The sequence below is a fragment of the Onychomys torridus genome, chromosome 5, assembly GCF_903995425.1.
Source record: "Onychomys torridus chromosome 5, mOncTor1.1, whole genome shotgun sequence".
Taxonomy (NCBI): domain Eukaryota; kingdom Metazoa; phylum Chordata; class Mammalia; order Rodentia; family Cricetidae; genus Onychomys; species Onychomys torridus.
In genome coordinates this window covers 97,182,097-97,254,185 of record NC_050447.1, presented here as the reverse complement: position 1 = coordinate 97,254,185, position 72,089 = coordinate 97,182,097, and the positions used below count along the sequence as shown (strand labels likewise).

Genomic DNA, 72,089 nt, shown 5'->3' with positions numbered 1-72,089 from the left:
CAAAATTAACTTCTTAAAATTGCCCCCCCCCTGTTGTGTGTCTGTCCGTCTGTCCGTCTGTCCGTGTGTCCGTGTGTGTGTGTGTGTGTGTGTGTGTGTGTGTGTGTCTGTCTGTCTGTCTGTCTGTCTGTCAGTGTGCATGGATTATCCTAGATAACTCTCAGCATAGCTGAATTGAACTCCAAGTTTCTCCAATCAACATTTCTTCCTCTGTTTCTTATTCTACTTCATCATATTTCCCAACCCAACTCCCAAAGCCTGAGGCTCATGCTGAATCTGTGTGCCTTCCCCACATCACCTCACAGACACTGGGAATCCCTGCTGGGTCAGCACCTGTCACATATCTCAGATTAGTACCTTTACCTTGCACACTGTCCCCTCCTTTGTTTGATATTCTTTTCTTTCCCTTTTAAATCTTTTTTTATTTAAAATTTTTTATTCATTCTACATACCAACCACAGGATCTTCTTATTTGCATCTTGATTAATGTAACAATTTCTAGATTTGCCTTTGACTTTGAAGCTTTATAACTTCTATTTATACGTCTTAATATTTTAAACATTTTCATATTGACCATTTTGTGATTTCACTCCACATAAATGTTTACTAGTTATTTTTTTAAGGCAGTCCTCAATGTCAAGTCAAACTGAATAACCTTTCCAATAGGGGCCAACAGTTAAAGCTGAGTCGTCAAAGATACCCTGAAAATTTTATGTAACTACTATGGTGCAGCCAGGGAGGGATTCTAGAGGAACCCTGTGGCGCTTCCCAAGAGAGTGTGTAGCAGAGGGCTGTGACCTCAGTGGATGAATTCAGAGCACCTAAGGGAGCATGGAGCAGCTCTGGACAAGATGCTGCTGCTGAGGTGGATGGGAGAAGGAGATTAAGTTTTATGTGCTACCATGAGATGCATGCAGTTTCTGAGTTATGGGTCTTCCCTATCAGCTACAAACCTTGCAGTAGTTATGGGTATACAGTTGTGAGCGGGGGAATCCCCATCTCAGAAGAGTTCACGGTGTGTTTGCCTCTGTGGGGCCTTGTGAGCAGCAGTTTGTCTGTTTGCTTTGCAGCTGCTTCTGCTGATTCTTCTCCAACCTGTTTATCCCGCAGGCTGCTTTGTTCTGCGTTGGTGTGAGCTGATTCCAGAACCTTAGATCTCGGCAGGATGTGATTCTTCTCGTTCTCAGAGACTCATGGTAAACTTTGGGCACCTTTTCTACAATAAGAAGAATCTGGCTGTTTTATGGGTTTGTGTGTTCTGAGTACTTGGAAGGCCCCTGTTCCCTTTGCTCCCTCCTGTTAAACTCACAGGATCCCTTTAAATGTTTGTGTCCCGACGATCTCATGTGTGACCTTCATTAACTTAGCCTTGTTGCTACCTTTGTGTCCAGGTGACATCATGGCTTTAGAAATGTCAGTTATTGCCTTTCAACTAATTCCTCTGACAAAGGTGTAATTTCCTGTACTACTGTATCCTATAAATCACAATACCATCCTAAATATCTGAACATAATGAAATATGCTCAAGACATTAACAACAAACACATCAGCATTCATTGACATATTTAGAATAAATATGAAGTATTTAGTCAGAGATTAAGATCTGTCAAAGTCCCTGCTATCAATTCACCCCCAAGTCATGATAGAAAATATTAACACTTTCCTGGTTGTTTAATGCTTGCTTTGCTGGGGATTCCTTTCTTTTGTCTTATAATTTTTGAGAAAGAGTCTCTATATGTAAACCAGAATATCCTTGAAAAACAATGACCTTGTCTCAGTCTCTCCAGTGCTGATGTTACAGGAGTACATCATGATTGTCTCCAGAGTCTGACAGACCTCTGAAAATCTTATCTATCCTATTGATTCATTTTAAAAAGGTAACTTCAGGCAAAGACCCAGCCAGAGCTCTGTCATGATCCTCCAGACTGAGGATGGATAGCCATGCTTCAGCATTTCTGTTCCACTTCTCTGTCTCCAGGATCCAGTCTCCTTTGGTCTTTCTGGAGTCAGGGACCAGCCTCCTCAGGGTCAGGAGGAAAGCAGAGGTCCCGAGGATCTCAGAGCCTGTCAACTGCTCCCTGGCTTAGTCAAAGAGAGAGACTTCGGCTTTAGTGAAACTCTCCCTGCACAGCTGAGGGGTTGAAGATCTCACCTCCATGAACTCACCTGGACCTCTGTGGTGCAGACAGCCAGCCTCTGGAGCAGCTCTGGGAAGGTGACACTTGCCGGGTCCTATTTGTACTGTCAGGGTTTGTGGGGCTCTTGGCTGCCATCAGTAGTGCAGACTTCAAGTTTCATGTTGTCACAGTGTGGGGGAAGGAAGCCCTCTGCAGGGCCCCAGTCCCTGAAGTACAGCTTCCCCCTCTCTCCACAATTACTACATCTGTTTTCCTCAGAAGTTATTTCAAGTTTAATTAGGGCTTAATGATTTTGTGAGGAAGGATGTGAGGTGAGAAAATGAACAGCTAGCCATGTTTCTGTGTGTTGTACCAGAGTCCCCCAAGACCACAAGAGAACAAGTCTGATGCAAAGGCAAAGAGTCTTTTATTATTTCAAGTTAACTTGGGCCTCTCCTGTCTGACGCAGCAGCAGAGCAGGAGAGACCCTGTGTGACAATTGGGCAGGGTTTTCTACAGTTTAGGGTCAGGGGTCTAGGGGAATTCCAACTCTGTACAGTCACAAGCTCAGGACTGGTGCTTGCTTCAGGTTGCAGACGCTTGGCTTGAACTGATTGGAGAGCTGCAGCTGCAAGGACACTGCCGTCTCCTCCAGCAGTTTATGTCATCGTATCTATTTTGCCAGCAGACCCATTTCCTGTGATAGTTAGACATCCCAATTTTGTTTGCAGGGAACTCATCCCCGCTGACAGCTATGGTTTACAATCTACAACAGCAGAAAACATCCCACAGGAAATACCTAGTGCTTTGTTTATTATGCCAGTTATGTTGTATCATCCTTTAGCTTACAGCAGGAAATTTCTGGAACTTGTTTTTGTGAAGCTCCTGATTTTCTGGGTTTAGGGGTGAAGGGACAGTACATCCTCTGCTGTTTTCTTTTTTCTTTTTTTGACAGGGTTTCTGTGTGAAAATTTTGTTCCTGTCTGAATCTTGCTCTGTAGAGCAGGCTGAACTCACAGAGATCTGCCTGGCTCTGCTCCCCTAGTGCTGGGTTAAAGGTGTGCACCATCACTGCCTGGCTTGGTGTGCGTGTGCGTGTGCGTGTGCGTGTGCGTGTGTGTGTGTGTGTGTGTGTGTGTGTGTGTGTGTAAGATGGCTGCAACTCTGGCATCCTTTCATGTGTACAGAGCTTCTCACATCTCCAGACTAGTTTTCATCTTCCCAAAGCGCGAAGCTGTGGCTTGGCAGGGGACCAATTTCTGACACAGACGAAGTCACTTGCTTCTCTGTCTTAAATCTCTTGTTAGACTGGAGTAGAATAAATGATGCTCAGCTTGGGGGGGTTCTGTTTCTCTGAGCAAGTCCCAAACATGGACCAGAACAAATTTATAGTCCCTTGTTCTACCTGTGGCTGCCAGAAGTGAAGGTCTTTGCTGTGACTGATTATTTCATTCCTGCAAGTTAAATATCATATGGGACTTGAAGTCTGAATGCCTCCCCAACCTTGGCCTTATATTCCAAAGCAATCTTTACTTAGTATAAAACTTATTAAGGACACTTTTATAACTTATGTGTGCCCAAGAATGGTCCTTCTAAGTAATTTTTCATTCTAATTCCTAGGAGGCCCTTCCTATCCTTGATGCAAGGTGATGTAAATAAATGTGCAGGGCTGAGATTAGAAGTGATGACATCATCATTTTGTTTTTGAAGAGAAAGCACCACTGGGTTTCCTTGGGAGGTGAGTTTGAGGTCACTGGTCTCCCTCTGTGTCCTGTATGAGGATGTCTTCATACATGTGGGTATAGCTGACACATGAAAGAATCTAAAAAATGCTTCTTTTGTGAATGAAATGACAGCTCTTGAGGAAACCAGGATTTCTATCCTCTCTTTTGAGTGGGGAAATCCAGGTGTAGAGAAACTCAGTTGTATACTACATATGTCTGGGCAGATAGAAATTGAAAAGTAAAATAATTATCTCTGGTCCAACAAGGAGCACTTCCCTCTGATGTCTTTTTTTTTTCCCCATCCAACCCCGAGACAGTGTTTCTTTGCGTAGAACTTGCTGTCCTGGAACTCACTTTGCAGAACAGAGATCCAACAGATTCTACCTCTCAAGTGCTGGGTGGGATTACTGGCATTCGATACCTACACATGGCTCTCTCTGATGTCTTTGTTATCCTGTTTAGAAGACTTCTAAATTTTGTCTTTGAAATATAAAGAAAATGTAGTTTAAAGCTTGTAGTGCTCTGACTGGTTTATTCAATCAAAGATAAAACATCAGGAAGGGAGCTTCCATGCAGCTTTTCCACGTGGGAGGAGTTCTGGAGAGAAAATTGCCTACTCACAGACAGAGGACATGCTGGGGGTCACTGGTGACCTTCATTTTGTCCCTCAATCTGATCTCATACAAAGGATATTCCCGTGTTACAGAGTGGAACTGAAGAATTATAACTTCTGGACGGGGAAATTGCTCAGTGGTTTAAGTGCTTGGCTTCCAAGTATGAGTGCCAACTCACTTAACTGCATTTGGCAGCTTGCTGTACTCAGAAGCCAGGGGCAGACTATCGCTAGAGGAAGCTGGGTAGTGAGATTAGCATTTCCATGTATTCTGTTTGACTGACTCAATAAAGTGGAAAATGAAAGATAGTTCTTGACATCAACTTCAGTCTTATGCATGCAGATGAGCACAAATGTGCATGTGTACAAATGCTCAGGCATGTATGCGCGCACGCGCGCGCGCGCGCGCGCGCGCACACACACACACACACACACACACACAAACTGCTTTGTAAGTGTTCATTTTAAGAGGGAAAAGGGAGGTCTGTGTTAGAACTAGCTAGGATAAGTTGGTAAGTTTTGATTGAGTATTTTAATTAGGTTAGTCAAAATAAGTAATTTGTATTCCTTGACCTTGATGTTTTGATAGTTGGACCTTGGTGATCAGCCTCAGGAATGAGTTAGTGGCCAAATAAGGGAATAGACCTTGGAGGCTAGCTTTAGGAATGTAATCTAATGGTTTAGCAAGAGAGAGGGAAGAGGGAAGGGCAGAACCTGCCAGCGCCATATTTGTCATACTTGGGCCTGTGTTTGCCATGCTCAGGCCTGCTAGAGCCCTTCAGTTACAATTTTATCACAGAAAGAAAATCCAGGAAATATCCATGTGTCATTAAAACTGTGTGAAGCTTCTCTGGGGAGGCGAGTTCCTCCTCTGAGAGTCCCTGGGAAGGAATCCTAGGCAAATGGGAATTCTTTGGATTTATTGTATCAGTATTCTGGTAGTGAAAAGAGGGGAAACACGTCTCTCTTTAGAATATCTGCTCTTCTGCAAGGACAGTGACATCCTGACATCCCTTTTCCTGTTGGTCTCCTGCTCATTGCTCCTGGGGAAGCCAATGACAAATAGGGGGTGCTGGGTAACTTCCTTGATAACTGCAGGGGCACATTGAGGGGACAGAAATGTGAACAACCATTAGTTGTTCCTTCTTTATCTGTAGCTCTAGCTTCCTAGCATTGGGGGCACTGTTGGTTTTAAATAAGCAGCCCTGGTTACCGTTTGAAAGAGGTCACGAGGCACGACAAAACCCAGTACCAGAGCTTTATTAAGAGGAAGCAGGGTGGGGGGGCAGAAGAGAGAGAGTGTGGCGGGGTAGAAAGAGAGGGGAAGAGTCTGTGTCCGGCTTTTTAAGGATTCCCCTGCACAGGTGCAGGTGGGCTTATCAAGCTATGCCACGCATGCGCGGATTGCATGACTGTGCTGCATGCATTTGTGCAATCATGAAGTGTACTGATGACATAAGACCCTTTACTTAGCTACTGAACTGCACATGTGTAGTTATGCAGCTGGAGTGGTGGCAGAATCCTAACATTCTAAATGTTTTGCTTATTATAAAAAAGGTGTGTGAACAGGAATAGGGGCATTGTTTCTCCTAAAAAACTGCTTCCAGCTGACTTGGTGGGCATCAGTTAACTCTTGGGGGGGGTAGGGAAGGGGACTTCTGAGTTAGAAAGGCATCCTGGGGTGGTGGGATGTCGTCTGATGCCTTGGAAATCATCTGACAAGGTGCTGTCTAGGTGGATTCAAGCTGGTTCTGGAGCTTGCTGATCTGTCCAGGTGGATTCTCTGGAGCTTGGAGAAACTTTGAACATATTAAGAAGCAGCCATGAGAAAAATTAAAGTCTTGGGCTGGTAACCACTGTAGTGTTTGGTACTCTGCTTATATTGGTTAGTGTTAGTGAGAGAGAGATAGATTGGAACATGTTTTTAATTTTTACCTAAGATAAGTTTGATCGGAGATAGATTATTTTAAGGCACCTGTTTCCTTTATTAGTTTAGCATCCAGGAGACACAGGTGATCAATTGCTGAGAGCAGTTAACAGTAATAGATAGTTATATTAAAGTCTGCTTTTGCAAAGCCCAGGCCCTTTTTTGTCTGGGGGTGTAAATACCTTTTGATTGTTACTGTGCCTTTTCCTTACCGCCTGGATATATCTGATGATCCTTGGACTCCAGCTCCATAACAATTAGCTAAGTAGTTAATTAGAAGAGGGAACCAGGAAGAGAAAAGCTTATGGGGTGAGACCTCATTCTTCTAGAACTGGGGACAAGACAGTGGATCCTGATGTCCTCTGGAACTTGAGAGAGATCAGGGCCCTGTCTGTGTCACTGGGCATGAGAAGCACTGCTGTCCAGTCTGGAGTGAGGCCCAAGGAGGGAGCAAATGAAATGAAAGCTCCTACCTTAGCTGGAAAATCTTTTCCCATTAGGTACCCCTGAATAAGTGGTGGGGTCTGGTGAGGTGGGTAAGGCTGTCCCCCTACCCTGGCAATAGGGAAATAAGAAGGAGAGGTGGGACCCCAAAACTCCCTCAGGACTGATTAAGTGGCTTGGTGTCGAAGAGGAAGGAAACAGATCACCCCATGCTGCATCCTGGGTTCCCTGTGAGCCCGTGGCCATGCCTAGCAGGTCTGCTGGAGGTCTTAGTTTGATGTCCCCACGCCATTGGGTGCCGGGGGCAGTCAGTTGACCAGTCATCTCTCTAGGTGGCACTTTGAACAAGGCTCAGTTGATGGCCCAGCAGGGCACGCACTAGCTCACGTGTTCTTCTAAAACAGAGACTTGGGAACCCTTATACAGCTGCCGTTTGGATAGCGTGTGCCAGCATTTGGCAAGTCTGTTCATGGGCTTTCTCATCTCTCCCATGGTCAGAATTGTACCTTAAATGCCACAGCTGAAACTTCCGCACATGGGGTCAGGAGCATTGTTCTCCGGATGCTTATGTTTAGCCCTGATGTCAGGAAGCTTTGGGAGACAAGAGATGGATTTTATTCTGTGTCTTGAATTAGTTTATTTTTTATTTGACAGTTTGCTGGTTTGAGGACAGCTTTAGGAAGACCTGCCAGGAGGCAGGCTGTAAACTGATCTCTGGCTAGAGAGCCATCCAGATTATTATGATTCCAATGTGGGTCCTGATCATAAACTTATTTGCATGCGTCCTAGCCTGCTTCCAGACCTGTTTGTGCTTAGCAGCCCACCCAGTACTAGAGAACAGAGAGAGATCAGATAAGGTTCTTTGGAGTCAGAGATTCCTTAGGTTCAGGAATGCAAGTGGGCAAGGAGAGAAAGACACAGAAAGGGAGGGTTCAGAGCTTAGGTAAAAGTGCAGAGACAGGGTAACTGTTTTCACTTGCCTGTTTGCTGGCAGAAGTTAGATAATTCCTGTAAAATATGGAGGTTCAAGCATCCATGGTGCGGTCAAATTTACTGTTATCTGGGGATATTTAAGGCATTTCTCAGAGGAGGAGTGGGACCAAGAGAAGGAAGTGTCTATGTCCCATGACTGCAGCTGAGAGAAAAAAAAAAAAAAAAAAAAGACAAGAATCCCGGGCATCACTGAGAGCAGGTAATCTGTGGCCCAGCATTAGCACAAGTTACCCCACCTGTTGTCACAGGAGAGGCAAGGGCTGGCGGCCGGCCGTATGCACCCCACTGGGAGTCAGCATTCAATACTTCGTTGTGCTGTGATACTCAGCCTAGGACCCTCCCTTCCTCCTCACTGGTCCCGCCGGAGAAATATATCTCAGGCTACCGTTGTGGGAAATGGTGAGAGATCAGAAAGGGGAAACTCACTAATCTGGTTAGCTGGTGTGTTGTGTGTAGCAGTTCCAGCAGTTGGGGAAATGGAAAAAGTGGGAATAAATCTTGGTACAGGGTCCTGCACGCACAGTGCTGGGAGACCCTGTCTTGTCACAGCATGTTGGTTTTAAATAATGGCGCTGGACACCATTCGAGAGAGGTCATGAGGCACAACAAAACCCCGAATCAGAGCCTTATTAGAAGGAAGGGGGGACAGAAGAGCGTGGCCAGGCCCGCCAGAGACACATGCGGGAGGGGGGGAGGAAGAGGGAGAGAGCAGAAAGAGAGGGGAGGAGTCTGTGTCCGGCTTTTTTTTTTTTTTTTTTTTTTTTTTTTTTTTTTTAAGATTTATATATTATGTGTGCAATATGCCTGTACACAAGAAGAAGGCACCAGATCTCATTATGGATGGTTGTGAGCGACCATGTGGTTACTGGGAATTGAACTCAGGACTTCTGGAAGAAGAGCCAGTGCTCTTAACCTCTGAGCCATCTCTCCAGCCCATCTGTGACCAGCTTTTAAGGATTTCCCCTGCACATGCGCAGGTGGGCTTACAGAGCTGCCCCACTTGCACGTGCTGATTGCAGGACTGCGCTGCGTGCATTTGCGCAATCACAAAGCCTCTGATGACCGAAGACCCCTTGCTTAGCTACTGAACTGCACATATGAGGTCATATAGCTGGAGTGGCAGAATCCAGACACTCACCTCCATTCTTTTCCTGAGTAATCGAGAGGCACAAAGTCACATGATGGGAGGTGAGTAAGAATCTGCCCTTCCAGCTTTCAGACTCCTCCGCAGGTCTTAGATCGCCTAGTACTGATTTTGTAAAACAGTGCAAACCTCTTTTTAAAAAGCCTTGATTAACTTGAGTGACTTAATATATTAGAACGTTAGGGAACTGAAATTTGTGGTAGATATACTTTTATCACAGAGGAATGGGTGTAAACAGTAACTGATGCATTTTTCAGGGTGCCTGTCTTTACATGTTGCTTCTCATGGCGGCGGCTGGCGGTGTCTCCCTCCAGCCTTCTACTTCCCAGAATTCTCTTCTCTCTTGTCCCGCCTATACTTCCTGCCTAGCCACTGGCCAATCAGAATTTTATTTACACAGAGCGATATCCACAGCACTTCCCCTTTTCTTTTTTTTTTTTTTAAGGAAGGTTTTAACTTTTACATAGTACAATTACATATAACAAAACAATTATCAAGCAAGAATTATAGTTACATTATTAAAGAAGATATACTATCTATCTTATATTTGTGAGTCCACGGTTTTATATCTAATTTATCTTTTATCATAACTGAGAAAATTATAACTATCTAGTCTTCAACCACATCAAAGACCTCAGAAGGATATAATATTACCTGAGAACTGGGAAAAGGATGCAAGCATTTTTCGGGAGTCTTGTAAGAGTAGACAGAGACAGCTGGCAGCCTGGACAGTCACCTAATGTTCCTTTGTAAAGTTGGGGCATTTGTCTTCAGCCCACAGGGCTAGAGTCTCTCGATCACTTCTCTCAGTGACCTGTAGAATGTCTGGCAGTTTCCTCTGCGAAGCAGGAACCTGAAGGACCATTTTGTCAAGCCAAGTTCAGTGGTCACCTTTCTATGGGTTCTGCATGTCCAGTTGATCAAGCAGTCCAGGCAAGAACAGTTTCTTGCCCAAATGGCTATTTTTGCAAAGGTGAAGATAAGATATGAAATGTCTTCAATGCCCATTCTCCTCTCTGAAGTAAATTGGTGCTGCCAGGAGCAGACATGTCTCACTGTCCAGAAAAATCTAAATTTTAAAAATATTTTAAATGCCATATTCTGAAGGTCTTTGAAGTATTTGAAGATTACCTATCTATCTGAAATATCTCTATGTATACCTAGAAGACTTAACTAACATGGCTATGAGTATGATTATCACAGATGATTAATTATTAATCTATTTTTAATTATCCATTACAATTTTAAATGAGCTATACAAACACAATACCTTAAACAGGAGTAGAAATATACACATAGCATAACAAAATTAACTTTAAGTTTGTATCAATAAACTAAAATCTATACCAATGTAAAACATTTTAAACAAGTTGTTGCTCTTTAGAAGTAAGTTCCTTAATCTACCCTTTCATCCTATTATATCTGTATCATATCCCCTTTTCTTCTTTAGAAAGAGATCTCATTTATAATCAACCCAATTTAAATAAAAATATTGGTTTCTCTCTGTCCCACACCAGAGGGCTCTTCTGATTTGGGACATGAGAATCTCTTAACCTTTTTTTTTTTAGTAATATGTCTAGGTTTAGAGAAGGAGTGAGCCAATTCCATCTCCAAAGCCAGCTTGATAATTTTGGGAATTTGGGCGTAGTTTTTCTTACTACTTCCTGCTGGAGGGGGGCGCTGTGTCTTATGGGGACACAAAGAAAATTTTAGGATTATAGAGTAGTCTATTAGGGTGAACCTCTGAGCCAGTTGCCTTGAAACCATTCTGGATGTCAGATCATCTGGGCCATGGTGTCATCAGAGACCTTTCAGGTGGTCTTGGCTGATCAAACCTGATGTATCTTAATCTGGAACAAATCCACAGCCTCTGGCTTTCTGTGGAAACAAAAGCAGAGACTCCTTTCCAAAGCAACATATCCTTATATCCAAATTTCAAAGTCAAGGTACCTTTAAAATTTACATTTTTGTTTAACTCAACAGCTTTTATGATCAAATATTTTTCTGTGGTTAAAAATCCCAAAGACAACATAAACCAGATTCTCTGTGTAATATCCATCTTTGTAAGACTGAAACGCTGCTGTGGCTGCTGGCTCCGCCCACCTCAGCTTCCCAACATGGAGGTGGTACAGTTTACCGCCAGCTCTGGGTCTGGAGCCATGTGTACCATCAGCTATCAGAAGCAGTTCTATCAAAGCAGTGTATAACCCAGAAACTTTTTTTTTTTTTTTTTAAACTACCAAAGGCTAAATCCACCACGCAGCAGAGTAAAGTGCTGCTTGTAGATTCCTCATTCCCGCCACACTGCAGGTCAGACACACACGCCAGGAACCCGCCAGAGTAGCTCAAACTGGCAGGCTGCCGCTAACTTGAGAGAGACAACTAGGAAGCTGTTTTTAGCTCTGTTTTAGAATCTTTTTTCTCAGGTTTTAGGTGGAAACTCTTGCCCCAAGTTGGGCGCCATTTGTAGTTGGAGTTTTTCTGCCTGGCCCAGTCAGGACAAATCTCTCTCACCCGCCAGTCCCACAGTCGCTCAGACCCAACCAAGAAAACACACAGAGACTTATGTTGTTTACAAACTGTATGGCCGTGGCAGGCTGCTTGTTATCTACTTTTTCTATCTTAAATTAACTCATTTCTGTTAGTCTATACTTTGCCACATGGCTTGTGGCTTACCAGTGTCTTTACATGTTGCTTCTCCTGGCGGCAGCTGGCGGTGTCTCTCTCCAGCCTTCTACTTCCCAGAATTCTCTTCTCTCTTGTCCTGCTATCATTAGCAATACTGACATCTCTGTTGAGCAGAAGAAAGGGGCTCAGAACGGCAGAGCCAAGTTTTTGAAATATCTTAACATTTGGTGTTGTAGAAGTGTGTATCAAGGAAGTGACTGGTTTCAAGTTTAGGGTTCAAGGGCAACTCCGTAGTGGACTATCTCTTGAGGGTAAGAAGTTTATTAGAGAGTTATTAACACTGAGGACAGACAGCATCTCTGAAGAGAGGTCTGCCCCACAGGGCACAGTGCAGTTCCAGCTTAGATTTTTCACAAAAAGAGGGGTGGGAAGGAGACTGAAAAGTCCCCCCCCCCTGTCTCTCTCTCTCTCCTTCTCTCCTTTCTTTCTTTCTTTCTTTCTTTCTTTCTTTCTTTCTTTCTTTCTTTCTTTCTTTCTTTCCTTCTTTCCTTCCTTCCTTCCTTCCTTCCTTCCTTCCTTCCTTCCTTCCTTCTTTCTTTCTTTCGTCTGCAACTGGCTGTTGTTAGATAAGTTAAGCAGAATAAGTAATTACTGGGGATCCATAGAGAAGGGACACAAGAATCTAGAAAAATAATTTACTTTATTTCTAGAGCTTCACTTACGGGAATTGTCACAGTTTTACCAAAATGGAAGAGTTTTACAAAATGGCATAGCTGGAACAAACAGACGAACCCGTGTAAAAGGATAAAATGAAACTTACTTGAAAAGGAGATAAGGAAACAGATCGTGAGAATGAGAACACTGCAGCTCTGATTTCTGAACCGGAACTGTTTGCTAATCTACAGCTGTGAGGTGGGAGACAGACTTGTGATGTTTATATACAGGAAGAGTACCATTGACCCACTGATGAAATCCATGATATTCTGAAAGATTATATCACAAAGATAAGAAAGAGGAGGGCACAGGCAGGGCAAAGATTGAGGGCAAAGAAAAAAAGGGTGTAAAACAGAGAGGAGAGGAGAGAGAGAGAGAGAGAGAGAGAGAGAGAGAGAGAGAGAGAGAATCAGTGAGAATATCCCGGTTATAAGAATGAGTGGCTATCACATTAATTAAGACAGTCAGAACAATTTTAAGTTGAGGCTCCCCACTCAGATGATTCCAATTTGTGACAAATTGACATAGAAACTACTTATAATAGTGGTCTTTATATTATCAAAACATTGAGAACCTAGTTTATCTTACCAAAGAGCAGTATTTCGAGGACCCACTGCCTGGCCTACCTCTTGCCTTACTATGGACCCAGGAAGGAGTGCAGGTAGCCTTGGCTCCCCTTCAGGCACAGAAGACAGCAGTTCAACATCATTTCCTACTATTTGGGTCTTTCTGTTTATCATGGGGCAGGAACTGCAGTGAGCTGATGGGCAGCTATGGTGAAGAGCTCTTCAGGGTCCTGCATCCCTTCAGGAGGGGCACTCACATAGCTCAGAGGAGACAAGAGCCTCCCTGGGACAACTGCAGTGCATAGTATATTGAGGATGTGGGTTCAGTGCAATTTCTGGACTCTCTAGGTCCACTTGGGTTGGAGGCTGTGGAGTTCTTAGTGCCACCAATGTCCTACTGCTTGGTAAGGTCATGCCACCTCAGCTTCACCAAGCAGATCCCCAGTGTCCCCTTAGCACTATCATTCCCTTGTATGTAGGTCAACAAGATGCATCTACACAGCATAAGGGAAAATGGAATCTGAGATTCAGGGGGCAAGGAGCCTTAGCAAACACCAGGATATCACTATAGGCCATAGTGAGTCACTGGGAGCTAGCTCCAGTGTTAGCAATCTGTCAGTGAGGTATTTACAATCAGTGTGCCAGTGAGGCCCTGGTCAGGAGCATTGTCTCCAGACCCATGATGACATCATTTGAGAGAGCCCATTTTTCAGTGTCCTGTTGTGATACTTTACACTAGTTTTCTTTGCAGCTTTGGAGCCTAGCTGTCATTCAGTTGTTGACTAAATTTGCCTTGCTGTGGTGACATCACTCATCTCACTCACTGTCATCTTTACTCTGCTATGTAGGCTCACCTTAGATAAGGGTCACCTCCCCATCTCCACCAACCCTCTCTTGCTCTCATGCTCTGGGTTTGGGGGAAAAACGAAGTACTGATTTCTGATATTAGCTTTACCTCCAGCATTTTCTCCAGTGCTAAAGAGAAGCTAAAAGTCACATGACAAGGTTGGTGGAATGGGAAAACGGTAACTATCAACTTTCCACCTTCCTGGAAACTCTGAACTTATTTAATTTGATGTTGTGATATTCCAAAACAGTAAGGCAAATGGCAGTTTGGTGGGAATTGCCTGTAATATCAGATTTGGGATTCTGAGTCACCTCAAGGTGAGCTTGTGCTACACAGCAAACATATGTCCTCTGCCTCTAAAATTCACCATGACAAAGCAATTTACAACGTACACACCTTTGGCCCATAGAGAATAGATGTAGAATGTAATTTCAACACTTCTCAGTGAGCATGCAAAACATTAGGAATGTGGACATCTCGGCTGATCAGAACATAGGGGCTGAAACTAGCGTAACCAAGTTCTAGAAATGTTTTAATATTTAGTAAAATAGAATCATGTGTCACTGTGAAACCTGTGTATAAAGAGAGAATGAAATCTACCCAATAGAAGAAAAGAAAGCAGGACATTAGAATGAGCACACTCCATGTAGCTCTGATTTCTGGAGGGGAATTGTTTTCAAGCCTGGAGCTGTGAAGGTGGAGGACTTGCTTGTGATGTTTATAAAGATGGAGAGCCATGGACCCACTGCTCCAGCCCATCAGACTCTGAAAGATGACATCACGAAGAGTCATGAGAGAGAGGAATAGCCACTTGATTATATTTCTGGATGGCAGCATATAGCAATGGCCAATGAATGTTCCAGGTGTAGATATGTTCAAGCCACCACCTGCTTTGATGTAGTAGAGCAAGTTGGAGCTTATGAGAACATTAACAATCCAAAAGAGGAGGAGAAAGGGAAGAACTTGCCATGAGGTCTGTGGTTTTAGTCTTGTCCAAAGGGTGGCCTTGGGACTGATGGTGACAGCCTGGACCATGCTGAGGAGACAGGTGGTGCAGATGGAGAGGCCCCGTGCCATCCTTGCCAGATAAACCATAGCTTTACAGCCAATATCGACGAGGAAGTTTCTGAAATAAAACAGTGTAGCTATATCTGTGACCCCTGTGGTGCAAATAATGATCATATTAGAAAATGCCAAGTGGGTGAGAATAAGGTTTATAGGCTTCTTCTCAGTCCCCAAAGCAGACGTGTACAAATATCTTAGGAATATTATGATATTTCCTACAATTCCAGGTCCAGCAAGAGAAAGGAAGACTATTGCCTGGGTGATGTTGCTCCTTTTCATCTTTAGACTTCATGCACAGCACTAGGAAAAATCATCAAGAAAAACACGTAAGATTTTTCTCTGCTTATTCTGATAAAAAGAATGGTCTCAAGTATGTAAACACATATGGTTCTTTACTTTATAATGCCTGGTCATAGTTTGTTGTTCTTTTGATTTGCTTATTTTGTTTTTCGTTTTTGGTTTTCACTTCTGGTGGGAATGATAATAATTACAACCAGGACATAAACTTTATAGTTTTCCATCTTTCACAAAGATCCTTCATTCTTCAAGTTCATATGACCATGCTTTTCCCAGACAAAAGCTAAATGCATGGCATCGCTTTGGCAGTTTTCCAAACAACACAGTCCTGACAGGCCTCTTCCTTTTCCCTCCTCACATCCAGTGTGACCTCAGGCTTATGGACTGTGTTGGCTCCTCATCCTGGTCTTCTTCACTGCCCATATGCAACCATCACTCAATTGTTGAACTAATAAAAAGCTTTCAGCTTCTCAGAAAGTTGTTCTTGGTCAAGTGGTCCAGTTTCTCGGGGGAGATGATATGGTATTCTCCTCTTCCCAAGCCTTTAGATCATAAATTATATAGATGTTAGTGACTTAGTGGGGGCATGAATGTCTAGATCACTGGCCTCAATGTGGGACTGAGTGTGATTAAAAATTGTGTTTCCAATCAGCATGAATAGAATTATACTAAAGACAATTTCCTGTTACTCCAATTTATCCTGTTTTTACTCTTTTGTTTGTGAACACTTTCCCCAATATAACACCAGAAAACTGTTCTTGTAGCATCTTAACAAAGGCATGGCTTGCTGATTGTTTTAAGGTTGGTTCAGTCTAGTGATGGTCTCAGTCAGAAATCCCCCAACCTGCGAGTCTTCCCCAATATCTCACACTGTGATTGTCACCATTTTATGAATGGTGTCTTTTTCTGTTCTTTTTTTAAAACTGTGTTTATTGCAGTCAAAATGATGCCTTGAAGCAGAAACTTACTCCATGTTTCACCCCTTACAAAATACAGAGAGCTTCACACAACAGCCTTAGTTTCTGTTTGTCCTCTACACTTTGTCATCTTCTCCTCATCTAAATTATTTCTGACTTATCTTGTACCTCCTGTTACAAATGTAAAGTTGGCACTTACCTTTCCACAGGAATATGCAATACCCAAGGCTGGTCTTCCCCAACTACCATGCATTATAGCACCCTACTTTCATCTCTTATGCTTCCCCTGCTCTCAGAAGGCTGTTGCCTGTGTACGAGCTCCCTTCCTGCACTGGGCAATGAGCAGGCCTCAGAGACACTGATTTTGTATATTTTATGTGGGTATTTGCATGATGCCTGCTCAACAAGTTTGTAGGTTGCTCAAGGAAGCTGTTGGCTTTGAAACCACTTTAATCATAAGGATGAGCTGACAAGCCAGTTTGGAGAAACATTGGTGTTGGTCTCTTTCCTTAAGATTGATAAAGCTGAGTATACTGGAGAAGTCAATTCACGTTGGATGGCGCATTCGATAAGTAGTTAGTACTTCACTTGTGCAAAGATGCAAGGTACCAGGCTTCAACCAATTTAGTGAAGGCGATGGGTTGTCCTTCATGAAACTCATCAACAATGCTTTATTTTCTCTCAAAAATCCCTCTGTATTCATCTGCTCAAGCTTTTCAGATGGTCCTATGTGATCACTGAGATGCCAGTAGCAAAACTTATAGTGATGAAATTGTATTTGTTTTCCTAAACAGTGTGACATCTGAGTTGAAAAAGCTACCCCCCAAACACACACACACACACACACACACCTATTCCAAGGTGATTATGAAGAGATATTTACATACATATTTAAAAAGCTTTCTCAACCCTCACTCCTCTCATGTAAGAAATAGCAAGGAGCTGGAGAGATGGTTCAGAAGTTAAGAGTACTGGATGCTCTAGAGGACCTGGGTTTAGTTCCCAATACCCATGTAGCTGCTCACAATGTCTGCAACTCCAGTTCCAGGGGATCTGAAAGCCTCCTCTGGTCTCCACCACACATGCACATAGTGCACAGACATACATGCAGGCAAAACATCCATACACATAAAGTAAGTAATTTTTTTAAAAGGCTGAAGATGTAGCTCAGTAGGTAGAGCACTTGCCTAGCATGTATAAGTCCTGGGATCAATCCCTAGCACCACATAAAACCAGGCATGATGGTGAACAATTCTAATCCTAACACTGAGATGGAGGCAGGAAGAGCTGAAGTTCAAAGTCATTCTCAGATATATAATGAGCTGGGAGGCCAGCCTGGGATACATAAGACACTACCAAAGAGGAAAAAAAGAAAAAAAAAATAGCAAAGAGCAACCTGTGTAAAACTAATGAAGTCAGGGTTTTCTTTCAGAAATAGATCATGGACTCTAGGGCAGATGCAAGGTCTGAATGTATGAGAGAGAAATCAATAAACCAGAGAAGAATTATTGCAAAACCAACAAGCTCAAGCTTTGTGAGCAGCTATCCTGTCTGTCAGACCCCGCCTTTCCTTCCCGCTCTGCTCCTGGCTTTGAACGTTTAGCTTGGCCCCTTTAAGGCTCACTAACGTGGAGATGATGCTTAGTACCACTCACGTGTGTTGTGAGGATTCACTGGGGCAGAGGTGCTAGTGCTCAGGACATGCCTGCCGAGTGTCAAACACACTAACAGCAACGTTCTGTGAGTTTGTGTCATGCCACTTTCCCCCACAATTCTCTGCTCTTGCACGCCACGTGATGGTTTTGAGTCTGGACAGGGAAGCTTCGGGAACAATAAAACCACAACAAAGAAGGGCAAAGCCCCCCTCCACCTTCTGAGAAGCTAAAGGAATCCAGATCTGAGATACTGTTGAGCAGAACCCTTCACTCCTGTGAGGACAAACACACAAACTGGAGACTGCAGAGAGGAAAAGCTCCTCACACTCAGGCTGAGATCTCAGCCCGTGTCTCCTAGACCTGCCGGGGCTGTCATGAGCATCTCTGGCCCAGAGCACCCCACACAGCTGCACACGGCTCCTTCATGGACATGGAAACTATTGTGCATGGCGGGTGGGATCGGGAGACTGCTTTTTCCCTGGATCTTGTCACTTTCCTCTTTCACAGCGACAGAGGAGCCCAGACCCTTGTCTCCCCGCCTTCTCTCCCCATCCTACCTCACAGCATCTCTGCAGGGTGAAAGGCAGCTTCAGTGACGACGTGATGGAACACTAACCTGTGGAGTCTGTGCAGGGCTCAGGGTGGTGTTCTCACAGCACAGCCAGGCCCCGTTGATCACCCTTAGCCCTGTGTTCCCAGCAAGTGTCACTGCTGTAAGGATGTCACCATCAGGAGCTTCCTTCTCCAGGGGAAAAGGGCTCCTTATGCACCTCTCCATCCTGGATGCCACCTCTGTGCTCTCCCTGGAGCCCTGCCATTTGCTGAGGCAGAAACTTTCTGTTCCTAATTACAGTCCCTGTGTGGAGACAAGGAGGACTGTGAGGATGGACAGCAATGTGAGTTTCCTGGCTCCTGGGAATTTTTCCTCCTTTACCCCCAAGAGAGGAATTGAATTGGGAGAAACTTCTGAGAAATTGAACAATTTTCTCTAAACATTTCCAACTTGAGTAACACCAGGGCTGGAGAGATGGCTCAGTGGTTAAGCACTTGTTCCAACAGAGGACCTAGGTTCAATTCCAAGCACACACAGAGAAGTTCACAACCATATATAGCTCCAGGGGATCTAATGCCATCTTCTGACCTATATGGTCATCAAGCACACATATGGTATACCAACATCCAGGCAGGCAAAACACACATTAAATGAATGAATCTAATAAAAATAAAATTTATTTTATTTTATTTTTTAAAGCTCAGTAACACCATGAACAAAAATGTTCAAGGGCCCGAGTCAGTGGCTGGTCTTCAGATGTGATGTCCAGGGTGGGGCAGCAGGGGACATTTTGGAGGGCTGTCGTCTGTCTCTTGCTCTGAGTGCTGACTCTACAGAGGAGTCAGCTCCCTCCTGGCTGAATTCTCCATTTCTCCTCCCGCTTGTTTCTCTTTTCTTCAGTATCTCAATTTTCTTGCTGAATGTCTAATATGGATTGCTGACTTTCTGATCTACATCCCGAATTCACCTCTGTTATCCTGTTTTCTGAATCCTCTTTAAGGTCACTGATCAATTGAGAACAGTTTTTCTTTTATTCAGTATTTCAAACATTTCATTATTTTCACATATAATGTAGTATGTGTGAATTTAAGGAGACTCCCAGGGTGGATTCATAAAAGAACATTGCCATTTGAATTCAGTCAACATAGGATTAAGCAATACAGTAAAAAAGCAAAAGGTTTGGAGCCCAGAAACTCACCAAAATTGGGTGAATAAAATTTCTAAACTCCAATGATGCAGCCAGTGTCATAAAGCAGTGTGGTGGTATTGTGTTCCCCAAAATATTGTACACCCTAATAAACTTATCTGGGGTCAGAGAACAGAACAGCCACTAGATACAGAGGCCAGAAAATGGTGGCACACACACCTTTAATCCTAGCCTTCTGGAGGCATGGATCCAAGGCCACAGTGGAAACAGCCAGGCAGGGTGACTCATGCCTTTAATCCCAGGGAGTGATGGCAGAAAGCAGAAAGGTTTATAAGACGTGAGGACCAGGAACTAGGCTGGTTAAGCTTTCAGGCTTTTGAGCAGCAGTTCAGCTGAGATCTATTTGGATGAGGACACAGAGGCTTCCAGTCTGAGGAAACAGGATCAGCTGAGGTATTGGCAAGGTGAGGTAGCTGTGGCTTGTTCTGCTTCTCTGATCTTCCAGCATTCACCCCAATAACTGGATTCAGGTTTGATTTTATTAATAAGACCATTTAAGATTCCTACTACAAAAAGGACACAGCAGAGGCTGAAGAACAGTGAATTCTCAGAAATTGGTTTCTGGTTGAAGCACTGAGATGGCCTCATGCACAGGTCACCCTGGAGCTCTGTGATGAGAGCAGATCCCGAACACTGCGGCAACAGAGATGCTCAAGTCTGCTGGGGGACATCTGTCAGTGGAAGGTCCAGCATTCTGGCCCCCGACACTCACCTTTCCATCTCAGGTAGGGAAGGAAGATCCTCAGGCTCACCCTTCCCCGTTTCCTGATCTGGTGATGTTTGTTTGTCAACCTGTGTATCTCCAGGGTTTACAAAGTTATTGGCTACCATAAAATATCAGTGAAACTTCAGTTTCCAAAGTTGTCACTATGTCAGGAAGAAGCAAGGCCACTGTGGAATCTCAGTGCCTGATACACAGTTTTCATCTCCTTCCTTCCACAATTATTTCATTAAACTCTCAAGTTCTCCTAGGCTTAATTATTTATTTTTTACTATATTGTTTTTATGTAAGTTGACATTTCTTTACAGAAATTTATATTATTACATTAAAACCAAATTTATATTTTGGTTTTAGCTAGATCTCAGGGAAGAGACATATAGATCTGAGCAATGTTTCATGATTTGGCACAAGAATGTTTTGTGTAGCATGTGTTTGCCTACATCTACATCCTGAAGAATTTTCTCTGCTGTAGAATTTGGGGCTTCACATGAAGTCTGTGATTTGTCTTGAACTGCCTTTTACACAGGATGAAAAATAGGGTCCAAGATCATTCTTTACATGTTGACTTATTTTTCCAGGAGGATTTATTGAGGTTTATTTTTAGTTATTTCTTTTTATTGTTTGAGACTATTCCTAAAAGTATTGTTTTGCTGATTTTGTCTCAATGTTGTTTTTATTAGCACATAAAATATCTTTGGATTTATATATTGACTTTATATTCTATGGTTTTTTTTTTTTAATGGTCAGATCCAAGAAATTTCTAGTGAAATCTTTAGGGTCATTTAAGTCAGGAAACTGGAGACAGAGGCCATGAAGAATGCTGCCTACTAGCATGCTCCCTATGGCTTGCTTAGCATGCTTTCTTATAGAACCCAGAATTTTCCTGGCACAATGGAGAGCTTAAGCTATCTTTCACGGTTGAGAAGATATTGTTATTTGACAAGATAATGCAGAATAGTCATGCATTTGCATTAATCAGACAGGGAAAACCTGATCTTACACACACACAGCATCATAATAAGGCCCATTCATGGTTGAGTTATAATGGATCTTTCATATAGTCAAAAACCTCCCATACAAAAACATGTACATGGTAACTGTCATGGTATGAATTACAAATAATTTCCCCTCAAGGTCTTACCATTTCTGTTAACTATTAACACACACTAACTTATTTTATGAACTAACCACTTGGGGGAGGTGTTGCTGTCTTCAGAGTCCTTGTCCTCACAAAGTAGTTATACCTCACCCTTCAGTAAATCTTTCCAATCTATTTCATCCCCCAAATTATAAGCTTATATGGTAGAGAAATTTTAACAACAACAAATTTTACAATATAAAGAAAGGAAAAAAAGCCCAAAGTTCATGCCATGGAAACATAACCTGAAACATAATATAATCCATGAGAACATGCTCTGTAAGATGATTTTTGCATAAATAAATAAATACAAAATCTTTTTGACAGAAAACTTTGAAATAAAGCTGGAGACACCATCATCCTCACTTTGTTAAATGATGGCTGAGCCAACCCACCTACATTTCCAAAAAATATAGAAAATCTAAAATATAATGAATCTGTATAAAAAGAGAGAAATCTGAGCAACACTGCTTTGTCATTAGTGATCAGGTTTAAAGTCATCAGTGGTATGTCACATTAACAGGGTCCACCCCACATGATGTCTCTTCCCTCAAGGCCAATCTACCCCCAAATGTTTTTTTTTTGTCTTTTTGAGAGAGGATTTCTTTTTGTAATAGCTCTGGTTGTTTTGGAACTCACTTTGTACACCAGGCTGGCCTCCTCCTCTGCTTCCTGAGTGCTGGAATTAAAAGAGTGAGCCACTACTGCCCAGCTTTCAAATGCCATTCTTCCTGGTAGTATCCTGATACAGGTTAGAATTCCAACATACAGTTTCTGGGAGGGGTGGGAAAGAAACATCAGTCTACAACAGAGGAGACGAAAAGAGCATCTCATCTCTTTTGCATTGTCTCCCTAAACTCATAATCCCAGTTTATTCATAAACAGACTAAAAGACTAGTCCTAAATCACAGATATCTGCAAACTACTTGATAGATTCCTCAAAATGACCAATGCACAAAACACAGAAAGGCTTAAAGACATTTTAGATTCACTAGAGCAATCGTTCGGCTGCAGCTGGTTGGTGAGAATCAGCTGTTTTGCTTTGTATGACTGGAGGGAGCAGACTGGGAGGATCAATGCAGCTGCTTTGGTGGCTTCTTATCCCCTTCGACCTCAGAAGGTTCTACCATTCGGTTTCCAGGAGACTGGCCTGCTTCAAGCTTTCTCAGGTCCCAGAAGGGTTGCCAGGGTGGGAGAACCCTTTTAGCCCTCAGGTTTCCTCAGCTTGCATCTTGATACATCTGTGTATTCATGGGGAATGGGAACTATGCATTTCTACAGAGTCTCACCCTAAAGGACTGAGGATCTGCCAGCAGCCTCCATTTGTCGCCTCTTTGAGATTACTTTTTCAGTTTTCTGACTCATTTTCTCCTCACTACACTAGGATATTTAAAAAAAAAAAAAAACCAATTTATTCTTTCATTCCAGCGCTAAAAACTTGAATAAATAACTTAATAAAGGATGGTAAATAATGACAAGTATGGAAATACTGTAATACTACTAATTCTTTATTAAAATATGACATCTAGCAGTTTTCACACAGTAGTTGTTCAGTTATCAATTATTCAATTATCTGTTTTCATTAATTTCCCTTAATTTATTTGAAGTAAGACTCCAATTAAATCCAAACTGTGCTTTCTTCAAAAGTTCTTTAGCTCTATTTCTGTTAGATTCTTGGCAGAGTGTGGTGGTAACCCCGGCACTTGGAAGTCAGATCTCTGTGACTTCCAGGCCAGCCAAGACTACATAGTGAGACCCTGTCCAGGTTATTCCCATGAGAAAGAACTTCACCAGGAAGAACTGTAGCAGGAATCTTAAAAGGTCTTATTAAGAAAAACAACCCAAGCCAGGTATTGGGGTGAATGCTGGAAGATCAGAGAAGCAGAACAAGCCACAACTTCCTCACTTTTCCAGTTCCTCAGCTGATCCTGTTTCCTCAGACTGGAAGCCTCTGAGTCCTCATATCCGAATGGATCTCAGCTGAACTGCTGCTAGAAGCCTAAAAGCTTAACCAGCCAAATGCTTCTAGTTTCTGGTCTTCACACCTTATATATCTTTCTCTTTCTGCCGTCACTCCCTGGGATTAAAGGCTTGCTTTCTGGCATTAAAGGCTTGAGTCACCATGCTTGGCTATATCCTTAAACAGATGGATTTCTGCCTCTGGAATGCTAGGATTAAAGGTGTATGCTACCACCACCTATCCTGTATGTTTAATATTGTGGTTGTTCTGTCTCTGACCCCAGATAAGTTTATTAGGGTGCACAATATTTTGGGGAACACAATACCACCACAATGAACAGCTTCAGCACCAAAACTCAGTGGTGGATCTTCCCTATTGACATGGAATTCCCTGGTCACATTGAGATAATCTGAATCTGAGGGAATAGGCTGTCATGGTTACAGTAACAGACAGAGATCATAGTAGCTCTACTCACAGCAATCTTTGGTATGACTGGTTGATCACAGAGTTGGGTATCTGTGGAACTGAAGTAAAGGAGAGCCTCTGTTGGTTGTTTTTTGTCAACTTGATATAAATCTGACATATATAAGAAGAGGGACTTGTAACTGAGAACATACTTCTATGAGATAGGCATGTCAGCAAATCTGTGGAGTATCTTGATTAGTGATTGACCCAGCTCATTGTGGACAGTGCTGGCCCTTGGCTAGTAGTCTTGGGGAATTCTATAAGAAAGTAGGTTTAGCAAGCCACAGGTCACAAGCTAATAAGCAGTATTTCTCTGTGGCCTCTGCTTCAGTTCCTGCTTTGAGTCTCGTGTGACTTGAGAGTGGGTGTAAGCTGAAATAAATAATTTCCTCCACAAATTGCTTTTGGTCATGGTGTTTTATCACAGCAATAAAAACCCTGACTAAGAGAGTGCTCTGCCTTAGTCTTACTTGATCAGCTCAAAGAGGAAAACCCATGGTCCAGTTAAACAAATCTTACTTGAGTCTCTAGAACAGATAATCAGTAAGGTCCCAGGTTTGAGTTAGTGCTCAGTCTCTTTACGCTCCACCTCCCATGGGAAATGTGAAACCCCACGTCAGCTATGCTATCCTATATACACACTAATTATCTGTCACAAAAATTCCTGTGGTCATTTAGTTAGGTATCATGCAGGTGTTGTTGGGACTGAAACTTAGTGTGGACTTTCAGAGGTGAATGAGTATTTGGGACAAATGACACTAATTTCTGGAGACCCGTTTGCCATTCTGTGCCATCAGACAGAGAAGGTATTTCCTAAGGGAAGATAATCAACTGAGTTCTGTTTCATTTTCATGGTGTCTTATGAGAAAACAGTGCTATTTGGAAGCCTTTCTTCCTTACAGATAATCTCTTGTTTCTCTCAGAACACTTTGAAGATTATGTTCACTTTTGAATTTTAGAAATTTCTTTATATATGTTTGGATGCAGACATACTAAGATATATCCTGCATGAAGTTTCCTGGATTTCTTGATTTAAAAGGTTTAGTACATCAAACTTCAATCTCTTTTTAATTATCCATATATATATGTATATAATATATGATTTTAATGGTAAAATATGGATTTCATGTTTCTACATCAATCATACTATAAAAAAGGAAACCTGTAATCATCTAAGGGATGAAGGATGGTCAGTGTGACTTCTAGCTAGACATGTGTGTTCCTGCTGTGAGAACAGAGTGGATCAGAGAGTATAGTGATGGGAAGGACGTGAACCAGCACCTGGCCAAGCATTGAGACTGTCATGGGGAAACCTACTCGTTTGTCCCCTGAATACTTGCCAATGCAAAATTGTTTCCAGATTCAGTTCTCAATCTCCTACACATTCATATTTGTAATTGTGCTAATTTTGCATTTCTTTAGGCAAGGTTTCCGTTGCTGTGATAAAAAGCATAACCAAAAGGAACTTCTGAACTTTGGTATGAAATAGACATCATCCATAGCTATTTGTCCCTTCTGCCAGAGAGAAGGGAAGTGACTCCTTTTGGTAGGGGAAGAGAAACTAATTTCCTTTGGATCTAATATTCCAGCATTTTGTTAATGATAAGGGGCAGGGTACTTTCTTTTGTAACTGATTCTCATCTGAAGTTAGGATGCCATGTTCAGGGCTCAGGAAGGCTGGAATGCTCACCAAAGGCTGGGAGGAGGCAGGATATATTGGTTTTGCTGTCTAGGTTATGTTGGACCACCTGGGTCTATCAAAGTGCAGGTAACTTTGGAGCAGTCTGGAACGCTGGTTTGAAACTGGGGCTCAAGCTGGTAGGAAATTTTCTCAGAAGCATATGGCTTAAAATGGCTTTTAGTAAGTCCAGAGCTTGCTAGTTTTGAAGGACCACCTGAGGCTGGTGGGTTTGGAGCAGTTTACAGTCTCTAGTTGCTTGGAAATCTGATGGAGCAAATATAGACTAGAAACAGAAGGTAAAGTCAAAGATATCAGGGGAAATTTTAACTTCATTTATTAATGTTAAAACTCTGAGCTTTTAGAGTCTTAATATAATAATAGCACAGTGAGAGGGAAAGAACTCTGGAAAGTTTTTAATTTTTTTACATAAGTTTTAAACCTTTACAACTTGCCTTAAATTACCTTTTCAGACCCTCACAATTTACTTAAGCTTTTATATCCCCAGACCTCTATAATTTGCATGTATATACATTAAATTGCTTTCTTAGACTCTTATAATTTAAGCTTTTATATCCTTATATCTTTAGAGCCTTCATTTTTAAATCATTTTCCTAGACACAACCTTTAGAAACTCCAAAGTTCTTATAATGTGAAGCCTGTTTGCAAGGTGAACTGTATGAGTCTGCCTTTTTTAGCTGGAGACCTAGTATCTCTAGAAAAATCAAAGCCTGATTTTGTTTTGTTTTTAACATATGCAATCGACTGACCAGCCAGCTTTGGAGGAACTGGGTCCTTGCTGTTGTCAACCTAATAAAGCTAGTTAGCTGTCAACATCTGAGATCTGAGGATAAATTTGAGCAGGAATTATAATTCAAATGGCCTCTGTATCAATTAAAATGGCAGAGACATACCTAAATGGTTACCCTAGGCTCTTCCATGGTGGTCTTTAGGGCAGAGGTTGTTGGTCTTTGGCATGGTGGCATAGTGAGAATCCCTGCCAACTCCCTAGAAACTGAACCATAGGGCAGGTCAGAATTAATTCTTCCATTGCCACATAGGGCTTTATTAACTTTAGCTGCCAGACCCAGAAGATAGGACAGAATTCCTGTGGATGAGGAACTTGAAAGACTGGCCTACATTGGCAAGGCAAAGAGAGACAGTCAATTCTCCAGTGTCCTGCTTGTCCAGAGTTTGGGCAGGGTCCTAATGGCATGGAGCAGTTCTTGGCCTAGTGGTTAGTGCTGTGACAATTCAGATAGAGCTGTTTGAGCCCTGTCATCTACTCTGGAGGAAACCTTGAGGCTGCCTCTAGGAGCTGACAGTTTTGAATATCATGGAAGATTTTTTGTTAAACATTTTAAATACCACATTCAGTAGAACTCTGAGGTATTTGAGGGCCAACATTTAATTTATTTAGTATACCTGATTTTAAATAAACTTTATTTGTTTTTAGTTACTTGCTTCAGGCTTAACCTTGAAAATATATAGAGAAGGCTATAAAGCTTGATGATGTAATTGAATTACATTTGTCCTTAGCTTGACTATAAGCATAGTCCTGAACACATTAAAGAATTTGATCATTTATAAGGTGAATGACTATTAACTTGTATGTACTAATTATATTTAGTAATTTATAGCAAATTAGCAGCTTTTATAAGGTTAGGATTTTACAGTTTTACTCCTGTTAAATCTTAGCTTTAGAAATTACATTTTTTAAATTGAAGCTCTTTTAGTATCAAAATAAAATTTTAAATCACAAATGCAGCTGATAGAGAGATTGGAAATTTTATAAAGCCATAAATATAGCCTGCAGAGAGATTGGGAATCTTATTTTCTTGATCTTTTCATAGTGTGCCATTATAGAATATCACAGTTTCCACTAAGTCTCATTTATCCAAACAGCTAAAGCTTAATGAGGTTAGCAAAGACAAAGGGACTATAATACACCTTTAAGTCATTTATTGTTAACCTGAGTAGAGCATAGGAATTTATAAACATTTCTTATTACATATATTTTATTTAATAAGCATAGTTGTTTTTTATTTACATTTTTTATTTTTTGACAAAAATCATCATATAAAAAACTCTCTTAATCCAAAATATCTTGCAGACTTCTTCTTGTTGTCTATTTAGTCTCAAAAAGAGACACAAGATTTGACTTTAAGTTACATATAAGTGTGTCCCAGAGATTGGGTCTACATTTGTGTTCAGTCCCGCCCTTGTCTCTCCAAATGCTGGAACTCCAAAAGAGAAGGCAGCTCACAATCAGTCCAAACTTGAGAAGCACATTGGTTGGCAATTCTTTTGTTTTGCTTGCAATTTGCAAATCTGGGGCAGTTGTGGTCTGGGTTCCCCATGGCCTATCAAGATCCTCTGGGGCCTATTCTGGATCCCCGGGCCTGAGTCCAGGGTCTCAACTGTAATTAAAAGATCCATTGACTAGCTGCTGACAGGGTAACAGCCTTAAAGCTAAATCTCAGACATGTTGTGAAACAGAGGAATGATGAAGGCCTTTATTTTTTAAGGTGAAAAACACAGGGAGACCTTCAATGTCTTCCAAAGCAAGCAAGACCTACCAAATTTAAATGATTAAGGCACCCCAAAGCAATATTTCAGTGTCTGTATAAGCAGGTTACAGATGCCAAAATAGCAGTTAATCATATCATAACAAGTTAATGGTCATGCTGTAAATTTCTGGCTTGGGGTTACTGAGTCAAGGTAGCTGAGAATTTATCATCTGACTGAAGTCAGAGATAAATCGCTAGTGGGTATCAATGTAGATGTCTACCATAAAATGGAGTTTCTTTAGCAATCACAATTACATGTCAATGTCTTGGGAATTACTTTTTAGTGTTTATTCTTACCAGTTCTTTAGTGCTTGGTACCCTGCAATGCCAAGCATTCACCTGCTGCTGTGAATTAGCTTCTCTCCCTGGTCATCCCCACTTTGCAAGTGACCTTCTGATAAAGGATGCTTCCTGACACTTGCTCTCCTGCTCATTGGATTTAGAATAGCTCTGACACATAGGAAGTGCTTTGTAAATAACTAGAGAAGTTGATGATCATGGAAATACATTAGAAGGACCCTGAGGACAGGAAACATTTGTTAGTCTTGTCAGAGTAAAATTCTAGCATACAGAAAAATAAAATAAAATTGTACGTTCAGGTGATTGTATGTCCTCCTGCATTTCCTGATGAAGGATGCAACAAGCTAAATAAACTGCATGATAGACATGGTGGAATGGTGGCATAGTGAGAATCCCTGCCAACTCCCTAGAAACTGAACCAGTCTTCAATTATCTAGCACCAGCTGTCTGAAGAAAAACAAAACAAAACAAAACCAACCTATTATCTCAAATAATTTAGTGCTGTGATACATTAGAATGGCAAAGCAAAGCCATCCCAGTGTATAGCTTTAGTTCATAAAGAACTGAGTATAGAAAGGAACTTCTTATTTCTCAGGGGACACAGCAGTGCTTAGCAACATGGACATCCCTGATGATCAGGGCAAAGGGACTGAGGCCAGCATAACTAAGTACTAAAAATGCTTTCATATTTGGTATTGTGGATTCATGAGTCACTGTGGAGCCTGTGTAGAAGGAGAAAATGAAATCTGCCCAGTAAAAAAAAAAGGAAGCAGGTCATGAGACTGAGAACACTGTGGGCAGCTCTGATTTCTGGCCTGGAATCATTTGCAAACCTGGAACTGCGAAGGTACAGGACACGTACGTGATGTTTGTACAGTTGGAGAGCCATAGACCCACTGCTCCAGCCCATGAGACTTTGAAAAACGACATCACGAAGAGCCATGAGAGAGAGAAAAAGCCACCTAACTGTGTGTGTGGATGGCAGCATATAGCAATACCCAGTATACATCCCGACTTCAGACCTATTTGTGCTACTGGCTGCTGTGATATAGTGAAGCAAAGTTGGAGCTTATCAGGGAATTAAAGATCCAAAAGAGGAGGAGAAAGGGAAGAACTTGCCATGCAGTCTGTGGTTTGAGTTTTTTGCAAAGGATTGTCCTGGGACTGATGGTGACAGCCTGGACCACGCTGAGGAGACAGGTGGTGCAGATGGAGAGGCCACGGGCAACCCTTTCTAGGTAAATTATAGTTTTGCAACCAATGTCACCTAGGAAGTTTCTGAAATAAAAAATTGCAGTTATGTTTCTGACCCCTATGCAATGAATAATGATTGTGTTTACAAAAGCCAAGTGGATGAGAATAACATCTACATTTTTTCTCTTAGGACTCATGAAAGTATACACATGTCTCACAAACAAGATGATGTTCCCTAAAACTCCAAGTCCAGTAAGTAAAATGAAAATTAGTCTCTGGATGAGGTCTCTCCAGATCATGTTCATGATATTTCCAGCACTAGGAAAAACACTTTTGAGAAACACAAGGATGTAACATGAAATGGTTCAGGCCTGTGTGTTCTCTGTTTTCTTTAGTGAGGAGAACAGTGTATCATGTAAACACCCAGTCCTTTGTTACAGATGCCTGAGTTCCTTCTTGCCCCACCTGGTCTTGTTTCCATGGATACAGCAATGATGTTGATGGTGACTGGACATAAACACCATGCTGACATACTCACAGCTTTACAGAAGACAGTTCTTTATGCCCTCCAGCTCTAAACTTTTTTCCATGAGGACATCCAAACAAAGGGCAGCATCACTCAACTTCTGAGACATGATATGGAGCATCAACTTAGATGTCTTTCTTCCCCAATTCTCTCTGTCACCCTGTACACACTCATCCCTTAAGTATAGAACTAATAGAAAATTGGAGATACTCCAAAGGACTGTAATACTTGCCCAAGTGGAGATGCTTTCCAGGGAAAGTCATGTTGCTTTTCTCTGTCTCCAACTCTGAAGTAACCTTGAAATAAATGACACATAGATTAATTGGGTAGGGCAGTAGCTAGCCCATTCCCTCACCTTGATAGAGTGATTAATTTTTGTTCCCTATCATCTCTTGCATGGGATCATATTAAAAGTAGCATACTCTCCTATTTATGTGTGTTTACTGACCATTCCCTAATAACATTCTTTCAAGTCTTAGCTCTCAGCATAGTCATTGTTCTTTTGGAATCTAAACAAAGGCACATCCTACTGTTTTGATTTTCAAGTTTCAGCAAATCTAGTGATTTTTTATCAATCAGTATTTCCCCATTCTATAAAGGACAAGCAACCTAATACCTAGTACTGATTTGTATTTTTTTACACATGACATCAATTTCTTTCTTCTCATTCTGTTTGAAGTTCAAATCAAGATTAAAACATAAATGCTTTAATTTTACTTACATCTTTATAAATCATAAATAGTTTTATGTAGGATCCTTAAATTAATTTGACTTCCACACTTTAATATTCTGTGCTGTTCACCAAATTTTTCTCTGAATTATTTTGGCTCCTCCCAAACATATGTGGTAGTGGCACTTACCTTGCCACAAAAGTACATGTAATATTCTCTATGTGATCCAATTCCAGCCTCCATACTACACAGCTCTGTGCTGCCCACATGTCACAAATATGTCTCCTACAATTTCCCTGAACCCTGTGGACTGTGCTATCTGTTAGTCTGTTTTTATCAACCCCTCTGTGCTGAGAAACCTAAGAGATGCTTTAGTACATCAGTTACCTTGTATTTTTTACAGATGTATCTCTTGGTTTTTGGAGCTGTCAATAATACATATTGAATGAGGTATCTGTCTTTGTTTACTGAAATTTTTTTCTGAACTTTTGTCACTTCTGGACTACAAAAACATCTACTCAATAAACTGTCAAAGAGAAATTTATATTTTACGTTATGCCTTTTTAATTTTAGTCATTTTTGTGTATTGGGTGTTTTTCCTGCATTATGTCTGGATACCACATGTGTGCCTGGTGCCTGCAGAGGCCAGAATAAGGCATTGGCCCTGAAACTGGAGTGGCTCATGATTGTTAACTGCCATGAGGGTGCTGAGAATTGAATCAGGGAACTCTGCAAGAGATGTGAGTGCTCTGAACCAGGGAGCCAGCTCTTCAGTCCACACATGGACAATTTAACAAGCTTTCACAGGCTCCTTACCTCCACCATGCTGGAATCAATCAATGCAGTCCATGTGCATCCAGTTAAATAAGGGATTTTGCTGCAATGATGTGGTGGAGAGTTACACATATTCTAGAAGCTGGAGGAATTCCAAAACTTTATAGAAAGTTCAGGATTCACAAGACCCTGCTTTGTGACCACCCAGTGTGGATTAAAATTCTGGCTTTCCCAATTCATATATTAATCATATTGAAACTATTATTTGGCCTCTTTAAAAAACATTTTTGTATGTAAATTGTATTTTGTGCAATATAGGTGTATTTTAGGGAGTCGGTGAACTGACATGCATAGCGCCTGGGGAAATGCCCAGCATGCTTTAAAGAACCGTTTTCTAAAATCAGTTAGTATTTAGCCTCATGTCTGCTTTATCCACAATTCTCATATTCTATGGTTTATGTTGGATCTAGGGAAGGGGAAATTCACAAGAAATGAAATCATGGTAAAGAAAGGAACAGTGATCCATCTGCAAAAGACTGTAGTCACTAGAAGTTATACAACTCAGATCAAAGTTCCCGGTCCTTGGAGGGAAAAACACACAAAGATGGTGCAGAAGCTGTGGGGACAAGAGCTTCCTACTCCAGGCTGCAGTGCAGGTGCCCCTGTCTCCTGCTCTGCCTGTCCTGTGTAATGAGCACTCTGGCACAGTGGCCACACACACTGTCCACATGGCTGATGAAGCCATCCTGGATTGCAGGGAGAAATGATAGACCATCTTCTCCTCCCTGAATCCTGCCACTTTCCTCTCCCAGAGTACCAGGGAGCCCATGTCCTTGTCTCCTGCATCTCTGCCCTCCACAGATTTCTTTCCATTCAAAGGCAGCTCCAACCCACCATGACATGGCAGCACTCACCCATGCAGTCTGTGCAGCAGCTCAGGGTGGGTGTCCTCATGGCACCAGCAAGGCCCTGTTTATCAACCTGAGACCTTAACTCAAGAGAGGTGTCAAGATGTCACCATCAGTAGTTTGGCTTCATCAGGGGAAAAGGCTCCTCCTGCACATCTCCTTCTCCCTGGTGCTCTGTCATTTCCTGAACCCAGGAACATTCTGATCCTAATTACGGTGCCTTTGTGTAGGTGATGCATAGTGCATGAGGGGTCTGGGCTCCTAGAACTTAAATCCATTCTTTCCTCTTTCCATTTATTTACCCCCTAAAGCAAGAGCTACTTTGGAAGAAATATCTGATACTTGAAGATGATCACTTTCTGAATAATTTTCAAGCATATTCTTTATTAATAACAAAAGATCACTCAGTACCACCAGCAAGGGCTACAGTCCGTGCCATGTTTAGAACAATCACCAGGACACTGTGGGAGCCTCTGCGTTCTCACTACTATTTTGAATGCCTCCTCTTCCTCCTTCCTTTTAGGCTTTTAAGGTCTGTTTTTTATTTCTCTCCACCATCACCACCTTTATTGTGGGTTGGGTGTTTTGCCCTTTATTCATGTTATAATTTCTTTCCTTTTGTGGTGATGATTATTTTTTATCCCTTTGTTTATATATTTCAACATTTTTATTTCCATATAGAACAGTTGGCTCCTTTGTGGCATTTTAATACCTGCTAGGTTTTGGTTGATCCTCTCCCAATCCCCTCCTCTTCTACTGCTCCTCTCTTCCTATTCCTACCTTGACCCTTAGGATTTCTTTCTTTTTGTGGAAGAATAATTATTACATTCAGGTTATATATGACAGTTTTTTGTATTGAACTATTGACAGACGTTTAGGTTGAATCCATGTGCATAGTGAGTGCTTTTGTGACTAAACACAGGAGTACAAGTGTCTCTAACATTCTGATTTCATTTCCTTTGGCTGTATATCCAGTAGTTAGGATTGTTGGATCATAAGGAAGAAAACTACACTTACCTTAAATGCAGTCAGTGACTCTTAGAAACAGTACATATCTACAAACTCACACACAAATGTTTACAGTAAACCAGAAGCCCTTCCTTACTCCTCTCCTATCATGTCCTCAACAGAGCAGGGAAATTCCCATCCTGAAAGACCCTACCATGGCTCTTCCCACCGTGTACCAATTTGATTTGCTATTTCTGTCAATAGGAGCACTGACCAGCACCATTCCTACATCTCTCAGATTGTCAACACAGCCACCAAAATAAATGTGAGCCAGGCACAGTGGTATATATCTCTAATGGTATATGCATATTCCCAGCAGTTGGAAAGTTTGATGCTGAAAGATCAAGAATTCAAGGCTGGTGTGGTGGTTTGAATAAACATGCCCCCCATTAGCTCATAGGGAGTAGCACTATTAGAAGGTGTGGCCTTTTTGGAGGAAGTGCTTCACGAGGGGGCTGGCTTTGAGATCTCAAATGCTCAAGCCAGGTCTAGTGTGACATTCACTTACTGCTGCCTGCAAATCCGGATGTTGAATTCTGAGCTCCTTCTCTAGCACTGTGTTTACCTGCATGCCACCATGCTTCCCACCATGATGATAATAGACTAAACCCCTGAACTGTAAGCCAGCCCCAGTGAAATGTTTTCCTTTATGAGAGTTGCTGTGTTCATGTGGTCTCTTCACAACAATAAAACCCTAATTAAGACAGCCAGCCTCTGCCTTAAAGCAAGAGGCCAATTTGGGTTCAATAGCCAAAATGTTTATTTTTATTTGTAGTTATGTGTATGTGTCTGTGCACATGAATACAGGTGCCAGAGAAGTGCAGAGATGACAGATCCCCCCAAACCTGGAGTTATAAGCAGTTGTGAACCACTTGATGTACTGGGAATCAAACATGGGTCCTTTGCAAGAGCAGTATGTGATCTTTACTGCTGACCTATCTCTTCAGTTTCCTCATATTTTTTAAAAATAAAATAACTCAGAAAGGTAAAAGGAAGTACTTATTAAACTTCTATTTATCTAGTTTTTCTCAAATGTAATAATTCTTACAGTTTTTTTAAACTCTTGTAAATGATGGAGAGCAAATCTAATTAAAGATATTACTACATTTCATTATTTTCATGTTTTATTTCATTAAATTAAAACACACTTGAATATTTAATTCTATTTCAATATATTTTAGCTTATTTACCATCTTATAAATGACACAACAAAAAAGTCTTGTAAATTTTTAAAATTACATTTATTGTGGGAGGGGAACACGCATGTGCCATGGCACATGTAGAGGTCAGAGGGCATCTTAAGAGAGTCAGTTTACTTCTTTAATCATGTGGTTCCTGGGGTCAAGCTCAGGTGTCAGTCTTGTGATAAGTGCCTTTCCCTGCTGTGCCATCTCCACCAGTGGTAAATGCCATAATCTCTTGTAAGTGTGGAACTTGGGGATATGGTTCTTCTTGTGTTGTTCTCTTTGCTTTGGTTTTGGAGGTTGAGCCTTGGCCTTGTCCATAGAGGAGGTCACCTTGACATTGAGTTATTCCCCAGCCCCTGAATATTTTCAAGCAGCTAACAAATGCATATCTCGTTTGATATTTAGGTAATGTGTTTGGAATGATATACATAATTTGTAAATTGTATTTCTTCAGTGAACACCTGTATCTGAAGGATTAGTTCCTAGAAATGAGGTTCCTGAGTCAAAGGGATTCACTTCAGTAATTTGTGCAGATGCTGACACATCACTCTGCTGATCTTCACTACCTGAAGCTCAGTGGAGAGATACTTCCATCTATCTATTAATAATTCATACCAAATGACCTCCATCTATCTATGTAGAATTCACACCAAATGACCTCAATCTATCTATGCAGAATTCACACCTAATGATCTCCATCTATATATGCTGAGTTCACACCAAATGGCCTTCAGCTATCCATGCAGAATTCACATCAAATGACCTCCATCTATCTATATATAGTTCACACCAAATGACTTCCATCTATCTATGCAGAATTCATACTGAATGACCTCTGTCTATCTATGCAGAGTTCACACTGAATGTTGAAGGATTATGTGAGAGAAAATAAGAAGGTACCTGGGTCCTGCTCTCTTTGATCTGATCTTAGTATCAGACATAGGCTGCTCACTACCAGCTGTACTGTGTGAGACTATCCTTACCTGCATAAGCTTTTCTTACTTGATTAAAAAACATATACAAGGCATAAAACATACTAACAGCCATTTCAAACCTCCTTTTCTGAAGCAACATGGCTTCTTCAATCTTACTGAGCATGCCAACATTCAGCCAGGTGTCCTTCCCTGTGAATCAGGATAAATGGGCTAAGAACTGCATAACCAAGGGTCAGAAATTTTTGAAAATGCATTGTGAAGGAGTCATTCTTCAAAGAGAAAGATAAATATAAAGAAAGAACACAGTCAGTCCAGTAGAAGAAAAGAAAACAGAGCATCAGAAGGAGGACACTCTGAGCAGCTCTCAGCTCAGGGGGAGTTCTGTAGAGAAGCTCAGAGTTCTGAAGGTAGAGGACATGCTGGTGGTGCTTGTGGAGAAGAAATACCATGTAGCCACTGGCCCCTCCCATGGCACCCTGAAACACTGCATCTCTCAGGACCATAAGAAGGAGAAACATGCTGTTTATTTTCTGACTTACTTTTCTGAAATAACAGTATAAACCATTGTTACTCAATTGTAATGTATTTGTGACTCTGTTTCTGATGGAATGAAGGAGGTTCATGCTGATTAGTGAATTGAGAATCCAAAAGAAGAGCAGTGAAAGAATCATATGCCATGTGGATCTCAGTCTGAGTCTCCCCCACCAGGAATCTCTGGGGCTCATGATGATGGCCTGGACCACAGTGAGGAGACTGCTGGTGCAGATGGAGAGGCCTCGGGCCATCCTTTCCAGATAAACAATAATGTGACAGCCATCATCACCTAGGAAGTGTCTCAGACCTAAAGCTGCAATTGTTGTTGGCATGCTCTTGGAAAAAAGCATCATAATATTTGTGAAAGCCAAGTGCATGAGAATAAGGTGTATAGATTTCTTCCCAGAACCAACAAAAGCGCCTATGTGGTTCACAAAGACAGAAGCATTCACCACAGTGCCAAGTCCAGTTATAAGAAGGAATATTGTTATTTCACTAATATTCAAAACCATTTCTAACATTATAGAGTGTGAGAAAATGATATGTATCTGTAAAATATATTTAATATCATAGTGTCTTTCTGATATATAAAAGACAGCCCTGATGTGTAATGGAACAAATTTTCTATCTAAAGAATTCTGTTTTTTTTCTTGTTAGTCTTTATGAGACATCTTATACCTTAAGTGGAGTCTGTGGGAGAAGATAAAATATTTGAAATTACAAAACGTATTTATATTAGCAAATAGACTTCCATAATAGCAAAATTAAATTACATGTTCAGATGTTTACATATTCCATGTATTTTGAACCCCAACATGTGTTGAAATAAACTCAAATGCTCACCAACCTGAATGTCTCCTAGTGTTTACTATTTAATTTTGTTACCTCTGCTGTGAGTCTGTTCCCAACCTGGACATTCCCTTAACCTCCTCTCCTACACAGCTAGTCAACAGACACTTCTTTAAATAACTGTGACCACCCTGGCCATTCGCTCCTGTCATCTCATCTCTTGAAGAAGGGTGAGGCAGTATTACTGTGGATTCCCTGCAATCACATAGAGAGTTTCAGGTCAGCCACAGTCACATAACAAGACCCTGTCTGAACCCCACCCCAAGAAAACCCTAGAGCAGCCCCAAAAGCAAAATGAAAAACAATATGAAACAAAACAACCCTATCTTACAGCATCAACATTAGCATCTTTCAGAATGAGAGACCTTTCTTCTTCTGTAATTCTTTTTGTTTTGTTATTATGTGGTTTTTCTTTTAAAATGAATATAGAAAAGATCTGTGCTGTGGGATGGTCTTCCTTTATGATGTGAATGTGTGTTGTTATCATTGCTTAATAATAAGCTGCTCTATGGCAAAGCAGCTTCGAGGCAGGCGGGAAACCCAAGCAGAGATACATGGAGAAGAAAGTCGGGCCAGAGGAGATGCTGCGAGGTGCCTGGGGAAGCCAGAGTTAATGTAACAAAGGTGAAGTCATGAGACGTGTGGTGACACAGAGATGAACAGAAATGGGTTAATTTCAGATGTAAGAGCTAGCTAGTAAGAAGCTGAACCATAGACCAAACAGTTTGTGATTAATATGTAAGCATGTGAGTAATTATTTTATAAGTGGCTGTGGGACTGTGGGTGGAGAGATTTGTCCAGACCATGGGTCTGGGTGGGACCAACTTCCTCCTACAGACCTGTTTTATGTTCTGTCTCCAGTTACTGTATCTTTGATTCATTTATCTTTATACTTCACAGGTGTGTGCCTCTATGCCTGTCTTTTATCTTTTATCTCCAAGATCACTGGCAGCAAGAACTGCGTGAACATCCCAAGTCTGGGATGATGCAGCCTCATAAGTAGAAACACTCACGAAAGTACAGTCTTTCAGCCTCAGTTTCCTTGACTGCAAGATGAGAGATTACAATCTGTAGCCATGCATTAAACATAGCATGCTGGGATTTTAAATTCTCAGCTCATAGTGCAATAAAGCACCAGGCATGTCAGTAAGAACAGCTGTAACTAGTATGTTTAAATAAGAGTTGATTAAAACTTTAGTCAGACATCTAGAATCCTAAAAAACAAACAAACAAATTTAAGACTATTCCTCAGTACCCTCATGTCATTAACAAATATATTATGATTTTATGATTTTGGTCTAGTGTTTCCCATCTTCCCAGGATTCCTACCTTAATGTTAGTGAGAACCCAAAGCTCCAAATCAGATTTGGGGTAATCTTTGAAACACCTATTACAACACTTCCAGTAGTTTTTGAGCAACAATTTGAATAGTAGCAGGGTCAATAGGGAATTACCTTCCTAAACAGCTTTTGAATTATTGTTGGAAACTACTTAAAAGGGCGTGCTGTACATTGAGTTAGGTAACAACTCAGGCAGGCAACTGTTCCCATTTCAGACAGAAATTTTCGCAACTAACAATGGCAATAGTGCTTGATGCTTCAGAAAATAAGTATAATTTACAATGGATCATATTAACTCATAACCTGGCCAAGATAAAGAATAATTTTCAATACTAATTGTTAATAGGTTTCTCCATCATACTAATATATAATGATGAATTTGACTCAGAGGTACAGTATGTTATTTATAAGATTTGGGGAGACTTTGAGGATGAGTGCAGAAAAACATTTAAGATACATACACACAGACACAGACACACACATAATATATATATATATATATATATATATATATATTATATCTCTCTCTCTATTCTCTCTCTCTCTCTCTCTCTCTCTCTCTATATATATATATATATATATATATATATATATATATATATATATATATATACACCCCCTCTCCCCACACACTGAGCTCTCCAAAGGCACTGGCTCCTAAGCATGGAAGCCTGGCACTCAACCATTTTCCAGCCTGTGGTACATACCTGTGGAGATCAGGCTCGCCCAGCCCTATGCCTCACAGTCAAAGAAAAAGGAGCTGATGTGCTTCTGAGGGAAATTTTGCAGCTCCAGGGAGAGACATCAAAGAGTGTTCAGGTGTGCTCACTGCAGCGGCTGAGGTGGAGGACAGGCTCTGGGTGAGTCCTCTGGCCAAGTGAGCCTTCCAGGGCTGTGTTTGAACCTTCTGGATTCAGTCTTGTTTTCAACAACCTGTCACACTGGGCTTCAGTTTTCACAGCTCTCAGAGTGTAGGGGAGAAGGAAGCCCTGTGTGGAATCTCATCCCTGGGGTACATCTCTCTCTCCCTCCACAATTACTACATAGGTATCTTCTAGAAGCTCTTTCAGACTTAATTGGAGTTTAATTACTGTATGACGTGAACTATAGAAGTGATCCCTGGAAGTACAGTCTGGAGTTGAATTACTTTAGTGGACACACAGTGAGGAAGTGAACAGCAGCTAGGTTCCAAGTCTCTCTGCCTACGTCTCCAGGCTGTCTCTTCGCCGTCACAAAGTTCTGAAGCTGGGAATGAGAAGAGGAGTTGCCTTACAGGCACAGAAAAGGCAACGTCCTGTTCTTCCCCAGACCTGATCCACACCTGAGAGCAGGACAAGTGTCATCCATCTCTGGAGATTCCACTTCCTGAGAAAGTGTCAGATACACAGTTGGGAGCAAGAGGCTCTCCTTGCTGTGGGCACCTTGATGGTTCAAGGTCTTCCATGAGTGACTGTTTCCTTCTTTGTCCATTAAACAGCAAATGGGACCCCAAAACCCAGTGGAACTCCATGTGAAAGACTCATCCTGTCCTATAATGGCTGTTAGTACATATGGGAAGGTTATTGACTGATTTATTAGTGGAGGCAGGAAATTTACACAGGGAGCCAAATTACCAGGTGAATTTAGGATACTCTGTGTTTTACAAAATTATATGCCCCTTATTTGATATTGAGTTATAGTTTATCTGGAATGGTTTCTCTGTTGGCTTAGTACATTCTCACTAATGGCTGCCTGTCTTTCAAGCCGAGGTCAATACTGTCGCTACTTGGTGGAAATAAGTAGGTCTAGTTGGTCATGACTGGCTCCATCAAGATGGTGGTCTCCCTGCCTTCCATGTTTCAAGATGGGAGTTCTATACTACATCATCAAGGGGAAGGGCAGGGTAGCCACTCCACAGGACATGTGTATGATTGCTCATGAAAAAGACAAAGGAGCTCTGGCTAAGATGGTGGAAGCCATTGGGGCCAATGCCAGATATGAGGAGATCCATGATCATTGGAAAGGTGATGTCCTGGGTCCAAAAGCTCATCTCTAGTGACACAAGAGACCATACCTACTCTAACAAGGCCACATGCCCTAATTCTTTCAAATAATGCCACTACCTATGAGTCTATGGTGCACATTTTCATTCAAACTACCACAATGGGTGAGAGGTATACTTACCTGTGGGTATGAGCATAAATATTTAGAACATGGTTTAAAGCTTTATTGATTTAGGAAAGTGGCAGTAGTAGGTTTCTCTTCTACAATCTGTGACCTTTCCACCCATGGGATCTTAGCTAGCTTCATAGATAGGGCCAAGCATGAGTTTTCTCCTATTGAGCATCCATTAAATCCATTTAGACAGCTGTTGGTTATCCCCAAGATGCTGTTGGTTATCCCCAAGATGCTGTTGGTTATCCCCAAGATGCTGTTGGTTACCCAATATATATGTGCCTCTGTTGAGCCATTAGACATACTTTGCCAGGTCACCCATTGTGGTTTGTAGGCTTTACAGCTGAATAGTACTAGTGTTGCTTTTCTCCCTTAGCAGTACATCATCTTACAATACTATTAAGAGGTAGCTCTCAGGAAGGAGGCTTCCAGGTCAATTACCAGGTTGATTCCCCCAAGTATTTTATGTGAAGTTTGTGATATCTTCAGCAATAGGGTCTTGCCTTCAACTTCTGGGAGGTAACCAAGTAGCTGGAAATTTCTCCTGTTCTGCCTAGCCCAGCAGTCCATACAAATCTCTCCCACCTTCAGTCCCACAGCCATTTATAAACTAAATACTCAGAGGCTTATATTTTTTTATTTTTCTTTTTTATGTTTTTTTTGAGACAGGGTTTATCTGTGTAGCTTTGGTGCCTTTCCTGGAACTCACTCTGTAGTCCAGGCTGGCCTCGAACTCAGAGAGATCTGCCTACCTCTCTGACTCCTGAGTGCTGGGGTTAAAGGTGTGGGCCACCACCACCCGGCGTCAAAGCCTTATATTAACTACAAACTGTATGGCCTATGGCTTTGGCTTCTTGCTAGCTAGCTCTTTCATCTTAAATTAACCCATTCCTATTAATCTGCATGTTGCCATTTGGCTGTGGCATTACTGGTCTGCTGGCATCTTGTTACTCCTTTGGAGGCAGCTGTGGTCTCTCTTGACTCTACCCTTCTCTCTGTATCTCTGCTTGGATTTCCCACCTGGCTGTAAGCTTTCTTACAAGAGGGGGAAAATTATTCAATGGGAGCCACACATATTGACAGCATACAGAAAGGCATCCCACAGCAAAACAAGGATGATGGCTGTAGCCTATATTGTTCTGGGGTCTTTGGATACCCTTGACCAATAACTCAAAGAGCTGTTTCCTTTGCTAAGCACTAGGGTGGTTAGTCCATGGCTTCTGGGAGGATTATTATCCTCTGTGTGGGGTAACTCTATTCTCTCTCTCTCTCTCTCTCTCTCTCTCTCTCTCTCTCTCTCTGATGTATGTGTATATATATTTAAGTTAAGTGTGTGTGTATTTATATATAAACAACATGTATTTTAATGTAAGCTTATGAAGTTTCCCTATAGCGTTATTTATCTTACTCCCTTTTTATCTCTTTGTGTTACTTTCCATCATCCTCCCTTGTGTTTCTTTTTCAGAGAAAATTTACTTTTCAAGTGATCATTATGAATTTATCAAGTGACAGATGGAAATTTCCTAGATACTTCTGTATTTTACCTTAACTAAGCCATTGTTCACTTGGTATTTAGCAGATTTCTTCATAAGCCTTCTGATTCCAATGATCACCTAATCTATGTGGAATCCTTCAATGATCAACATTAAAAGGTTGTAAATGTTTGAAGATGGGGGAGAAAGATTGAGAGAGATTCAGAGTCAAATATTCTGGACCTGGTTTACACACTCATTAGCTAGCACTGTGAGAAGAGACTATGAACTTGTAAATACATTGATCATTTACTTTTAACAACTCACAATGTGCTTGTGTATGTGGGGACACGTGTATATGCAGGTGTCAGAACATCACTTTATACACTGTATAGTCTTAGTGGTCCACAGCCCTTGCACTGTGTCTGTGAGAAATTATTTAATGAGAATGGACAGGCCCCAACATTCTGATGAGCTCTGTGGTGGGGTTCTCCAGTTGACATAAAATCTCTAGCCAAACTAGATAGGGAACAAATGATGAGACCGAGTCACCATAGGGAAGGTTGCTATGGTCATGGAAACGACAGTGATCAGAACAGTTCAATGCAGAAAAACCTCTTGTGCTGATTGGCTAATCATGGTATTAGCCTAGAACTCCACCAGAATTCTATATGCTATATATAAGGGGAAATCACCAGATCTAGATTCATCTGACTTGAAACACTAGAACTGTTCATCAGCAGTTCCCAGATATGGTCAATGTTCAGTCTCAAAGCTCCTGCAAAAAGGGTGAAGCCAGATTCTCTTTCATAGATTGCCACCACAGATATGTGCTGTCAGTCAATGTTCCTTCTGGCACAAATGAACTGCACTCATTTACTAGGTTACTTTGTGGTGAGAAATGAACTTATACCTTTCAGATTTGATAGGACACTAGTCTAAACTGACATTAGTTTTTAGAAATTGTATTTTTAGATTTTACTTTTATTTTATATTTATGAGTATATATTTGCATGAGTGTCTGTACTATATGCATGCAGTGTCTGTGAAGTGAGCATCAGAGCCCCTGAGAATGGAGTTACAGATGGTTGTGAGCTGCCCTGTGGGTGCAGGGCATTGAAACGGGGTCCTAGTGCCCTTAACCTCTGAGACATCTCTCCAGCCCCTACACTAGTTTTTAGAGGTGTAAAATGTCACTGTGCCCCACAAATTTGAGTAGAGGTTCCATAAGGAAAAGTGATCAATGCAAAATCTGAATAACATTCACTGTGCCCTGTGAAAACTCCAGTGTCATTTGAGAATCCAGGTTTCTTCACAAGAAGAGTCTTGTTTCTCTTAGGTTAATTTATTGTTTTAATATTTAGCAATTTATGATGTGCCTGGGTGTGAATTTACTCACTTACTGCTGAAGCCTTGCATTCTCTCTCTCTCTCTCTCTCTCTCTCTCTCTCTCTCTCTCTTTCTGCATGTAAATATGGAGGTTGATATCTGGTGTCATCTTCCACTGTAACTCTCCACATTATCATTATTATCATTATTTTTTGGTTCGTGTGTGTGTGTGTGTGTGTGTGTGTGTGTGTGTGTGTGTGTGTGTGTGATGCACATGGAGGTCAGAGGGGAACTTAAGGGAGTCAGTTCTCTCCTTACACTATATGGGTCCCAAGGACCGAATCTGTTTCATCAGGCTTAGTGGTAAGTTCCCTTACCTGGTGAGCTGACTCATCTGCCCTCTACATCCTATCTTTTGAGACAGGGTCTGTATCAGAGCTCCTAGACTGGGTAGACTGGATGCCAGTGAGCTGCCCGGATCTGTCTTTCTCCACCTTTCAGGCCACTGTGCATGGCTTATTTTATTACATGGTCCTAGGGATCTGAACTCAGGTTCTCATAATGCACAGCCAGCACATTACTGATAGTCATCTTCCCAGCTCTGCCTCCACCTCCTTCTCCTCTTCCTCCTTTATCCTCACCCTCCCCTTACCCCTTTCTTAACCCCCTGAGTCCTGAGATTGCAGGCATGCACACCACACCTGGCAAAACGCCTTGATCTGAAGGAACCAGATTTCAAACAAGCACTTTCTAAATCAGTCTTTGAGAGCTGACTCAAGAGGAAGTGATGTAAGATTCTGGGGATGGGGTGCAGAGCAATGTGTTGCATCTGAATTTGGAGAGAAGGTTGCTGAGCATTAAGAGTAGACAGGAGATGCATGACCATTGACACAGCGTGAGAAAGGACAGACTGGAATTTGAGTTGTGTTCACTCTCTTCTCTTCATAGATTTTGATGCCAGTAAAATAAAATATAAAAACAAATCCTGCAGTGATGATTGCCTACAAAACCTTTCATAATGCTTGAATAAATGATAATTGAAGAAAAGTTTTGAAATATAAGATAAGTAATATTTCTACATTCACACTGCAAGCTAACATTTATGCTAGAAAGCCAAGCTATTTAAGGAACTATAGCATAAATTATAACAGAAATTGCTAACATTTCTTTGTGCAACCAAGTACAAAATAAATATATATTCACCATTGTAAAATAGAACCATGATGTTTACAGGGGTTCTTGCCAGAGGTGACAGAAATTTTATTTTCAAATAGTGTACAAATCTGTCTCTAACAATTCTAGAGTTCAAAAATAATATAATAAGTTAACTATCAGTAAGTATTTTTCATAATGGGCTCATTCAATATCTGATAGCTTGACCCATATTCTCTACCCAGTACCTTATTGTGTGGATCCAATAGCAGAAATTGTCAATTAAATTAAAGTAGAATGAGATCCTTATGCAGTTCTTTCATGACAGAGAGATGAATAGTGTTGTGGAGAGTTAGGGTACAACAAAGGGCAGCTACCAACAAGTCCTGTCGGCTTGCAAACACATTTATTTATCAATATTGAAGAAGAATTCACATTTTTATGAATACAGCGATTACAGGGGATATAGAATGGCACTTTACTGTACATATATTACCTGGTTATACAGTCTATGATCTCTGTTACTGCAGACACTCTTCATGCATCGATTAAGTGTTTCCAAGAATTTCAGTTCCGTGATTGGTGTCAATGGATTCTACTGACTGAAATTTCACAGTACATATCATTCTAGATAAAGGTGTCTTGATTCTTTACAATTACTTCACAATTCCATAAGATCTTCTCTGTGGCTGGATAATTAACCTGATTTCAAGCAGCCCAAAATAGACTTTTTGTGGTTAAATTATTGTGTTTAGGAAACAACAATTCTATAATGTATAACATTTTCCCCCAATGAAATTCTCAAAGAACAAATCTACCTGTAGCTATAGATCTAAGATAAGAAATTCCTAGCTAAAAGAGAGATAGGCCAGTTCTTTTGATAAAATTTACCTAATTTGTCCTCACACATCCCACTCCTGGACTCAGTGCTGAGAAAATTATTTTCATAATCTGAAGTTAAAGGCACTTCTCCAGGGTGCCTAGCTGTAGAAAATATGCATATCATTGTGATTTGCTTCGATCTCTCTTAAGTCAAGGCTGTAAGTTACTAAGATTACTGTCTATGAATTAAAACATCTTTAAAGTGTGTTGGTTGGATTTCTTTTATGCTTATTAAACAGATAAACGAGAGGGACATTGTCTCAATTTCTTCCACTGAGCATGCCAGCACTCAGCTGGAAGTCCATCCCTGTGAATCAGCACAAGGGGGCTGAAGATTGCATAACCCAGGACCAGAAATTCCCGAGTAATTATTATCTCAGAATTGTTCCCTGAAGAAAGACTTAAAAATAGAGAAAAAGCACAGTCAGTCCAGTAGAAGAAAAGAAAACAGAGCATCAGAAGGAGGACACTCTGAGCAGCTCTCAGCTCAGGGGGAGTTCTGTAGAGAAGCTCAGAGTTCTGAAGGTAGAGGACATGCTGGTGGTGCTTGTGCAGAAGAAATACCATGTAGCCACTGGCCCCTCCCATGGCACCCTGAAACACAGCATCTCTCAGGACCATGAGAGGGAGAACAATCCATTTTATTATCTGACTTTCTAGCATAAAATAACAATAATTATAGTCATTTTTAAGCTGTGATACATTCAGGTTAATATTTGTGATGGAGTGGATTAGGTTCACACTTATTAAAGCATTGAGTATCCAAAAGAATGAAAAGAATGGAAGGATGTGCCATGCAGACTTTGGTCTGAGCCTCCTCCACCCAGATGCTCTGGGACTGATGGTGATGGCCTGGACCACAGTGAGGAGACTGCTGGTGCAGATGGAGAGGCCACGGGCCACTCTCTCCAGGTAAACAATGATCTTACAGCCTATGTCATCTAGGAAGTTTCTCAACCCAAAAGCTGCTATTGTCTTTGGCAATCCTTTTACAAGGAGGATAATGATGTTTGTAAAAGCCAAGTGGATGAGAATAAGGTGTATGGGTTTCCTCTCAGGGCCTCCCCACCAACTGAACATATAATTCACAGAAACAGAAGCATTCCCCAGAGTGCCAAGCACAGTCATAAAGAGGAAAACTATTTCCTTAATAAACTTCAGAACCATTTCTTCCTTCTTAGTTAGAAAAGCTTATTTCCAGGCTGCAAATTTTCAAAAAAACATCAGTAATGTTAGACATGGATCAGAAAACACATTTTCCACAATGACATTTTCTAGTGTGCAAGAGGCATCCATGGATACAGGTAATGTATGTAGATTAGATCCTTGAAATGCCTCTTTTTCCCCACTGTGGACTCTGGGATATTGTGTGTGCTCTGACAGGTGAGTTTGGGAACTGCTATTCAAAATCTAAAGTTTCAAAGGAGATTTTGATTTTTGAGCTGTGCACTAGCAAAGTTGACTTGGTCAAGTGTGTGTGAGTGTGAGTGTGAGTGTGAGTGTGTGTGTGTGTGTGTGTGTGTGTGTCTGTCTGTCTGTCTGTCTGTCTGTGTCTCTCTTTCTGTCTGTATGTCTTCATACCTGGATTTTCCTAGTTAACTCTCAGCATAGCTGAATTGAATTCCAGCTTCTCCAACCAACATTTCTTCTATTTCTCATTCGATTTCATAATATTTCCCCACCCGACTCCCAAAGCCTGAGGCTCATGCTGAATCTGTGTGCCTTCCCCACATCACCTCACAGACACTGGGAATCCCTGCTGGGTCAACACCTGTAACACATCTCAGATTTAGTAACCTTACCCTCCACACTCTCTCCTGCTTTGTCTGATATTCCTTTCTTATCTGCATCTTGATTAGTAGAACTACATCCAGGTTTGCATTTGGCTTCAAAGCTTTATAATTTGGATTTCTCCATTTAAATTTTTGACATTAATTATTCTGTGATTTCACTCCATATAAATGATTATGATAAAAAAAATAGTCCTCAGTTCAAAGTCATATTGAATAACGTTTCCAGATAGGGTCCAACAATTAAAGCTGAATCATCAAAAGACATCCTGAAAAGAAATTCTTCGTTAAAAAGTCATGTTACTACCCTATTGTAATTAGAAAGACCATGGAGAGGAATCGTGGGACACTTCCTAGGAGAGTGGGTAGCAGAGGGCTGTGATCTCGGTGGATGTCTTCAGGGAATCTGTGAGCCCCAATGAGCAACCTCAGGGCATCTAAAATAGTTTGGTATAGCTCTGGACCAGGGGATGATGATGAGGTGGATGGGGGAAGGGGATTAATGAAGTATTATATGCTACTATGAAATGAATGAAGTTTTTAGTCTTCAGTATTGGCTGCATACAGTACCATAGGTTGGGCGCACTGTGCTGATTCTTCTCCCACCTGTTTATCCGGCAGGCTGCTTTGTTCTGCATTGGTGTGAGCTGATTCCAGAACCTTAGATCTCGGCAGGATGTGATTCTTCTCGTTCAGGAGCTCCGCTCTCATTTCTCAGGTACTCATGGTAAGCTGTGGGCACCTTTTCTAGAACGAGAGGAAACTGGATGTTTCAGTGGCTCCACGGGTTTGTGTGTTCTGGTACTTGGAAGGCCCCTGTTCCCTTTGCTCCCTCCTGTTAAACTCACAGGATCCCTTTAATGTCTGTGTCTTGGTGATGTCACCTGTGACCTGCGTGAACATAGCCTTGTGTGTTCATGTTGTCTAATGGCTCTAGGAATGCCAGTTATGACCTTTCAACGGCTCCTCCAACAACGGGGTAATTAACTCCTGTTCTATTGCACCCTAGAATTCACAATGCCTTCCTATATGTCTGCACATAATGAAACATGCTCCAGACATTAATAGCAGGCATGTCAGCGTCACTACATTCATTACTACACTTGGAATAATAATTAACTGTTTACCTAGAGATTGGAATCTGTCGAAATCCCTGCAATCCTTTCACCTCTAGTCCCAATGGAAAATATAAAATGTTTTCACTTGTTTATTGACTAAGGATTCTACTTTCTAACTCTTTTCTTTTTTCCCCCCAACGGACTAGGGATTCTACTCTCTAACACTTTTTTTCCCTTCAAACTTTAAAGCTCTGAGTTCTGTTTGAAGCCAGTTTCTGGGACATCTCAAACGTGATTTATCTTTTTATATGAAGAATCACAGGGAAGAAGAGATGGCTCATCTCTTAGATTATCTTGTGAAATGTTTGAGGAGACATGATTTCTATTAACACAGTCAAAGAATACCACGTCCTGTATAACCTCAGAACATTGAGGTGCATTAGTAATTTCTTCCATGCCAATAAATATAAGATTATTGCTCCATTTCCTCAGCACTGGGAATAAACTAAGGCGAGCTGTTTCAGGATATACTAATTCACAGCTTGTATCCTTTACAGCAGGGATTCTCAAGATGGTAATGGTAACTGCTACTCTAGTGGTTTATACTTCTCCACACCTTCCAGGCATACAACGATTAAAATTGATTTACACGTGTGTGCGATATCATGTGACAGAATCAAGAAACTTTAACAAAAACCTTCCAGTTTATTATAAGTGTGTTTAGGACCTACCAACACATTGTAAAAGAAAACATTTGCCAATATTTGAAATATGGAAATGCATCAAATTGAAAAGTACAAATTTTATAGTCACCAATGGTGATAACATGTTAAAATCATTATGATAGTCAATCTGGAGATTGAAAAACAACAACATTTTGTTTTAGCTTTCTCTCTCTCTCTCTCTCTCTCTCTCTCTCTCTCTCTCTTTTCTTTCAGATAAGGTCTTCTTATGTAACAGGCTGGTCTTCAGCATGTAATCTTTCTGATTCATTTTCCTAGTGCTGATATAGTAGGAGTGTAATATTCTGCCTGTCTCAAGGTTTTTGTTTTGTTTTGTTTTAGTTTGTTTTGAACCAATTTATGTGTATGGGTGTTTTGTCTGCATGTATGTATGTGCACTACATGCTTGCCTGGTGTCAGTGGAGGCCAGAAGAAGACAACAGATCTCCTAGAACTATAGATTCAGATGATTGTGAGATATTGTGTGGGTGCTGGGACAAACCCAGGTTCTGTGGAGACAGCAGCAAGTGCTTTTAACCACTGAGTCATCTTTCCAGTACCTGTCTCTAGGTTTTGATACACTCTTGAAACTTTTATACATGTTATGGCTTCCTTTTAAGAAAAGGCAAGGAGATAACCACAGGCAAAGACCCAACCAGAGCTCTGTCATGATCCTCCAGCCTGACGATGGCTAGCGATGTCTCAGCATTTCTGTTCCATTTCTCTGTCTCTTTCTCGAGTCAGGGACCAGCCTCCTCAGGGTCAGGAGGAAAGCAGAGGTCCTGAGGATCTCAGAGCCTGTCAACTGCTCCCTGGCTTAGTCAAAGAGAGAGATTTCTGCTTTAGTGAAACTCTCCCTGCACAGCTGAGGGGTTGAAGATCTCACCTCCATGAACTCACCTGGACCTCTGTGGTGCAGACAGACAGCCTCTGGAGCAGCTCTGGGAAGGTGACACTTGCCGGGTCCTATTTGTACTGTCAGGGTTTGTGGGGCTCTTGGCTGCCATCAGTAGTGCAGACTTCAAGTTTCATGTTGTCACAGTGTAGGGGAAGGAAGGCCTCTGCAGGGCCCCAGTCCCTGAAGTACAGCTTCCCCCTCTCTCCACAATTACTACATCTGTTTTCCTCAGAAGTTATTTCAAGTTTAATTAGGGCTTAATGATTTTGAGAGGAAGGATGTGAGGTGAGAAAATGAACAAGTAACTAAGTTTCTTTGTACAGAGCTCCCCGCATCTCCAGACTGTTTCACCTTCCCAAAGAGACAAGCTATGATCTGGCAGGGGACCGGCTTCTGACTCACAGGTGAAGTCACTTGCTTCTCTTTCTTAAATCCCTCCTTACACAGGAATAGAATAAATGATGCTCAGCACTGGGAATTCTGCTTATTGAGCAAGTTCCAAACGTGGACCAGGATGAGTTTAGAGTCCCTTTTTCTCCCTGTACCATTGGTAGTTAAGTGTTTGCTGTAATTGATTGTTTCATTCCTGCACTTTAAATATCACATGAGACTTGAAATATAAATGCCTCCCCAACCTCGACTTTATTCCAAAAACAACGTTCACTTGTTATAAAACGTCAAGGACACTTCAAAAACTCACGTGTGTCCAAGAGTGGTCCTTCTGTGTACTTTGCAAACTAGTATCCTGGAGACCTTCCTATCCCAAATGCAAAATGATATGAACAAATGTGGGTGTAGGCTGATTGTAGAAGTGATGACATCATCATTTTGTTCTTGAGGAGAAAGCACCACTGGGTTTCCTTGGGAGATGAGTTCGTGGTCACTCATCTCTTTGTGCCCTGTGTGGTGGTGTCTCTACACATGTGGTTGAAGCTGACATATAATAGAAATCAGAAATGCTTCTGCTGTAAATGAAACAACAGCTTTTGATGAAGCCAGGATTTCCGTCCTCTCTATTGAGTGGGGAAATCCAGGTGCAGAGAAACTCACTTGTGCACTACATATGTCAGGGGGGACAGAAGTTGAAAAATAAAATAATTATCTCTGTCCATCAAGGAGCACTTTCCTCTGTTCTCTCTGTTAATTTGTTTAGAAAGTTTCTAAGTGTCTTCTTTACCTTTGAAGTATAAAGAAAAATAAAGCAATTTAAAGCTTGTAAGATATTGACTGATTTATTCAATAAAAGGTAAGAAAATATCAAAAAGAGAGTCAGTCCTTCATGGTGCTTCCATCTGGGATGAGTTCTGTAGAAAAAATTAGTCACCTATAGGCAGAGGACATTCTGGTGGTATTCTTGGAGCAGAAATACTGTGTAGCCAATGGGCCAGCCCTGATGCCCTGCAACAGGCCATCTCTCAGAATTATTACAATGAAAACAATCCATTTTATTTTGCAGCTTTGTGACAGAAAGAAATCATTACCACTTTTATTAATCTCATACTACTGGTTTATTTTATTTTCACATTTAAGGTCCTATCTTGCCAGAGCATCCATTTCTTCTCAATAGACTGTTAGCAACTCTATAATTTTGAGCCTTATTTTCTTACTTACTTAAGTGTTCGTCAATTTCTGCATCAGCAGACATAGAGAGTGGTCAACAAAGAAAAAGTCATGTGCTGGGGAATAATTCTATAGTCATGGTGTTTGTCTAGTTTTGTTATGAAAAACACACGAGGCAAGCTAACTTCATAAAGAATAGTTTATTTTGAGTTCAATGACATGGTTCTCACCATTATCTCTAACAACTTAAATAAGTGCATTGGTCTGGATGACATGAAGCTCATGAACATTCCAGAACTGAAAAATAGATGTTTGAACATCAGTCATCTAGAAGGCATAAGAGACTCCAGACTCCACAAATGGTTCCGCAGTATAAAGGATAGAGTCCTTTGTCAAATATCTGCATGATGGCATTCACCACGACTGCCTCTCCCACTCCAGAAATTTTCCATAATATAAAGCCTTTGCTGCAAATATGTACTGATTCCTGTTGTTGTCTTCAGAAAGGTGTTACCAGGATGCAGATTTTCCTTTTGAAAAGTGGAAATGGTTCCGATACTCGTCAGTGAAGCACTTGTCTTTTCCTAATGGCACTTGGCATGGTGGGGAGCATTTGTGTATTGTGGATCACAGATCCACACGGGATCCCCAGGAAGGAATGTATACACAGCATCTCATGAATGTGACTTTGGCAGCTTAAATGCCCCTTTTCAAAAGAATGCAACCAAGCACCATCACCTTTTCTACATGCTATAGGATTGCTGTTTGCCTGTTTGTGAGAGGGTCCTGGGCCTCAGTCTGTACCAGCCTGTACTTCTATTCACATCTTATACTAAAAGATCATTGCTTAATTTCTGATCATTATAATAGTGTATGTGTGTTAGTAAAATAAGAGGACAGTATTACATAAAATACAACATCCTTAACTCTAAGACTATATCAACTCTAAATCTTAAGATAAAATGGACTTTATTTTAAACTAGCTCCATTACAACATAATCAGCCCCACAAGAAGACATAAGAAATATGATTGGCAGAATGTTGATGATTATAAACCTCACTATCAGCATTATTTCTAGCTTTGAGTTCTTGAAGTGACTACCCACTGCAGAAAAGAAGCTTCCGTGACTAAACCTATGGCAGCACTAACTAGGGGTATAATCAAGTATTTACAATGGATTTGACAGGCCCATCATGTCTAGTTAGCAAAATTACAGCTGCAGTCTCCCCACTAGTGCTATGAGCACACTACCCTCACCATAGGCTTTAGACTAGCTGTATGGTATCAGATATGGATTCCCTTCTGTTTATTGGGTTTCAGATCCAGGCAGAAAGCATCTGGTTGTTTCCCCATCAGCCATGCCTTTATTGCAACAGTTGAGTCCTGTGTGTCATGTTGGTGGTCCAGCGTGCTTGGTCCACAGAGAAGGACACATGGTGCTGGAGAAACTGGGGACATATGTGTAGAGGATGTATACTAGACTGTTTATATCATCCTCCCACAAACCAACTCCAAAGACCTCAATGCGAGATAGAGAATTAAGAAATTATTTGAGGAAATGCAAAAATGTAAACAAAACAAAACAAAACACAAACAACTTCAAGATATAGACAAGAGCATCTCACCATGACTCCAGTTGCTCAGTAAAGTAGCAAGTGATTGACAGAAGGGACCCCACAAATCAAAACTTCTGTACCTGAATGAAAATATTTAGTGCAGTAAAGAGACAGCCTACAGAATGGAGACACGCTTTCTGAGCTGCGCACCTGACCCTTTCACCTGTTTAGAGGGAGCACTCCTTAGAGAGAGCCAAAACTCTCTGCTGCCAGCCCCACCTCTGTAGATCTGCTTTTCCTGAGCTGCCATCAAGTTTTCCACGGAAGACTGAGTCCTGTGTGCCAGAAGTGTCTTCAGCTGTGAGGCACTCCCTCCTGTGTCTCCTCTGTCTTGGTATCCATGCCATCCCAGGAACACACCGCACTGGGCACTGGGGGAGGCCTCAGCCACTGCTGCTGTCTGTTTGATGGGGGAGATGTCTGTTGTGCAACTCGGCTTGGTGCCATCACTGTCCTCTCTATCACCCGGGGAGGAGCTGTTCTTCAGAGAGGTCTTCAAGCCACACTTCACACCCTTACCTCTCTTGTTTTCCTCTTTCCCTTTTAGCTCCTTCAAAAGAACCTACTCAAAGACTCACACATGCATGTTACCCGTGGTCACCAGCTCGTTCCCTTTGGGCACCTTTCTGGTGGCTGTCATAACTTTCTTGACATCATTGTCTCCAGCCAAGATCCAGGTCTGCATTGAAACCAATTGAAACCAACTACCTGACCAGTGCATTGGGTGTGTGGGTTGGTGGGCTGGGAAACACACCTGATGGGTCTGCCTGGGCTCCGTGGCCATGACCCTTCCATGTTACCACGCTCCGAGGTCTTCAATGTGTCTGGATTTACCTTAGGTCATTTATTCTTACTTTTTTTTTTTTTTTTCACTTTTGAAGCAAGTAACAGCAAATAACCACTATCTGAAATTATTATATGGCAGGGAGTTCGCTTCTCTCACTGGTGACCTCTATTTCGTCCCACAAGCTGATCCCATATAAAGGATATTTCCTTGTGACAGGGTGGCATTTAGTATTAACAAACCCTGACTGGAGTGCTTGCTCAGTGGTTAAAGTGCTTGGCTTCCAAGTGTGAGTGCCAATTCATTTAAAAGCCTGGTGGGGTGGCAGCCTGCCTGTAATTCCAGCCTCAGAAGCCAGGGGCCGGCTAGCGCTAGAGGAAGCTGTATAGTGAGATGAATTATTTTGATGAGCTCAGTATTTGCCTGAAAATGATGATTCCTGACACCAACCGCAGACTCATGCATACAGGTGAGTACAAATGTGCATGTGTACAACTTCACACACACACACCGGTGTCCATTCACTTATAAGCATGGACACACATTCCAAACATGCACAAACACACACATGAAAAATGGAAACTGCAAAGAATTTCATGAGGCCACTGTTTCTTTAAGGAAATTAGGAAACAAACTGACAAAGGTATTAACCAGGTACTTGTAGCTGGAGGGCCCATGGTATGTTAAAAAAAAAAAAAAATCCACAAAGGCAGTGAGGGCTAGACTATATCTGTGGGGAAAGATAAGGAAACACACAGGCTTTCTGATGATAACTTTCTCTTACTTCATCTTGAAAAAGAATCCTCTCTGAAAAATCTCTCTTGCTTTCTCTCTCTCTTGCCTACTCATGTTCTTTCCTCAGCTCCTTCTATATACACACTCCAACACACACACACACACACACACACACACACACACACACACACACTCTCTTCCTTCTCTTTCTCATAGCCAAATTCTGGACAATTATATGTTACATTTTCAGGGTTCGACCCATCCTCATGACACATGATAGGTCACATAGTTTTTCTCAGGGCTCATGCGGACTGGCCAATGAGTAACACTTGGCCAAGCAGGTAGCCTGAGTGGTTAGCATTCCCAGACAGAGAATGACACAGAAATTCAGGACTTAACAATAAGAGTAGTTGCCTAACCCTTGAGTGCTTGGGTACGTGTGGAAAGAGAATTACTGCAGAGGGTTGTAGCTACCAAAGTTGCTTCAGTTGTGACCTCAGTTTAGTGATAAACACCTGGAACTTAGGTTTGTGAATTCTCTGCAGGGGCAGTCAGTCTGTTTTGAAATTGTTCTGAAATCTAAAATTAACTGTCTTTGTGACTGAGAATTCTGTTGCTTTCCTGTGTAAGTTATAAAAAAATTCTAATATTATTTCTAATCATCAGAATTATGCAACTTATATAAAAATCGTCCTCCTGACCATCCAAAGTTATATGTGTGTGCCCAAAAGATGAAATATTTTCTTGAGATAAACACACAAGCAATAGGGAAATAGCCAAATGGTAATTCCTTGGGTATATCAATATTCTGAAGTTCAAAGGAGGGGACATGTCTCTCTCTAAAGTATCTGCTCTCCTCACATGCTTTCCCTGTTCTCATGCTCATGGCTCCTGGGAGAGCCTATGACAAGGAGGTGGTGCTGGGTAAGCTCCCTTACGTGATAACTACTGAAGCTAAGCAGGGGTACAGACGTGGGCAACCATTAGCTGCTCTTTATTTAAAGAGACCTAGTGCAAAGCAGGGGATAACTGTTTCTACTGTATAGTACACTGGGAATTTGCTAAGAGAATTTTCAAGTGTGTTCACTAAACCCACCAAATAATAGTCCAGAGTAAGTGGATAAGTGATTTTAGCTTTTCCAAGGGAATCATGGGTACATTTCTTGAAGATTAGTTATATATCACCTTTAGTTTTAAAGATGTAAGAGAAAATGTAGACAATATACAAATCTGGATAGAAATGCTGGGTTAGGAACAGATGTGTCATTCTGTTCACACTGTCCACTTGTAATATAGTTACAACCTGTAACTATAATTGCTGTAGAGAAACAGCCCTCCTCCCTAGCCATACATCTACTTTATAATACTCTGAAAGTGGTTTTTAACCTAGTTAGACTTTATTAAAACCCTAGTTTACCTTAAAAAGAGCAGTATTTTACAGACCCCCGGCCTTTCTCTTGCTGTGCTCTGGAGTTTCAACTCTTGGACCTGGGAGAGACCAGGAGGGAACGAGCTTCCTTCCTGCCAGGTGCTGGTTTGATACTGAGCTGCAGGGCGTTGGTTCGGCTCCACTTCTTTGGGAACTGTGGAGGTGTTTCCATTTCTCTTCCTGCAGGAACTGTAGTGAGCTGATGGCCAGCTTTGGTGACCAGCCTCGCTGCCCTCCGGGCTGTGCACACACTGCAGGAATCAAAGCTTCCAGGGGAAGTCTACAGCACAGGATTCTGAAGGGCTCGGGGTCGGGGTGCTTTCTGGACCTTCCACTTCCTCTTTGGCTAGAGGCTGTGGAGTTCTCACAGCCACCAGTGTCCTTCTGCTTTGCAAGGCTCTACCCCTTGACCTTCACCAAGCAGATCTCCAGTGTGTCCTCAGTTCCCTAGTCTCCTAGTCCACAGCTCAGCAGCGTGTATTCCTCTGTGCCTGCGCAGCATAGGGGGCAAAGGAGCCTGGGATTCCAGGCAAAGTAGTTTAGCAGACCCTAGATGTTCAGTTTAAATCATTGTGAGTGACAGGGAGCAAGAGGTGGAAACTCCAGCGTTAACAATCTGTTAGTGAGATATTTACACATCAGTCAGTGAGGCTTTGGCCTGGAACATGGTCTACAGACCCGTGATGGCATCGTTTGAGAGAACCAGGTGGCCAGAGCCTCTTGTGGTGATTATTTAAGAACTAACAAGATTAGAATTGTCCCGCATTGACATCACGAGTTTCCTAGCCATTTTGGAACCTGACAACATCAAACAGCTGGTGACCAAACCTGCTGGACTGTGATGACATCCCTTGTCTCTCTGTCATCCTCACTGCTGTACAAATTACCCCAGAAAGGGGTCACCTCCTCCTCTGCACCTACACTGTCTTGCTTTCTTCCTCTGGCTTTGAAGAGGAAAATTGGTGATTCTGACAGAAGCGTTGCCTCCAGCGTTTTTCCCAATGCTAATGAGAAGCTAAAAGTCACACGATAGGGACAGTTAATGGAAAGATAGTAACAACCTACTTCCCACCTGCCTAGAAGCCCTAAACTACTCTTAAGTGGCTGAGTACTAGTTATCTTAGGGTTTCTATTGCTGTGAAGAGACACCATGACCAGGGCAACTCTTATAAGGGAAAACATTTAATCGAGGTGGCTTACAGCTTCAGAGGTTTAGTCCATTATCTTCATGGTGCTGGAAATTGGTGGTGTTCAGGCAGACATGGTGCTGGAGAAGGAACTGAGGGTTCTGTATCTTAATCCGCAGCCAGTAGAAAATAGAAGGAGTCTGTGTCCACACTCTGTGAAGCTTGAGCATAGGAAGGAGGCCTTAAAGACTGGCCCCATAGTGACATACTTCCTCTAACAAGGCCATACCTCCTAATAGTGTCACTCCCTACAAGCTTATGAAAGCCAATGACATTCAAACTACCATAGTAGTCTTATTTTTTTTTAAGTAAATTATTATAATGCCTAACTGATTTAATGTTTGGATATATTAGCATGCTAAGGCAAATTGTGGTATGATGGCAAATACTTGTAATGCCCAGGCAGGTACCAGGTCAGGGACTGGGCTATAAAGTAGCTTTCAGGACAGGTTACAATACATAGCAAAGCTGCGTGCTTACCACGTCCGCTCCCAAATTAAGGCAAATAAATAACACTGTGTTTCTTGAGCTCATAGAGAAATGTAATCCTAGGGTTTCTCAGTGCGAACACATGGCTGTAGCAACAGGAACAGCTCTGCTCATCAGGACAAAGGGGCTGAGAACAGCATAACCAAGTTCTAGACATGTTTTAATATTTAGTATGATGGAGTCATGAGTCACCATGGAACCTGTGTAAAAGGAGAAAATGAAGTCTGCCCAATAAAAGAAAAGGAAACAGGCCATGAGAATGAGAATACTCTGTGCAGCTTTGATCTCTGGACTGAAACTATTTACAGACCTGCAGCTGTGGAGGTAGAGGACTTGCTTGTGATGTTTATACAGGGAAAAAGAAATGTATCCACTGCTCCAGCCCATGAGACTCTGAAAGATGAGGTCACGAACAGCCATGATCGAGAGGAAAAGCCACTTAACTGTGTCCCTGGATGGCAGCATATAGCAATATCCAATATACCCTGCAACTCCAGATCTGTTCAAGCCGCCACCTGCTGTTATATAGTACAACAAGTTGGAACTTGTGAGGGCATTAAAGACCCAAAAGAGCAAGACATAGGTAAGAACTTGCCATGGGGTCTGTGGTTTGAGCATTGTCCAAAGGGTGGTCCCGGGACTGATGGTGACAGCCTGGACCACACTGAGGAGACAGGTGGTGCAGATGGAGAGGCCCCGGGCCATCCTTGCCAGATAAATCACAGCTTTACAGCCAGTATCACCGAGGAAGTTTCTAAAATAAAACACTGTGGCTATGTCTCTGATTCCCGTGGTACAAATAATAATCATATTACAAAATGCCAAGTGGGTGAGAATGAGGTCCACAGGCTTTTTCTCAGTCCCCAAGGAAGACATGTATACCTGTCTCACAAACATTAGGATATTTCCCACAATTCCAGGCCCAATAAGACAAAGGAAGATTATTGTCTGGATAATGTTACTCCACTTCATCTTCAGACTTCAGGCATAGACTAAGAAAAATCATTTGAGAAGCATGTCAGATGTTCTCTGCTTATTCCAATGAAAAGAATGGTTTCAAGTATCTAAACACATACTGTTCTTCTCTTAATGATGCCTGATCATATTTTTTGTTTTCTTTTGTTTTTTTGTTTATTTGTTTTTGGTTTGTATTTTTTTCCATTCCCATGGAAATGATATACCTACAATAAGGGTATAAATCCTACCTTTCATGATGATCCTTATTCCCTCAAGTTCATGTGACAATGCTCTTCCTAGAACAAAGCTAAAAGCATGACATCGCTTTGTTAGTTTTCCAAACAACACAGTCCTGAGTATTAGCCTGACAGGCCTCTTCCTTTTCCCTCCTCACAACCAGTGTTGACCTCAGGCTCCTGGACTGCGTTGGCTCCTCATCCTGGTCCTCTTCACTGCCTCATCACTCAAATGGTTGTGGAACTAATAAAAAGCTTGACACTCCTCCAGAAAACTGTTCTTGACCAAATGGACTAGCTTCTCAGGGGAGATTGTACATACATAGCTTCTCATTTCCTTTGCCATAAGTTGCATAGAAGTGAGTGCTTTGTGGGAAGTAGAAGTCAAGAGTCCTGTCCTCTCATATCAAGGTGGGAGTCAGTCTGATGGAATTTGGTGTTCCTAGCTCTCTAGGTATGACAAACCTCCTTGAAGGTGATGATTTTCTTTTCCTCTCACCTACCTTGCTCTTGATCTCTCTTTCCACCGAGACTTCTTCTAAAAGAAAACACCATGAAAACATTTCCTAACTCAGGCACTGGCCTTATGGCCTCTAACCAAAGAGGCATGTAGCTGATTATATGCTTGAAGGTGTGTTGAGACTAACAATTTCTCAGTCAGAAATGCCACAACCTATGAACTACATCTCTCTAATATTCCATGCTAATATGTATGAATGGTATCCATTCTAATATTTCTCCTTATATATTATTCAAGTCAAAATATTCTTTTAGGATTTGGGAATATGGAATAGTCTGTAAAAGGCATGCTGTCCAAATATGAGGAACCAAGTCTGATCCCTAGCAATCAAATAAAAACTGGCCAAAGATGCACAGATTTGTAGCTCCAGTGCTGGTGGGAAGGAGATTGATATGGAGAGAGACATGTCCTTAGAGTTCCCTGGTCAGCTAGCCTAGCAGAATCAGGGAGCTCTATGTTCAGAGAGAGAGCTGACTGAAAACTGAAGATGGAAAGCTATTGAAGCAGACAGCCAATGCTGATCTCTGAACTCTGCTTGCACACACACTTGTGCATGATTAACTGCACACACATAACCCCCACCCCCACCCCCCCCCAAACACCTACACATAACACATAATGCTGTTGGAACAGACAACTATGCTATTTGCTTCACCTCTTACAAAGCATTGAGAATGCAATTCAACCTTAATTGTCTTTGTCCTTCACTATTTAACATCCTTTCCTTATCACAATTATTCCTGAATTCCCTTCACCCCCTCAAATGTAGCATTGGTGCTTTCCTAGCCCCAGGACTGTGTATAATATGCCCCAGTTGATCTTTGGCAGGTCATCAGGCTTCGTGGCTACCTACTCTCCATCTTATCCATATCAGCTCAGAGTTTCGTCTCCTGTGCTTTCCCTGAACTCTCCAGGCTGTCTTGCCTGTGTATCTGCTTCCTTCCTGCCCTGGATAGTGAGCATGCCTCAGAGACACTGCTTTGGTTTGGAGAATCTCCTAATGCATATTCAAAACTAGTTTATAAATAAGTTATTAAATGAGGTGCTTCTTTTTAAAACTGCACACAAAAGAGAGGAGAGCTGGCAGCCCACGTGGAGAAACACTTGAGTTGGTCTCTTTCTTATGATATTTAAAAACTGAATGGCCTGAAGAAGTCAACTTAGTTTGGGTGACACATTTGGTACATGAATTTGCAAGCTTCCATCAATTTAGTGAAAGATATGAATTGTCCTTTAAGACAAGTGTAGTGGTTTAAATTGACTTGCAATATTCTACTAATTGTTTTGTGACTTGGTGAGGTTTTCAGACACTTCTAGGTTCTTGGAACCATCGGTAATAGAATTTGTAATAATGAAGCAGCCCTTGCTCCCCTTAGCAGAGCTGCATCTGTATCGAAAGAGCTCCAGGTCTAATGTCTAATCCGGGACTGCTGTGCCATATTTAATAAGCTTTTCAGATGCTTCTCACCTAAGTCATGTAATGTTAAAATTACTGTGGATCTAACGAAGTCAAGGTTTTCCATAGCAAAGTATGTGGGAGTGGGTTACAAATACACCAAATGCTTGAGAAATACCATAAACTTTAGAAGTTTAAAGTTCATGGTGCTGAGAAGATGCCTCACTTGATAAAATACCCTAGTGAGGCATGAGGACCTGAGTTCAATGCTCAGAAGCCCCATGAAAATGTCATGTGGTATCCTGCTTTTAATCCCAGCACTGTGGATACAGAGAGGGGAAGATCTCTGGGAGTCTCTAGCCAGCCAGTCTAGGAGAAGAAGTGAGCTTCAGACATGTGAGGTTGATATCTTGTCCACACACAATCATACACACACATGCACACACACAAATGCAGACACCTCTGCCTGCATATACCAATGTACCCCCATCACCTGCACATACCAACATGTTCTCCTAACCCTGTATACACAAACAAAACAGACACACACAGAGAAATATAGACACACAGACACACAGACCCAGACCCAGACCCAGACACACACACACACACACACACACACACACACACACACACACACACATGCATTAAGTGAAGCATGCAAAAAGAGCATTCTTTACAATCAACCACTCCAGACTCAAACCCAGCTCTCATTTCTGCATGTATCACACTGATCATCTAATTTGACTTCCTCACATCCAGTGTTCTCATCTGTAAGCTGAGGATGCTGCTTTGTCCCATGCAAGCATACTGTGAGGTGTCAAGTATCAGAAACAGAATTACTTTTCTAAAGAAATCATTTTTGCTCTTACCCAAGAGTAATGTCACTTACCCCAAGTCTGTACAATTGTGCTCTATGTTATAGTTTGGCAAGTTCAGAAAAACAAAATCAGAGTCAGAGACAAGAGAGCCCTAGCTTAAAAGACTGAAAAACATGAGAAATAAGATACTCAGCTCAAATAAAATCTTTGATTATTTTTTTAAGGGTAAAATGCATATGGCCGTGGAAAGAGTGAGTACTTCCCCACATCCAGACTGAAATGCCCCCAGACCCCTGTGTCCTGTATCTGCCTGGTCCATGTGATGAGCAGCTCTGCCAATGTGTACCACCAACTGCTGCAAATATTCCCTAACCAAGGTTCTGGATGACAGGTAGAAACACTGCTTGCTCCCCGGGTCTGCTGCCTTCCTTTTGCACAATGACAGATGAACTGAGACCCTCCTTATCCACACCTAAAGTCACCCTGCCTCACAGTGTCCCTTCCAAAGTCCAAGGCAGCCTCAGTCTACAGTGACAGAGCTGCACTCACCTGTGCGGTCTGTGCAGGGCTCGGTGGGTGCCCTCACTGCACCAGCCAGGCCCTGTTTATCATTCCCACTCCCTGTGTTCACAGCAGCTCTCTCTGCTGTCAGGAGTTTGGTTCACCAGGGGAAAAGGGCTCCTTCTTCACATCTCCATCCCTGAGGCCAGCCCTCCCCCTGGTTCTCTGTCATTTGCTGATTCACAAATCATGTTTGTAATTACAGAGTCTCTGGGTGATGAAGTGGGAAGTGAGGGTGAGCAGTGTCCTGAGGGTGCTGCTTTCTCAGACTTGGTTCCAGTTTCCTCTCACCTCCCACTACACTGAAGGCAGGCACTGATTGGAAAGAAACATTCCTGATCCCAAGGGGTCAATTTCTGAATGTCTGCAAAGTAGAGTAACACTGCTAACAGAAGATGATCAAGTACTGAGTCACGACTCATCGCTGATTCCTGGCTGAGGCTCATTTTATCAATCACTTCATCTGTCTCTTGTTAGGGTCTCCTTTAGTTTAAAATGGCCAGGAATCCAAGGCCTTCGTCAGAGCTTTGTGAAGAAAGCCGTTTCAAGGGTTCTCAAACACTACTCTGCTGCTGTGATGGGACCAGAGACTGAGGCAGCTTATGGTGGAAGGTGTTTAGTTGGGGGCTTGCTTACAGTTTCCTAGGGGGTGTCCATGACCACCACAGCAGGGAGTATGGTGACATGGGGGCGGCATGGAGCAAGTAGGCCAGCAAGCAGGAAGAGAGAGATAGAGAGAGAGAGAGAGAGAGAGAGAGAGAGAGAGAGAGAGGATTCAGTTGAGGAAATGCCAGGATGAGATCCAGTTGTAAGACATTTTCTTTTAGTGGTCATGGGAGAGGGCCCAGCCCATGGTGGATGGTGCCATCCCTGGGCTGCTGGTCCTGGGTTCTATAAGAAGGTGGGCTGAGCAAGTGATTCGAAGCCGGCCAGTAAGCAGCTCCTCTCCATGGTCACTGCAGCTCCTGCCTCCAGGGTCCAGCCCTGTTTCTGTTCCTGTCCTGACTTCCTTCAGTGAGGAACAGCAATGCCAAAGCCTAATTAACCCTTTGCTCCAACTTGCGTTTTGGTCATGGTGTTCTGTTGCAGCAATAGAAACCCTAACTAGGACACATGTCACTAAAGGACCCCAAATGTTGATTGTTTCTCCAATGCTAATTCCAGGAAAGCATCCTTAGAGAAAGAACTGTGCAATTTTCAAGAAATCACTGGCTCTGTTTCCATTGCTTCCCAGTGTGTTGGGTGGAATGCCGTCTCCATGTGGATTCCATGACAGCAAAGGCTTTGCTGGTTATGATAGATAGCATCAGTGATGCGGGGGAGGAGGCAGGTTAGAAACACTCAGCTCTTGCTGGAATCTCCACAAGTCTGAAATGAAACATCAGATGCTCTTCCTGAAAGGAGAACAGTGTGGTGGGGAAAGGCACTGCTGTGTTATAGTAAAGAGGAGATGATGAGAGGGGAGGTGAATTGAGAAATACCCAGTGTCAGATCTGTAATCAGATAACATGGACTCGAGCATCTGGTGCAAGGCAAAATGGTGTGTAAAGGGAGAATCTTCTCCCTCCCATAGGGCTTCTAGCAAGAGAAACGCCTCAGAAACTGCAGATGGTATATTACAGCACTGTGCAAAGCATGGTTTAATCCAGGAGAGCCTGATCCTCAAGGCAGACAGAGAAGAATTGGTTTCCAGCAATTCTTTGCTCTCTGTTGCCCCTTTGGGGATTCATCCTAAAAGATGCCTTGCAATCACATACTTTGATGGTCAAGAGCAGAAGCACAGGCCTGCATTTTGTGTCTCCAAGTCCCAGTAAACGCCCCTCTCCACTGGTCAAAAAATAAAAAGTAAAAAACCCACGTCTCTCTCTGCAGGCAATCTCCCCATGACAAAAATGTTTCAGAAAGTCAAGTGGGAGAATAAAGCCTATTTTTTTTTTTGCACCAATGACAAAAATACATGCATGTCTTACAAACATGAGGATCGTCCCTAGGACTGATTCTAGGTTCATTAAGAGAATGGAGGGTTATTGTCTTAATGAAATAAAAACCTTGGCAAACATATCAAAAGGGTAAGAGAAAAAATATACACAATGTTTGATAAAAATATTTTAAAAGAAGAAATTGAGATTAATCATGATCTTTTGCTTAAGGGAAAATTAGGATTTTCATTTTTATATTTGTATTCACCCTTGAAAATGTGATGGGACCTTTTATCCATCCAGGATTCAATTTCCCATTCAAAAGTAAGGATGAAGATAATAAAGGACTTTCCTTCAATTACAGCCAAGTGTGTTTATCCTGCATTGGGTATCAGGAGTACCTTTGTGTTACAATGATACAGTGGTGTTAGGACAGAATTTGAGTAGGAAACGGGAGGTCCATCTGTTTGGGGATACCATTTATTTAAAGAAGAAGCAGTAAAACCATTGCTTATGGCAGACTATGGTGACCTAGAACGTGTGCAGATGAAGCAAAGACACCTTGTTCTGCTCAGGTGTGTGGTTGGCATGTGCTCAGAAAGTACACTGTAAAGTGATGGATGTCATTTACTATGTCCTCCACACAGTAAAGAGCTTGAGAAAGAGAACCGACTTCTCTCTGTACCAGAGGCAGGTCTCTAATCAGATTTGTAGACATAGTTTAGAAAGGTAAAGAAGGGATCAGGAACGAGGGGGACTCTAGACATGGAAACCTTGCTGTTGTTCACTTTCTCACTTCACATGTTTCTATGATATAATGAAAACCTAATTAATCCACGGGTAACTTTTGAGGCAAACAAATGCCATAATTGGGGAGGGAGAGGGAAAGCCACACTTTAGGGACCAGGTTCTGCAGAGGGCTTCCTTTTCTCTGACAGCATGATGTGTTAGTGTCTTGAGGACACTTTATGGTGACAGTGCTGTACACACACTGAAGGTACAAATATGACCCGGGAAGGCTCACTTGCCAGAAGGACCCGGAACCCATCTGTACCTCCTCACTGTGGTGAGTAGATATCACAGTTTCTTTTAATCTCATGTGCTATGCAGTGTTTTGCTTAAAGACATGCACGTGGCTCTCTGATGAGCTGAGGAGTAGAGGAGAGAGGCTGAGCCTGGTCACCTTCAGTCTTCTGCTGACACTTGAAATAACTGGGCCATTTCCACGACACGTGACACCAGGATGCAGGCGTGCTTCCTACCCTGTGCTCAGGGTCTGCCACCCTGAGAGAGTTTGTGGTGAATCTTTGTCTAATGTTTCCTCCTTTCTTCCAATAAGTAAAAATAAATAGAAACTTTAAAATTTCCTATGGAAAATGTCCATTTTTCTCTAACCCCAAAGTTCACTTTCCTTATAAGGATGTCAGTGATATAAATTCAGTCCATTCATTTCATTTTTGATGAGTTTCTACATGTCCTGTGTCAGCAACTTTGCTAGTGTGCCCTGCTAACTCCCCAGGCCTGCTGCTTTTCAACGTGAAGGATTCTTTAGTGAATCTATCCTTAGGGTCTCCATCCTGACATGTGATGTTGTACTGAAGTAGTGAGTCAGTATCTTCACGGTGTTCCTAAACCATGGTGAGGATGGTTAAGAACTACAAAGATGGAAAAGTAAGCCTGGTGTGGTAGCGCACACCTTTAATCTCAGCACCACACAGGCAGAGGCAGGTGGATCTCTGTGAGGTCCAGGCCAGTCTAGAAGAGACCCAGGCATCTCATAACATCAACAACAAAAGATTAAAAACATAGTCACAAACTTGCCAGACTTGAGTTGCTATAACTCAAGATGATCTCACCCCAGTACAATGAATTGAGGAGCAATAACTTTATGTTTTAACTTGAGAAAACTGGCCTAATAGATTTTCTTCCCTGCCCAGCTGATTTGGAAGCCAATCCGGATGGGACATTATCCCCCGATCAGAATGCAAAGCCACCCTGTTTTTTTTTGTTGTTTTGTTTTTCCTCTGTTGCTGCTGCTGTTTTTCTACCGTTACTGTGTGTAACAACAGGAAGCATTAGGACATTTCCATGCACATGTCATTGTGTTTTCCTGTGTCTGTCCCTACTGCCTTCCTTCTCCTTCTTTCCCTCCCACTGCTCCTCCCTGTGAAGTCCATTTTAAAACTGCTTTCCTGGAGTCAGAGGCACCACTGTTGTGCCACAAGATCAATGCAGAGACCCATAGCTAAATGTCATGCAGAGCTCAGGGAACCCCACAGAAGAGGGACTCAGCTTCGGCTCAGGTTCAGGTGCTGAGAAGGGCAAGGGCCTTAGAGTAAGGAAAACATCTGACCACCAGCTGGATTGCACTCAAGTGGCCTGGAATAGCTCAAGCTGTCTTTATTTATACTTGAACAGAGTTTTTTCTACCAGGCTTACATGAATATTGGCCCCTATTTTTGACCTTTAAGAAATACATCTTATTTTAAGAAATACATTGTAATCAATATAAAAGCCACCATTGTTCCCCTTTATGTTTCCCCAAATACACTCCTCCCCCCCATAACCACATTCTAGACGCAGAGTTCAGCATCTTTCAGGATTACCTTAAACACATCCTGCTCTTGCAGCACTTATGTCAGCCCGCAGAGACTTGCAGTGACACAGTTAAAAAGTAATGACATGGATACAATGATTTCTGACTTCAAGATATGTTTTTATACAGTTCTCTTTTCCACAAGAAGGTCCCAAGTGTCAATCTCTCTATAAAAGGCAGACCTTGGGGGCTGGAGAGATAGCTCAGAAGTTAAGAGCATTGACTGCTCTTCCGGAGGTCCTGAGTTCAATTCTCAGCACCCACCTGGTGGCTCACAACCATTTGCAATGAGATCTGGCACCCTCTTCTATGTACATAATAAATAAATAAATCTTTAAAAAATTATTTTAAAAAAGGCAGACCTCGATAAAGCACTCTTTTCCCATCTCACTATACCATACTTCTTCCAACATATAAACCTCTATGTATGAAAAAGATGGCTCTATCCATCCCACATTTTACACTGCATATTTTCCTCTTGGAGCATATCAGATCCTACCATTGATTCTATATGCTTGGTGTCCAGGGAACTTACTTTTAACAGTAGGCACTATGTGTATTCCTGAGGCTTTTCCCCTATTCTCTTGTATGCATGCCTTACTCTCCTTTCCAGAACTCTGAGACATGGTTAAAGTTCCAAGTGTTGTTTTCTCATATGTACCTAACTGTCTCTATTGAGTCAGGAAAGCTCCCAGGATTAGGAGTTGTAGTTAGCAATTCCAGATAAGAGATTTGAGAAGCATTAGCCCTCTCATGAATCTTATGGGAAAATATTCAGGAAAAAACAGAATTTCCAGGTAAAATTACAGCTGTTGCATATGTGACTGACAGAGAATATTGCCTAGTTAATATATAAGGAGAGAGAAAAGAACTTGCAAAATGCAGGTATTTTGTAAATTCCTATTCTGTCCCAGGTGCACTGATCCTTGCTAAGTGAGAATCCAATGGTGTCTGACCCCTAGGAAACCTATTGGACAAGTAGTCATATGCTGATCAAGACTAGGATGCACAGCTCTCCACAGGCAGGAACTATTCTAGGAGCCAGAGGAAACAAGGACACTAGGAGAACACAGCCGGAAGAATCAACTAACCTGGCCTCACAGGGGCTTCTAGAGACTGAAGCAACAATCCCGGAGACTGTGATTAGTCTGTGCTAGGTCCTCTCTATATATGCTATGGTTGTTTAGTTTGGGGTTTTTGTGGGACTCCTAACAGTGAGAATGGGGGTGTCTCTGACCCTTTTGTCTACTTTTGGGACCCTTTTCCTCTTTCCTACTGGACTGCCTCATCCAGCCTTAATATGAGGGTTTGTGCCTAGTCTTTTTGCATCTTGTTTGGTTGGTATTCCTGGAAGGCCAGCTCTTTTCTGAAGAGCCATCTTGGTCAGTATTTAAAATTTTAATAAAAGTTTGATTGAATTCAGCCAAAATAGTGGAACCGTTTTTTTTTTTTTTCCTTACAAATTTCTCATAACATATATAGCACTCCGGTGAGATAATCCACTCCAAATTCTGAAGCTAGATTTTTCACTCTGAGTCTGGGGATCCCTACAGTGAACAGCCATGCTTGGAAAAGGAAATAGCAAACATTTTTATGGAGGCTTCCCTTTTGTTTTTGGTAAGTCATAGAAAACATTTTAAAACTCAATGACACTTTTCTGCCTGGATTTGGGGTATCCTACTGGGGACAAATGAGACCCACAGAATCCACTGTCCAGGGCACAGGGAGACATTCCACAGACCTCTGGTTATTTCCGGCTCTATCTCTGGTTAATTGAGAGTTCAGCTAGAGCCGCCTGTTGTTTTCTGGCCAGCCTTGGGCCTCAGTTTTCACATCCTGATGGCACTGGGGACCGAATCCAACTGGGGGTGGCCCAGCACCTTGGCGCTGTCAGCAGGGTCCCAATGCCTAGGCCGCACAAGGAAGTCAAGGACAGAGCATTGGGGGCCAAACTTGGAGTTTGGAGATGCCCAGTGTGGGGATGTTGGGCAGTTCAGAGGTTGTAGAAGGAGGCAACTGGAACACCCTTCTACCTGTTGTGATTCCAGGAGATCCGGGAGACTGGGGCTGGGTCCAGCGAGGATCTGGGGGCTGAGGGAACCTGGATTGGCTCAGCCTGATGGCTACCCAGGGTCTGGGATGTACAGGAAGAACGAATGGACTCCAATTGTAAAATGTCATTGTCCCATGTTTTGGAGCCGAGGATAGAACCCAGGACCTTGTGCTTGCTAGGCGAGCGCTCTACCACTGAGCTAAATCCCCAACCCGTGTCTGGTCTCTTTAGGTATGACTTGGGGTAGGCAATGTGGAGGCCTCAGGCAATGTGGAGCCTCAGGTCTCAAGTCCTAGTGCCACTGATGCAGCCTGTAAGTTTTGTTGCAAACACAAAGCCACACAAAATTGCCTCAGGTCCAATTAAATTATATAAATATGTGTGGCCACTGCCTGTTTGCTTCTGATTGGTCTTGAATATGTGAAAGTTCTGTGTCCTATATGTCTTGATTATAGATGAATGACTTATTGGGTATGGTTAAAGTCTGTAACAAAAAGTTAACTTCAAATTTGTAGCATGGGGTTAGAGCTGTTCTAGGAAACAACAGCTAGCTCATCACCATCTTAACTCAGGGCAGCCACATGGCTGGTTGCCAATTTGATTAGGATTGAAGAATGCTTCACCAGCATCTTCACTGTGGGTAACCACCTGAGTGATATGAGCTAGCTAAATAAGTCTCAAAAAATACTTTAAAATTGGAATAAGATTTTTGTGTAATTCCTATCTTGTTTTAAGAACAAGGTTTATCAAAATTAGGATTTAAAATAACGCTTGTTTAATGAGGTATTAAAACTGTACCTCCATGTTTTTATATATAAGAACACAGCTTGCTAACCCCAAACTTTGTAAACAAAAATAACCCACTTGGTATTGATTTTAGAGACACTGGGTTGTTTACACTGTTAGAACTTGGTTTTCCCTTATGCAAATTATGGTTATGCTCTGTGTTTTCACTCTTGAAATAAAAATGGTACTTTATCTTGATATGACCAATGTTAGGATCTGTGAGAAGTCCCATAAAATAGCACCAGTCATGTATGTAATCAACAAGACCATTTATTAAAGTTACCAACATGTTGGGGGTCTAACCATCTGACAAAGAGGCTGATCCTCAGAAACTCACAGGCTCCTTTTAAGCAGGATTGGGGAATTTCATGGAGGAGAGATTAGTCTTGGGGGCTGATTTGTGGCTTTAAACAAAAAGTTCACAGGTTTGGTTGGTGGCTCTAGTGATTAGGGACTTTCTAGCAGCAGGGGAGGGAAAGCTATCTTTAGCTAGCAGAAGGCTGTGTGGTGCCTGCTGATTGTTGCCCCCAAGTTGTGGTTTTCCTGAGAACTGCTTGATCAGCTCTAGCCAGCTCCAGTAAACCAAAACTGAGGCCTGGTCTCGGGCAGGGTGACCAGAGAGTCTGTCATGGCTCTTGTTAGTCTCCCCAGCCCTCTCAACCAGAGCACAGTTAAGAGATTTTAAACTTCTTTAGAAGGAAATTTTAGACTTTTACAGAAAATTTAAAAAATTGGCTAGTTTTTAAAAAATAGCTTTAAAAATGATTAAATTTATAAGTATGTGATATTTTAAATTTTAAGATATTTTATTAAAATGTCTTTGTTAATATATGATCTTGATAAATAGATAAATAAGAAGTTAAAAATTAGGACAACAGCTAAACACTGGAGACTGAGGTAATCGTATCTTATGAAACAGTGATATGTTGATCTAAGCAAAGAACTTGAAACTGCTGGCTTAGAGAATGCTCTCCTCACTTAAGGTCTATTCTAGCTAACAGAGACAGATTTACACATACATGTCTAACCTCATTTATACTAGCATTGTTAAGCTGTTGCTATTTTGGTAAACTGAGTCATATAGGGAATTGTTATTCTCTATAATAGCACACTATGTAAGGATCAGGAATGTTCCCAGTCTCTTTATGAACTATGTTTATAAGTCTTACCTTGATTCTAAAAGAGCTTCAAATCAGAAATTGTTATTTTTATTATAAACTGTGAAAAATAATTAAGCATTGAAATGTATAGAACTATATTTAACAGATAATGATCCTCAAACTGTCAGAGATTTGCTGAATATGGCATTTAAGACATTTGATATTTATACTTATATGACAGACAGAGATTCCCAGATCCTAGCAGTGACCCCCAAAATCTCCAAGAAGACAATGGACACAGTACAACTCCACCTGAACTGTGGTAACACTAACCACTGGGTGAGACTGCTCCAATGCCTAGCCTGCAGCCAAGGCTGGATCCAAACTCTGGACAAGAGGACACTGGAGAGGTGATTGCCTTACTTTGTCTAGGCAAAGTAAGGTCAGTTTCTCCCATCCTGTTCCACAGAAAAGCCTCTCATCTGCTGGGCCTGTCAAACAAGGCTGCTGTCCTGGTACCCCTGCACAAAATGCCCTGGAAACTATGGGAGCCTGGGATACTGTCTAGGTGAAGAACTGTGGACTAGTCTCTGTCATGTTGGCTGGTCCTTCTCAGATCTCTGACATTGATGGCTAAGCTAACTGTAGCCTTGTCACCTAGGCAACAGCTTACAATCAGCTCTTTCCCCTAAGGATACCTTGTTAGTTCCATAGTTAGTTAAACTACTTTGTGTCTTCTTTACAAAAGGGTCAGACAGGTTTGCCTTGTTCACAGGCTTCACGTTAAAGGATAAACAAGTTTCAGGTGTAACTTTTCACTAAAAGAGCATGCTTTACAATAACTGTCCTCTAATAGCTACTTTTGTCTCTGGTAAATAAGTAAAGTTCATAGAGGTCTAAATTATGATGTTCTAAGAAAATGTTCCAAGGTATATAAGGGTCTGAGGCTGTAAAAACTTAAGTAAGTTCTAAGGGTCTCAAAAAATGAGTTAAGATATATAAATACAAACTATAAGGATGTACTGTGACACTGGATTCAAGGGTTCAAAGTTTGAACATGGACAAATAGGGTTCTGATAAACTGGTAGAGCACTGACTGCTTACTGTTCAATCACAACCTCAAGATTTTACATTTCTTGGATGAGATCTACATGAACAACCTGGACGACAGTGGGAGTAATGAAGGGCAAGGTTTGAGGGAAAGAAAGCTTAGGGGAGCAGGAGATCCCAGCTGGATCAAGAACAGAAAGGGAGAACAAGGAACAACAGACCATGATAAATGAAGACCACATGAGAACAGGAATAGGCAGAGTGCTGGAGAGGTCCCCTGAAATCCACAATGATACATCCTCTGTAGGTAGACTGCTGGCAATGGTCGAGAGAAAGCCTGATCTGACCTAGTCTGGTGATCAGATGACTAAACACCCTACCAGTTGAGCTGGAACTCTCATCCAATAACTGATGGAAGTGGATGCAGAGATCCTCAGCCAGGCCCTAGGTGGAGCTCCAGGTGTCCAATTGTCGAGAAAGAGGAGGGACTGTAAGAGTGTGAATTGTTGAGACCAAGATTGGAAATAGCACGGGGACAAATAGCCAAACAAATGGAAACACATGAATTATGAACCAAAGGCTGTGGAGTCCCCAGCTGCATCAGGCCCTCTGGATAAGTGAGACAATAGAATAGCTTGAACTGTTTGGGAGGCACCCAGTCTGTGGG

General features: G+C 41.8%; 4 protein-coding genes and 1 pseudogene across 4 annotated transcripts; all 5 read right to left on the bottom strand.

Annotated features, from left to right (window-relative positions):
- Nucleotides 1-14,158: 14,158 nt before the first annotated feature.
- Nucleotides 14,159-15,064, bottom strand: LOC118583754 (putative vomeronasal receptor-like protein 4). The gene has a single exon (XM_036187354.1). The coding sequence runs from the start codon at nt 15,059-15,061 to the stop codon at nt 14,159-14,161; it is 903 nt and encodes a 300-aa protein (XP_036043247.1). The 5' UTR covers nt 15,062-15,064.
- Nucleotides 15,065-28,834: 13,770 nt separating this feature from the next.
- LOC118583719 lies at nt 28,835-29,879 on the bottom strand (annotated as a pseudogene).
- Nucleotides 29,880-35,598: 5,719 nt separating this feature from the next.
- Nucleotides 35,599-36,498, bottom strand: LOC118583706 (vomeronasal type-1 receptor 51-like). Its single transcript, XM_036187308.1, has one exon. The coding sequence runs from the start codon at nt 36,490-36,492 to the stop codon at nt 35,599-35,601; it is 894 nt and encodes a 297-aa protein (XP_036043201.1). The 5' UTR covers nt 36,493-36,498.
- Nucleotides 36,499-45,389: 8,891 nt separating this feature from the next.
- Nucleotides 45,390-46,456, bottom strand: LOC118583716 (vomeronasal type-1 receptor 4-like). Its single transcript, XM_036187318.1, has one exon. The coding sequence runs from the start codon at nt 46,323-46,325 to the stop codon at nt 45,390-45,392; it is 936 nt and encodes a 311-aa protein (XP_036043211.1). The 5' UTR covers nt 46,326-46,456.
- An 11,040-nt stretch (nt 46,457-57,496) lies between these two features.
- Nucleotides 57,497-58,402, bottom strand: LOC118584635 (putative vomeronasal receptor-like protein 4). The gene has a single exon (XM_036188900.1). It carries the CDS (start codon nt 58,397-58,399, stop codon nt 57,497-57,499), a length of 903 nt encoding a protein of 300 aa, XP_036044793.1. The 5' UTR covers nt 58,400-58,402.
- Between the last annotated feature and the right edge of the window lie 13,687 nt (nt 58,403-72,089).

Excerpts from the sequence above, each read along its gene's own strand:
- LOC118583754 (XM_036187354.1), bottom strand. The coding sequence starts at position 15,061 with ATGAAAAGGAGCAACATCACCCAGGCAATAGTCTTCCTTTCTCTTGCT.
- LOC118584635 (XM_036188900.1), bottom strand. The coding sequence starts at position 58,399 with ATGAAGTGGAGTAACATTATCCAGACAATAATCTTCCTTTGTCTTATT.
- LOC118583706 (XM_036187308.1), bottom strand. The coding sequence starts at position 36,492 with ATGGTTTTGAATATTAGTGAAATAACAATATTCCTTCTTATAACTGGA.
- LOC118583716 (XM_036187318.1), bottom strand. The coding sequence starts at position 46,325 with ATGGTTCTGAAGTTTATTAAGGAAATAGTTTTCCTCTTTATGACTGTG.